The following is a 72,089-nucleotide window of genomic DNA, read 5'->3' on the forward strand; positions in this document are numbered from 1 at the left end:
TGAATACAAGTATCATGAGCACAACAGTTGGAAGTGGGTCATAAGGATTTTCACATCTTCAGAAGGATGTAGTTCGTTGTAATACAACCAAAGAAATAACAATTAAAATTTTTGAGAATCAAAGCTGGATTTGATTCCAGATAGCTTTCTTAGCATCACAAACAGCTTAATTATTAAGAACAAAAGAAAGCTCAAACCACGAGACCTTTATGAAACAATTTCATTCAAGATTTCCTATTTCAAAAATTAAAAGGTCTTTAATTTGTAGGTTTGCCACATCTATTATGCTTGATGCATTTATCATTACAGTAGCTACAGCAATATATTAATCAAAAAGGAAAAAGCAGTCATATACCCTGCCCCTGCTTTCTCAGCTCCTTTATAGTTTTTCTTCAGGCTATGATTTAGCTGAAAAATTTCTAGTCCTGTTTAAGCTCATTTAGTGGGGCAGGGAGGGAAGGAAAGGATACATAGATAATTACACCACCACAAAATACTCATATGTGAGAAATGCACACAAAAATACTGTGGAAGTAGAAAAGGCATTCTCACATGAGAAAACAGAGTAAGAAGTTCAATGGGGCTTGAATACAGAGGTGGAAGTGGTGGGAAATGCGGCTGTCTATGCAGGGCTGTCAAGGGCCCTGTGTTCCAAGCTAAAGTATTTGAATTTTATCCCACAGGTTATAGGGCACCAGGGGCAACTCCAATGTAGAGATGCTGCTGTCAAAAGGTTTCTTAATTAGAAATAGAACTATACTAACAGCCTGCTTCTTGTCCAATTCAGACTAAGGAATTAATTAATTCAATTAATTTTTTCTACTTATTAGTTTGTAAGATAACCCAGGACTGAGAAAGAACTTTTTAAAAAATACAATTCAGCACATTTATTGAACTCTCTAAATATTTTAATGAATACAAAACCTTGTTGGTTTTAATAGGTTTTCTTCCTTCTTTTATACTGTAGTTAACACCAAGTTGAGGCAAAAAGCCAAATCAAAGCTTTAAAAATATTTTTTGGCTGAATTTGCATGTGGTATTTTTCACCTTATATATATACAGACACACACAACCTACAAAACTGATTTTCCTTGAGAAACAACTTTTCAATTTAAAGAAATTCCTTGCATTTCTCTGTTCAAGACATTAAGAGATGATGAACTTTATACACAGTACATTTTACCTCCGTTGGTCGAATATTTGGGTGCTAATGTAGTTTTTGCAGAATTATTAATAACTGTTTTAAAATTTTGCTTTAACTATATGGTAAATATACACGTCAACTTAATTAAAAATTATATTCTAATCATGATATTCTATAAACAGAATTGTGTTTCAGAGAAAAAATTTCAAGTCCCCGTGGCAAACTACCAAGTTGTTCTACTAACACATTTCAATTAACTCCATTTACTTATGCCACGATACTACATTAGAATACTGTTATTAGATACTATCTGATTGAAGTTCCTTTTTCCACCTATTTACTCTATTTTTTTCCTTCGTTTATCAAAAAATGTATGTTCACAATATGAAATCTAGAAAATAATGAACAACACTCTCCACAAACTCCAAATTTTATCACTCACAGGGAGACAAGTTAAAATGTTAGTGTACTTTATTTCCGTATCTGTATGCATTTCTTTATTTATGTAAGTAAATTTATACAATATAGTTTTAAAAACTGTCATTAAAAACTTTTATAAACCCTTCAATGGTTGTTGCATCATATTTCAATAACTATAATTTACTTTAACTATTATTCCTTGAAGTTGGGTTTTATTGAAGGACATATTTAGTGATATTACCAATTCTTTTTTTCTCAGTCTTTGACAACTAGTTTTCCACTGACAATGTAATTCAACTCTGCCTGATTTTAAACAATTCTACAAGTCTACACAGAAAAATGTGCCATCTATCACCACTTGTTGTAAATTCCACTTACATAAATGTACAAAGGTAAAAGTGAAAGCTCTACGAAGCAAGTACTGAACTTGTGAAACTCACCGTTAAGTCCAAGGAACTTTTGGAAGCACACCCAAATCAGGATAGCAAGGGTATGCAGCGACCAGTTGATGGGAAACATACTGTGAAAAAATTGGCTGCTGAAAACTGTAAACAGGCATTTGAGATTGAAAATGTCCACTCACTGGCAAAGTCATTTGCCTGTCGTTCCCCAGCAAAGTAACCAAAATATTGAGAGTACAAAAGATTAGAATGTGTATTTTGAACAGTACCTGTAACTGCAGTCAACATCCCAAAAGGAGGTGGCTGTACTTCATAGGATGCTATTCCCTGGTATGTCTGGGTAATGGAACTGCCATTGCTGCTGCTGTAACGATAAACACACCAAGCAGAGTAAGGATTATGAAGTTCCAAATGACTGCTCAGAAGAATTATATACTGGGGTACATGCAGACTGTGGAATTTCATTCCAATATGTGGCAGCATTCTGAGTTAAAACTTTTGAATTCTATTGTTCAGAAAAAGAGTATTCTACTGTTTGATTCACATTAAGGGTCATGTTCTCAGATGCTTCAACAGGTGTAGTACTAGAATTCAATGTATCCTTCTTATATTTTTCTTTTGACTCAGTTTTTGCAGGTTGTATTTTATTTGCAGAACAGGAATTTTGTTCTGGATATGTATGGGTTCTGGAGAACTGGTGCATTTAGAATTTTTAATGGATGAATTTAATATTTCATTATCTTGAGGTTCAAAGTCAGTGTCATTCGTTTCTAAATTGGCATTGATATCCCTCACAAAATAGAAAATAGGCTTTGAGAGCACTGATGCATTAGGCAGAAGAGAAGCACCAGTTTCTGGTTTTATGTATGAGAGACAAGATTTCTCTGCAGGATCTGAGGAATTCTTAAGAAATTTCTGAGAAAGTATCTCCTGGTCTTTTGAAAATGTGCCATCTACACGTTTTTGGTCAGAAATTGCCAAAGGAGGACAATCTTATCACTTTTCGTTTCAGCAACATTAAAATTTACATTTCTTTCCTTCATGTTATTTAAGCTTCCCTGTTGTCCACTGAAATCTTCTGAAGTAGCAGATGAAATATTAGTTAAATCTATTTTGCCCTCTAACTTTGACATACAAGTGTCTTTTAGGTTCTTTAAAGGTAAAAGTGAGCCAGGTAGTGATCGCTGAATTTCAACTTTTTTTGGAGAGACATGGTTTCTTTTCAGATTGTCAGATGAACTTGGTCCTGTTTCATTTTCACTTTCGGGATGAGATCTCATAGTCCTATTAAGTGTAACACACATACAAACAACTTTAAATATACAGAGTCACAAAATTTTAATATAAATATATATTTGAAAATTTTATTTAGGAAAAGAATTCTTAAGATTCACATTTTCCTCTTTGTATTGGCACTATACAAGAAACATATTTCTCCAGTTTTCCTCCCTTGGTTTGAATTTAGATACTTTTCTTGCTGAAGGTGTTATATTCCACATTTCAAATGTATTTCCAATACATCTGAAAATACTGAGTGCTGCCAATACTGTAATAAATTATTTTACGCTTTGGACACTTCCTGATTTCAATTTTTTTGCAGTAGTTTCTCATTCATATACCTCCAACCTATTGACAATATTCTTTACTTGCAAATGGCCATATACAGCTGGTGAAACCACTAGCTGTGACCCCTACCCCCAAAAGACTATCTTGTCACAAAGTACTGAGATATTTTGTCTGTTCAAGGTCGAAAGTAGGAAAAGCAGACTTCAAAAATTTCTTGCCGAGTGAATATCCTTGGCATTCCTATCTACATTTAGACAGTCTCAAGCAGGGTGAAGGAAGCATTCATTATTGAAGGTCTAGAACCAGACAGTTAATACAGGTCTCCAGGGCAATTATATGTTTTTGGTATCTCATCAAATTCTTCAAATTACAAGTGGAAAAGAACACGTTGAAAGAAAAAAGTAACCATTCCTCCACAGTCAAGAGAAATTAACCTTTGGCCTGGAATGTGTATATCCCACTCACGAAACTAAAAGCCCCTCTTTTACTTAATCCAGCCTCCTTAAAAGGCACTTGAATGACAACCTACCTCATCATCCAACCCAACAGAATACTTAGACAGTTTCCAGAAAGGACAATTTTGACTTCATCACATTTCTAATGATGTTTCAGTGATGTCTCAACCTTACAGACTGACAGCTGCCTGTATGATCTATCCTTTTACCCACTCTCTTAGAGGAATGTTCTTCCATGACCATGGCACCTTATATTAACCTTATATTAGAATTCATTTTCCTGCTAGGTGAGGCACAGTTTGATTCTTTGAGCAGCAAATACTACCTATACTTGCAAAACTTAGTTTTGTAAACTAAGTAAAACAAATCATCTTAGTTACAAAACTAAGATGATTACAGAACTGGTTTATTTTATGCCTCTGATAGCCTATTCATCCTTATGCCACTACACAATTATTTAAAGAGTCATCTGTGCCAGGAAAAAGATTCTAGAAATGTAGTAAATTAAAGATCATATTTAATTTTTTTAAAAATTAATTATTTATTTTTGGCTGTGTTGGGTCTTCATTGCTGCGCACAGGCTCTCTCTAGTTGTGGTGAATGGGGGCTACTCTTTGTTGTGGTGTGCGGGCTTCTCACTGTGGTGGCTTCTCTTGTTGCAGAGCATGGGCTCTAGGCACACGGGCTTCAGTAGTTGTGGCTCGCAGGCTCTAGAGCGCAGGCTCAGTAGTTGTGGCGTGCGGGCTTAGTTGCTCTGCGGCACGTGGGACCTTCCCAGACCAGGGCTGGAACCTGTGTCCCCCTGCATTGGCAGGTGGATTCTTTGTTTTTTTTTTTTTTTTTTTTTTTTTTGCTATATGCGGGCCTCTCACTGTTGTGGCCTCTCCCATTGAGGAGCACAGGCTCCGGACACGCAGTGGCAGGTGGATTCTTAACCATTGTGCCGCCACCAGGGAAGCCCTAAAGATTATATTTAGAGAAGCAAAACCAAATAAGACAGAAATGAGAATGCTTATCTTCTTTTAGTTCATATTATTCATTTTCCTTCGTAGGATGGAAAAAAAGATGGTAAAACATGAAGCTTGTCATAAATGGAAAATCTTACAGAGTCGAATGAAACAAGAGATGGTCAACAAGTCCAGTGGTGCCACTTCATGACAAAATGAGAAGAACATAAATAATGTAGTGGGTTTTTCATAAAAATAACTAATTCAAAAAGAATTTAAAGAATTAGCCTTTAGTCTGAAATCATGTTCTTTCTATATTGTGGTGGTAATACATCCTTTCATGAAACAGTAGTATACTTATAATATGTGAGTGTGTTTGACTAAGCTCCCACTTAGGAATAAAACTTGTCAATTTTTATCTTGTTAGCCAGTCTTGAAATTTGACAGGCCTATAAAATCCACAAGTTAAAAAAAATCGAACCACTTGCCCCATTCTACGCCATTTTTAGTAATAAGCCAGACGCTAAGCCCCATCAATTCATTAAATAATGTCTATCAAATACGACTTTTACCTTCTTATTCTGTAAAGCGTCACTCTTTTCTAAGCCCTGGCTGACATACTACTTTTAACTGTACTTAGAATCTCCTTACCCTTTAAATCACTGTGAAAACGCATTTCACAGGATATTACCTTTCAATCCTTACAGAATGAAATTCAAACTCCTTAGGCCTTACCTAAGACACTGCATAATCTGAAACTTCTTCTCCCTCCTTAGCTAACTCTTCTCCCCTAAGTTACATGTATAACCCAACAGAGGTAATAAATAAAGGTTTTAGTCTTGTTCCTTAATATGTGCTCAATTTTGTTTAGTTTTTCTTCAGACAGGGATGATGGCAACTCCTACCTTGGATGCTTGAATGTTGCCTTTTCTCTGTTGATTTTTGTGACATCTTTCATGTTAACCTATGTTTAAAAAATACAGAGAAAACCTACATTGTTGATGGTTTACAGTACAATATTTATTATTTTAATTATCAGACATTTGCAATTGCTTGTTCTGTCATCATCTAAAATGCACGGTCTGAAACTATATTCATTAATGATCCTCTCCTTCAAAACTCAGTGACTCTGCTGGACTTCCCATATTTCATAAATGTTTGGAGAAACTTTTTAAAAAAGCAATCTGCAACATTCTTTTTACCCATATCTTACAACACGTCTATTTATGACTGCTTCCTATTTTATGCCCTTTTTAATCAACCAGTCACTCAGTGCCACTGTTAAGTAATGTCTGTCAAGTATGGATTTTCCTTTCCTATTCTGTAAAACAGCACCTCTTTCTAAGATCCAGATGACTTACTACTTCTAACTATACTCAAAATCTCTACTCTTTAAAATCACTGAGAAAACACAGTTTACAGGACACTACCCTACAATACGTACAGAACGAGTTCAAACTCTTCAGGCCTATATTTAGAACATTCTGTTATCTGAAACGATATGCTTCTCCATCTTTAGCTTACTTCTGTCCACTAAGTTAAAATGTTTGTTCCAGACTTAATTTTAAACCCATTTCTCAAATAATGTCAATAAGCATTGTGTCTTTGGTCACATTATTTTCCATAGCTTGGATACCCTCTTCATTTTTTTACCTTCATCTGATACCATTTTTTCCTTTAAGGAAAAGCTTTGATCTGTGTCCTTCTATGAAATCAATGAATAAATCTCTATTTTTAAAAGATTTTGCTTTTCTTCTCTATACTTACAACACCTTTTTAGTAATACCTTCATTTTACTCTTGATGTGGAGTACACAACTTGTGTTGTTCTTGTGTTTAGGAAGTATGTTTATAAACTGGTTGTTAATTAAGCATTTTCCCACAAACACAGTGCAATAAATGATTTGTTTCCTAGTCTCTAGAACTAGAGTTTAACTAACGAATACAATTAGAGTAAGCTGAGAAAGAATCCTACTTTTCATTTTGCGTATAGGTCTCTCTTTCTTCACTTCTGAAATGAGAAATTCTCAAAAACTTTTGAGTAGTCTCTGAGGGTGGAGTAGGGGCAATTATTAATATGGGCTCTGGAGCTAGACTGCCTTGTTTTATATCTAAGCGCTTCCGTTTACTAACTTTGTGACCTTGGGAAAGTTATTTAACCTTTCTATGCCTCAGTTTCTGTACTTTTTAATAAGATAATAACAGTGCCTACATCATAAGCATTCTGTGAAGAACAGAAAAAGTTAATGTTTGTACATTCATTAGAACGCTGCCAAGTATTTAATAAATGCTATATAAAATTTGTTAAATAAAATGTACTTATGCAGGACTAACTCCTTCATAATCGTCTATTTTAAAATATCTGTACTATTTCTCTGTGTGGATGATAATGGTCAAGAACACAGACTCCACTGTCAATTTTTAATATCCACAACATTAAGTATAGCCTCATTATACAGAAGCTACTCAATAAATACTTGGTCACTTGCTTAACTCACATTCATAATATGGACTTTTCCTTAAGCCGTTATTAAAATTCACACCCTTCCAAGAAGTGTTTTCTAAATAAAATAATTAATTTGTAAGTTTAAAAGTAGACATTTGCAAGGCTATCTCTCACATATACAAATCATTCATATCATTTTATACATAATATGGATTGTTTAATCCAATAGTTGTTAGTAAATTCATTTTGCAAGGCAGTAAAGCATTCTCAATTTTTACAATTCTGCAAACTACGTACTTGTTTGCTTAAAGAGTAGACTTGTTCTCAAAAAGAATACCTACATAGGTTTCGCTTAAAAGATTTGTTACCTTTTGTTTTTTACAACTGGAAACAGTAGTATTTTCCTCTTGTTCCTCTTGAGGGTCTTCACATTTGTCTACAGTGAAAGGTCGTTTTTTAGAGGAATTTGAAACGTTTTTCATTATGTACTGTGAAATTGAGGGCACCTTCACACAAGTACTGGACTTGTTGATATTCTTCCTAGGTTTTACATGAATATTCATTTCTTCCTTTCTCTCCAGGTGGAAAGTCTTCTTTCTGTTATGTCGCATTTGCCACAGGATAAAGGAAATGGTTAATTTAGCATTTTTAGCACATATTATCTTCATATGTTCAATAGTTTTCATGACTTTCATAATATGGGCCATTTTCCCTAAGTCCTTCCGAGGGGCAGCCATCACATTTGTGAGCAGGGTGGAAAACTGATTGTAGTTGTATTCTAACTCTGTCACAGTGCTTCCGTAATTTATGGATGCTATACATGGCACAAAGTCAATGTATGTGGAAACGGAATACTTAGACTTCTTTAGAAGTGTTTTTATTTCTGAAAGTTCTTCAAGTTCTCTTGAGAGCAAATGAAGAGCATAGGAGCAATTAACAGCTTCATTATATTTGTAGATAATATCCAGATCTTTCTTATGTTCAGATATAGCAGTCTCTATCACTTTCCAAAGACAGTCTATTGAATTATCTTTAAGAAATGAGAAAGAAGTCATTTTTTCTTGGCACTGAATCAGTTCAGGAAGAAGTGACAAATCAAACCAAAGCATACCTCGAAACCTCTGTTTGTCTAGTTTCTTCGCCATTGAGTTTTTAAGAAAGTGAACTGTTTCTGAGAGCATGACGACTTCAATATAGGTTTCAATGGCCGCAGGTTTTAAAATTACTGCCTCATGGTTGTCGTTTTTCACTATGTCCAAAACATTTTCTTGTGTGATAAATATATTATCTATGTTATCTTCTTGCAGCAACTGAAAGTATTTTTTTAAAATTTCTAAGTGATCGGTACATCTCAAAGTGAGTTCCCGTAGTTTTTTAAAGTCTGCAAATTCAGCTTGATCCAATATTTCACTAATACAACAGATATCTGGATGTGAAAGCAAAGTACTGTTAAACCTAGAGTTTTCTATGCTAATTGTTGCTTTGTTTACTAGAGCATTTGACTTTCTGGAAGTAATCATAGTATTCTCAAGCTCAGTACTGGAAATGCGTTCACTGCTTAAATCTTTAGACAATGTATCACATATCTTCTGGAACTTAGAAAAAGCATGTTGATTCATTTCGAGTAGTATTTCTTTGCTGTTCTTTCCTGAGTATTTTTTGCAGAAAGACTCTCTCTTTTCTTTCCAAACGAGACTTTTTGCAGCATCAAAAAAGATATGTTCCAGACCATAAAGAGATATTTTAATACCTAATGCCTCATTGTTCTTGATAAAATTAACTTTTGAGGAGATCATTTCTATAATAATCCATAGATGGTCTTGTTTTCCTGGACAGGAATCATTTTGGGGAGAGTCCGCATATATACTGATCAGATTTAATGTACTTTTTCTCAAGGATTCTAGGTCTCCTAAACTATCTCCAAAGTTAACTCCACAGGTAAATGGAACAGAAAGAGAAAAGTCAAAGCAATCAGAACAATGTTTCATTATTGCCTCACACTCATTAATCTGTCGTTTGTATTTTAAGAACATGTAGTATGAACTGATTTTCCTTTTGGTTTCTTCAAACACTTCAACCAACTGATCACGATAGTTTTGCAACTCACAGAATGCAAGATGTTTTAACCTGCTTTGAAAAGCAGGATAGAAATTGGATTGTTGTTGAAACCCACGTGGTCTGCTAAGCAGCTCACTGTACAATGTCTCATCATACCAAAGCAAGCTTCGGAATGTTGGCTCACCTCCTAAGAGCCTTGTTTTGTTTTCAATGAACTGAATAGTTTCCATCATCATTTGGAGTTCTACCAAGGAGTCAAGAGCACACGGTTTTAATTTGTGTCTGCAGTTATTCCACAGGTTTTGTTCTACCAACAGGTCTCTTGATATCAAGATTTGTTTAAATGAACATTCTTGTTTTCTTTCAAAAGCTTCAACAAATAAAGGGAGAATATTTTGACAAACTTTAGTTTCTTCCTGTAGAATCTGCAAAGATGATGCTTCATCTGCCCTCTTCAAAATTTGAGCTATCTTAGCTATAGGAGCCAAATTATTAGTTAAGCAATGTTCTTCTTTTAATTCATTCATGTATGATGTAGGCATCTTCGGAGGAGGAGAGATGTTGGAGGTTTCAGAGTGGGCATGTAGAAGAGGCATATGATTCATTCCTGTAATGCCTGGTTTGGAATTACAGGCTCTTCCTGAGTGCATTGTGGAGTCAGACTGAGAGTCATGACTAACGTTTCCCTCCTCTTTCTCTCTTTTGTTAAGCTGATTAGAAGCAGTGTTACTCAAAGAGACTGCCTCAGTAGCATCTTTAATGCTCAAATGAGAATCAATCAAGTTGTTTTTAACTGTTTTCTCACTTAAGTAGGAGAATTCTTCTAATGTCTTATTCTTTTGATTTTTGTACTCAGTCTTAACACTTGATCCTTCATCCATGTTTTTGTGAAATGAATCTTTTGCTTTCTCTGCTTGTTTATCTTTCCACATTTTTCTGTCCTGAATGTCTTTCTTTGCAGTACATTTTGGGGAAGAAGAACCCTTTATGTTATCTTTTAAGAGCAGAAAACTATCATTGGAAAATAGTTTCTTCATCATATTGTCCTTACTTTCTTCAGTTACTGATGTGAAATCCAACGTAGAATTCTCAATAACATTTGTTCCATTCCCGTCTATGTGGAAGCAATTACTTGAAGAGCAATGTTCTGTCTTTAGCAGCTCCTTTCCAGCACATCCTTGTTGACAGTGTGGTACAATGGTAGACACTGCTGAAGAATCTACAGCAAAAATGCTCTGTTTATTCAGGTAAGATTGTGAAGATTCTTCCTCAGTGTCTGACACTAGAGTGGCTGATAACGATTGAGGAATACTGTTACACTTTTTGCTTTTTATCAGAGTTAGATTTAATGGGTCCATAAGGAAGTTTCCTGTAATAATGCCTGGTTTGGAGCTCTCATTAGGAGCTGTCCATTTTTCTATAGGAAAATTTACTTCCAGGTTTCTTGTACAGCCAGATAAAATAAGGTTATTTGGTTTGTTGATATCAATGTTAAAAACATGCGTCACACTTGATTCTAAGACTGAAACAGTTTTTACCTTTGTGTGGGCTATACAAGTTGCATCATAATTTTTGTCCATGCTAAAATTTACGTTGCTTTCTTTTATGCAAGTTAAAGATACTGAATTCCTTTTACTTATTACTTCATTAGCTTCAGAATTGTTTTCTTTTGTTGTACTCTTAATATTACCATGTGCTGAATGGTTCTTAAGCTTTTCATATTTACTAACGTTAGATAAAAACTCTGCATCGATTTGATTTTCTTTTTTAGTTAGTTTCTCATCTGGGCAGTCTGGGGAAGAGAGACACCCAGTTTTTCTAGAAAAGGGCTGAAGTTCTGATGATCTGGGATTTCTCAAACTGCTAGTGCTATAAGCTGACTGACTTGTACTTTGGGACGTGGAACAGAGGGCTAACTGTGGTTCAGGATACTCTCGATCACAATATCCTCTCATGAGAATAGTGGTGGGACTTCTGGAGACACCGGACACATTTTTCTCAGAAAGGCACTTTGTGACTCTCTCTCCACTTGTTTTATAAGACTTGTGGTTTGATACATGAGTTAATGATTTATCAACTTCAAATCCCAAAGCCCTTTTCTCTCCAGGTTTGTTGTATTTTCTTTTTGACAAAAATTGCTCAGTGGAGTAATATCTTCTTTCAGACACAGAACTATAACCTTGAAGGTCACAACTTTCCCAGAAATTATTGCATATTACTGCATATGCTTTTGGTAAAGGGCCCTTTCTTTTTTCTCCCACTTTAGCTGTAAGCTGCAAAGACGTGTGAACTCTTCTATGAGCTTTGTTTAAGTGAAGAACAGCTCTGTCAAGTTTTCTGGAAAGACATCTGCTTTTGCATAAAGATGCTTCGCTAGTTAGAATATCCAGGGCACTCCTAATGTGTTTTTCTGACGGTGAAAAGGTTTCAATTCGTCCTTGGGATAATGAAGAAAAACATTCCAACAAGTCCTGACTGGTTAGCCTCCTCCTATTCCCACAAATCTCGTGATGTCTTAAATCTTTATGTGGTATATTCTGGTCCCTAAAACGTGTATGTGGCCTTCTTTTGCTAATTCTTGATTCTGTGTCCTTTTTACTTCTAGTATCATTACAATCGTTTTTTGACTTTGTAAAGGAACGCCTGCTTTCGTTATTTACTGTTGTGACATTAGAAGGTTCAGTAAGCAAAGGTCCCTTGTTTTGCTTTTCAGACACATGATTCAAGTGTGTATTATGACTCAAGTCAAAAGAAAGTGAGGTTTCAGATTTACTTACTAGTCCTGATTCTTGCCTTACATTACCAAATTCACCTTCAGATGGATGATGTGAATTTTCACCAGAACACTGGGAATGAATTTCAAATCGTGGAACTTCTTCCTCCTCCTCCTTTATTTCTGATTTTATGGCTTCAGTTCTATATTTGCAGAAATTATCTTTCAATGCAAGGGATTCAATAGCAGGACTGAATCCTTGCATAAATACATTAGTAATCCTAACTTCTGGATCAGTAAGTAAAATTGGGTTGAAGAGCTCTGCTTTGTTTTTTGCTGTAGAGAAGTAAAAATTACTTTCCTCAGAGCAATGCTGATCGCTATTCTCCCTCCTTGTGGTGCTTTTCAAAACTTCTGTCTCCCCATTAGTGCTTCCTAACAGACCTTCCCAATTGATGCGAGGCTTCAGAGCCTCGTATGAAGCCCCGAAGTCTTCATAGAGTACATTTCCATGGCTATGAGCGTCCTGTTGAGATAGAAAAGCATTGTCACTCCGTTCTGATCCTACTTCAATCTCATTATCCAATTTGATGCTTTGAAGAACTGAGTTGTCACTTACTGACTGATGAAATGAGTTGTGTAACTGATTTTTATCCATATGTGTTTCACAATCAGAAACCCTATATTTTACTAACAAACCAAAATCTGGACTCTCAGAAGAAGTTTCTTTAAACTGGTATCTTGGGTGATCTTCGAGATTTGTGCCTAACGCAGGCACTGGAGCATCAGCTATCTGAACCACAGCATGTGAGGCTATATGCCCTGAAGAACCTGCAATTTGGGGAAATGCTGTGGAAACCAAATGCTCTATAGTCCTTCCAGTATTTTGAATATCTTTTTCTTTTATGGCAGTTACGGTATCTTCATTTTCTAATAATGTAGATTCTGTGGACACATATTTTTTTCCCTGAGTCAAATTAAATGTAGTAGAAAATTCTTCAGAACTCAGAATTTCTATGCTATTGTAATCTTTATTCTCCCTCCTTTCATCTACAGTGGTAAAATTTTTGTTTGCATGAAAACTCTGCTTCTCATCTCCATGTATATTCCCTATGTTGTTTTCTATAGACAAAGCAATGTCTTCCACTTCAGCCTCATTCTGGTTTTCTTTATCATTATCTCTCTGTTCTCTGCAATCAATATTCAGGTGCACATCACTGTTCAACTGTGAATTACAGAACTGAGTGTGATCTTGACCTTTATTGTTAACTTGAGAATTTTCTTTGCAGTCTCTTTCACTGTTCTCTAAGGACACTGGATCATTTCCATTTCTCCTTTTAACACATATATGTTCTCTAGCTATGTTGCAATTTGCATTAGGAGCTGTTTTAATGTCATGAGATGAAGTAACAGCCGGTAGTTGTTTGGCCTGGGGAATGTCTTTTGCTTCCTGGAAAGCATCAGTCATAACGCTAACACAGTTTTGATCTGGTTTTTCCAATTTCAGTTCCATTCGTTTTTGAGAAATGGTAAAACTTGTATGAATGTTATCTTTGTACTCTGAAGAGTGCTGAGGATGCTTTTGTGGAAGGTTCTCCAGTCTTGGAGTAAGATGATTTTGTATTTCCAATACTAGGTGATCTAGCTCATACTTCTCCTCTGTGGTAGATAAGAAAGATTTTGGCTTTTCTAACCCTTGAGTAATTAATATTTGATCACAATTTTCCACCAAATAATCAAGATTCTCATTCTCTTTGTCATCTTGATGCAAAGAAATGTAACTATCTACTGGACTGATTTTTGTTTTATTAGTAAAAGAATTATCACTTTCTTTCCATAAATTTTGCTTTTCTTCATGTTTGGAATTGTCTTCTGGCCCAGTGAAGTTTCTCATCTTTCCAATATCTTGAATGTACTCATGTATGCTTTCTTTGCTTTGGAGTGGAAAAAGTGTAGGCATTTGGTGACCAGTCTGATATACAGTTTTAAAATTAGAAGACTGTGATTCTGGAGAGATGTGACTATTATACCCTTTTGTACAAGTATTCACTGATTCATAAGAGTCATGTGGCTCACTATTTTGTTCAATTAAAAGTGGAATGTTGCTTCTCTGCTGGGATCTCTGAGCTTTTTCTCCACTGTGTTTTTGGGTTTCAACTTCTGAGACTACATTTGACACACACATTGGGAAGGAAAAATTATCCTGGCTCTTACACTGTTCTGCCATGGTAATTTTATTGGGAGCTGTACAATCATAGGTCTTAGAGCCCATGTTGTGAGCCTGGGTTTGTGAATCATTCAAAGAAATTTTGAAGCAAGGGGAATCCAAATAATTAGTAAGAACAGTCTGATCACCAGGCATGATTTCAGATGACGAGGCAGGATTAGTTGGCATAGATGATAGGTTTATTTCTGAATTAGCAAAATTTAAACTCTTCTCAAATGGCAAAATCTCATTTAAACCTGTAATAGTATTATGTTTTCCCATGCTTTCTTCTCTCTTCATCAGCCTTGGGTCTTTGAGGAGTTTTGAAGTAATAACTGTGCTTGAGCCAATATTGTTATGAAGGGGAAAAGCAGCATCAAAACCACTTAAAACATCTTTAAGATGTGTCAAATTTAAGAGGTCACCATTATTAACACTTTCTCTGGTATCACTGGGAATAAATGAAAGACCTGAATCATATGCATGTACTTGAGAAGTGTCTCTACATTCTGCTGAACTGTGCTCCATCTGTCCACTGTATGCTTCAAGTACAGAAATGTTTTCATTTTGCACATTTCCATAGGAGTTAGAAATATCTGAGTTGTAAGGATTTATCTCTGAATTTAGTGCACTGCATGAACAGTTTTCCTGAACAAATGGATCTATAGGTTTCCTGAAATGCTCAAAGATGACAGTAGCATCTTTTCCTTTTCCAATTCTTTTGGCCACTGTACAGTTATTCAGAGACCGTGTTCTTTCTGTGGAAATAATAAGAAAATAAGGAAAAACAGGAACAAAAAGTGTTTCTTCAGGCAACTCTATTAATGCAAGTAAACTATGTCATAAGCGGTTTTAACTGAAAGTCCATCAAATAACCTAATGATGATTAAAGTATGTTCTCAGCAGAAAAAGCAAGAAGAGAAGAGGAGGGTAACTGACCAATAAGGTATAAATGACGTAGCATGAAATTCTGCCCTATAGACCCATTATAAGTATTTGCCATAAAAAATTTGAATTTTGACAAATACTAAGAAATAGAAAAATTAAACAGGAACAAAACCATGTTGCTCACAGACTAGGTATTTCTTATATTAATTTCCTATATGCAGGTATTTAATAATAGAATCTATACATTATTAGGTAAAATTGTCTCCCTCTACCTACTGTTAACTTGCTTCTTTTCCCTCTACCACAGGAGAACAAAAATGGAAAGGAAAGAGGAATAACGTAAAGAAACAGGGCGGGGGGGAAAGATCAAAAAGTCTGCACAAAATCCTTCCCAGGAGCCAAAGCAAACCACTACCCCTGTTCCATTATGAAATAAATATTCTGGCAAATAATAAATATAAATAAAAACCTGGAAAATAGAAGCAAATTTTCTTTTTATAATTATAGAGATTTATTCCTAAAATTTCATAAAGCACTTCATGTAATAACAAAGGAACTTATAAAAACATATATTTAGCAAGTAAAATGTGCACAAAGCATTCATAGTTAACTAATACCATGAAAATACCATTGTTAAAACAGATTATTAATGAGAAGTTGCTCATGAACAATATATGAAGTTATAATCGTATCACTGGGAACGTACCATGAAGTTCTTTTTCACAGAATGTTAAAAAATAGCTCTGTTGAAGATTTCTAAATTATATAACTATTGTGATTATCCTTTTAATTACAGTAAGCTATAGTGGAAATATGTTCGAAAATAGAGATGTGGGACTTCCCTGGTGGCGCAGTGGTTGGGAATCTGCCTGCCGATGCAGGGGACACGGGTTTGAGCCGTGGTCTGGGAAGATCCCACATGCCACAGAGCAGCTAAGACCGTGCGCCACAACTACTGAGCCTGTGCTCTAGAGCCCGTGAGCCACAACTACTGAGCCCGTGTGCCACAACTACTGAAGCCCGTGCGCCTAGAACCCCGTGCTCTGCAACAAGAGAAGCCACCGCAAATGAGAAGCCCGTGCACTGCAATGAAGAGTAGCCCCTGCTCACTGCAACTAGAGAAAGCCCACCTGCAGCAACGAAGACCCAATGTAACCAAAAATAATAAATAAATAAATAAATTTTTTTAAAAAAAGAAGTATACGTACTGGCAATGATGTAGAGTAATTAGGTAACCTGACACAACCAGTTTGGAAAACTGTTTGACATTGGCTTTGGATTAAGTTGCACATTCCTAATGTAGATGTATACGCTATAGAAAAACACTTGCACATATGCACTGAGATACGTACATGAACGTTTAAAACAGCAATACTTGGAATATGAAGAAAACTACAAAATGTCAAAACATCTCATAGGAATAGTGTATAGTCACAAAATTCAATAATATGGTGTGTGTGTGTGTATGTGTGTGTACACAAATATATGAGTGAAAATGAGGAAACTACAGTTATACATATCAGCGTGGAAGAATCACACAAACGTAACACTGAGCAAAAGAAGTAACAAAAATAGCTGCAATGGGCTCCCCTGGTGGCGCAGTGGTTGAGAGCCCGCCTGCCGATGCAGGGGACACGGATTTGTGCCCCAGTCCGGGAAGATCCCACATGCTGTGGAGCGGCTGGGCCCGTGAGCCATGGCCGCTGAGCCTGCGCATCCGGAGCCTGTGCTCCGCGACGGGAGAGGCCATAACAGTGAGAGGCCTGCATACCGCAAAAAAAAAAAAAAAAAAAAATAGCTGCAATGTGATTCTAGATATATAAAATCGAAAACAGGTAAAGCACAACTATTTTGTTTAAATATTCATAATGTATTAGAAAATCATATTCAGAAGCTGTAAGACCACCACAAACGCTACTGAAGTAGAAAAATATATGTATCTTACCAGCCCTCTTAGGAAGTCCTGTTGAGAGGAATCTCAAAGATGTCATAAGGTGTCCATTATCTACTTTTTGACCAATAAATTTTACTGTTACTATTGCATATGGAAGACACTGCCTAGGTTTATCTACTGGCTTTGAAAGGTTATTATATTCATAGAAGTATACCTAAAAGATAAAGAAGGAAGAGAACATTTTTATGCTGATTAATTTTTGCAGACTTGAATAAGCTCCTATTTTAAAAAATCTAGATACTGCATGTTGTTATTTATTAATCAGCTTCCATACAGCCCCACTCTCCCTGCCTTCTTCAACCCTAGTTTTCCTGAAGAGGAATTTTTTTCCCCACAGCATATTTTTTCCTTGATAGGCTTCCAATATCAGCAGAAACAGACACAATCTGTTTTTTAAATAAAAAAGTATTTTTTCATTAAAACTTCTATGTTTTGCATATGCTGGGAACCACTATATTTTATTTGGGAGGAAAAGTCAATTAGAAAAATAACAATAGCTTAATACATCTTACATGTGGGAGCATATATATGTTTCTAAAATATTTATCCTCATTTAATCATATATATGATTATATATAGTATGTATTACATAATTTAATCTTCTATAAAAGATTAAAGGTCTACTAAGTGTCTCAGTAACATATGACAGAAAATTACTGTGTAGTAATTAGTCTACCATGTAATGACTAATACATAAGCCTTTTCTCCTTTTGCGAAGATCAATAACATTTCAAAGTAGCCTTTTTTGTTTTGCAAAGTTAGGAATTAATCTACGAAACATCTAAATAAAAGCAGCCACTGTACTTAGAATGAAGTTAATGTAAATCTGGAAGCCTCTTTATTAATGTTCTGAGATCGCAAATATTAAAACAGCTTTTACTATCTATTTATTTAGGTCATATTATGGTGAATGAAGTAAGAGATTTCCATTTAATATTTTGGGCAGTTGTTTCAAGGCTTGTATCATACAATGTGAGGCATGTGACTTTCAAGTTGGCAAATGAACCAAAAAGTTAACATACTGCTGAACTGTAGGCTTGTAGTTCAATGGTATCTTTCAAAGAGGGTACACTTCTTGACATATGGCAGTCAAAGTTAGGAGAAGGATCCAAAGAAACTTTGTTTTTATCCACTGAAGGCTGAATTTTCTTCACTTTTCCAAAAAGAACCTGGAAAAAAAAAGGCAAAAAGAAGGTAAATAAAAATATACCCATGGGCCTCCCTGGTGGCGCAAGTGGTTGAGAGTCCGCCTGCCGATGCAGGGGATACGGGTTCGTGCCCCGGTCTGGGAGGATCCCATATGCCGCGGAGCGGCTGGGCCCGTGAGCCATGGCCGCTGAGCCTGCGCGTCCGGAGCCTGCGCGTCCGGAGCCTGTGCTCCGCAACGGGGGAGGCCACGACAGTGAGAGGCCCGCATACCGCAAAAAAAAAAAAAAAAAAAAAAAAAAAAAAAAAAAAAAAAAAAAAAAAAAAAAAAAAAAAAAAAAAAAAAAAAAAAAAATATACCGAAACACTTTAAACTCTCATACTAGGAAAGTAAAGCTAGCTTCTTTTTTAAGGAAAGAAGTTCCAATGGAGAGATAATCCATGTCCCAGATGAATGGCATGACTTATTGTAATTATGTCAATTCCCCCTTAAATTAAACTCAAAGACTATAGTAGTTTCAATAAAAATTTCAGAAAATCCATTTGTAGAAATGAGTTTTAGTTTAAAAACTTCCCTGGAAGACTAAACAAGAATAACATATAAAATTTTGGAAACAATTTTTTGAAAAAAAATTTGGGTCAGAAATAGAGAATGATGGAACAGGAAAGGTGACATGCACTTCCAGATATTACTTTTTAAAAGAACGGTACTACCACAAAAAAAGGCAGAGAGGGGGAAAAAGCCACACAAAATAAAAAGCCCAGGTAAGTCCAAGCATCTATAAAAATATAATATGATATTAAAAGCATCATTTGAAACAAATGAAGCAAAACCAGATTATTCAATAAATGGTGTGGACTTGAAAAAAATGAAATTCCTCTCAACCTATAAACCAAAATAAATATCTAACAAGGTAAACATTTAAGTAATATAAACACTGTAGAAAGAAATACAAGCAAATATTTATCTAACTTCCAAGTGAGGATTCTTTTCTAAGCATATTGCCAAAAAAACATGAACTAAAAACAAATTTCACTGTAAAATATTCTAAAACTTCTGTACATCAAAAACAAATGAGTATAAAAATTTAAAAAAACATGAACTAATTAAGTGATAAAAGGTGGGGGGAAAGTGCAATTAATATGAAAACAACTACAAATTTTATTTAAATCAGCAATTCTATTACTTTTATTTTTTAATATGCTAATAATTCATTCAAAATTGAAAACAATACTAAATGTAATGTGGTACCCTGTACTTGGATACTGGAAGAGAAAAAAACATTAGTGGAAAAACTGGCAAAAGCTGAATAGTCTGCAGTAAATAGTACTGTATCAATGTTAGTTTCTTTTCATTTTATTTTATTATTTTTAAAATTGAGATATAATTGACATACACACTGTTAGTTTCAGTTTCTTAGTTTTAACAGAGGTGCCATAGTTATATGAAATGTTAACATTAGGGGAAGCTGGTTAAATTGTATACAGGACCTTTCTGTACTACCTTCATAATTTTTCTGTAAATTTCAATTTATTACAAAATAAAATGTTTATTTAAAAAAGAAAACAATAAGCGATAAAACATTATACACAGAATAGCCTAGCTCTCAACATTCACTTTAATGAATTGATAATGCTTATGAATCAACTAGAAACAAAGAAAGGAAAAACCAAGAATCTAGCAAAGGATATTAATAATAGGCAGTTCACTAAATATTGCCAGTGAATATACACAGAATGTTAAGCTCAGCAATAACTATGAAAAAGAATAAAAAACTGAACCAACAATGAGAAACTATCACATATTAAGACTGGCAAATATCTTTTAAAAAATATAATACACAGAGTTAGTGATGATGTGAGATAACAGACATCCCCCACAGGCTGTGGAAAGGAATGTCAATTAGTACAACCTTTCTCAGGACAACTGGGCATTTCATATCGAAAGCTATGAAAGTGTACACATACCTCTGACTCCTAATTTGACACATAGGAATTAATCAATTAATTCTTAGCAAATAATCACAGGTGTGTGTAAAATGTACCTACATGAATAATCAAAGTAGTATTTAAAAGTACAAAAATAAGAAAACCAAGTAATTTATATTCCAACATTAAAAAATGTGTTGCACAAATTTATGGTAGAGTTGTACAGGGGAATACTATGTAGTCGTTCAAAAGTATATTACAGAAGAATATTTATTTAATGACATGGAAAATGTTGATTTTATAATCAATGAAAAAAGCAAGTTACATAATATATAAAGAATGTATTTTGGGGCTTCCCTGGTGGCGCAGTGGTTGAGAGTCCGCCTGCCGATGCAGGGGACACGGGTTCGTTCCCCGGTCTGGGAAGATCCCACATGCCATGGCGCGGCTGGGCCCGTGAGCCACAGCCGCTGAGCCTGCGCATCTGGAGCCTGTGCTCCGCAATGGGAAGAGGCCACAACAGTGAGAGGCCCGCGTACCGCAAAAAAAAAAAAAAGAATGTATTTTAATGACCATTATACAATGTATATCCATATATATGAGCAGAAGACTAAGTATAGGTATACAAAAAAATTGTGTCGTTATTAATGGGCTTTTTGGAGCTTCTTAGTAAGTTCCAAATTTTCTAAAATCAGTATGTATTATATTTTAATATAAAAATAAAAATAGGGCTTCCCTGGAGGCGCAGTGGTTGAGAGTCCGCCTGCCGATGCAGGGGACACGGGTTTGTGCCCCGGTCCGGGAAGATCCCACATGCCGCGGAGCGGCTGGGCCCGTGAGCCATGGCCGCTGAGCCTGCACGTCCGGAGCCTGTGCTCTGCAACGGGAGAGGCCACAACAGTGAGAGGCCCACGTACCACCGCCCCCCCAAAAAATAAAATAAAATAAAAAATAAAAATAAATTATGCTTTATGAATTTGATAATACCTGAGGTCTAAAAAATAATTAAATTATACCAAATGAACTGTTGGTTTTATGTGAATGTACACACATCCTAAGTTACACAACTGAGGATCCTGCCTACTTACTGTGATTTTAGTAGTTCTGGCAAAGCTGCAATTAACAAAAAAGTATATCTTAACCAGTTTGTCTGTTGATGCTTACAATTCTACTGTAAGATTTTTTTTTCAATTTTGAGTAATTTTAGACTTTAAGAAAAGTTGCAAAACAGTTCAGAGATCCCATATACCTCTATCCTGTTTTTCCTAATGTTAACATCTTATATAAGCATGGCAAAATTATCAAAACAAAGAAATTAATATTGTGTAACACTATTAAGTAAAATAAACAGTAAGAGTGTAGCAACTTTGGCTTAAGTCAGAATTATTAATACCAATGTTTTGAGGAAAGACACTTAGAACACTCTGGTATTAATTATAGTCTGAACAAAAGAGAGAAAGATAAGAAGGTCAATTAGGAGAGAAAAAATATACATTAGGAAAACCAATATGATAAAGGCTGCCTTTGTTTACTTTAAGACTTTTATGCTGCACACCCACTAGAGTCAAAAATAGGGGAGGGCTTCCCTGGTGGCGCAGTGGTTGAGAGTCCCCCTGCTGATGCAGGGGACATGGGTTCGTGCCCTGGTCCGGGAAGATCTCACATGCCGTGGAGCGGCTGGGCCTGTGAGCCATGGCTGCTGAGCATGCACGTCCGGAGCCTGTGCTCCGCAATGGGAGAGGCCACAACAGTGAGAGGCCCGCATACCGCAAAAAAAAAAAAAATAGGGGAAAATTTCAAATGATGATGATGATAGTAATAAATAATTAATATTTATTTTATACAATGCAACTTTAAAACATTAATAATTCATATTGAAAGTAAAATACATTTAGGTCAATTTAAAGCAAACTGAATATAATATTTAGTATTTGTTTTGTGCTACCAACCTTAAAAATTATAATACTTTCTACAGTAATCCTTCTACTGTGAGCAAAATTCAAGGCCACATCAACATGTCTAAATATATAAATTCCAAGATGAGGGTTGCCTAGTATCGTCAAGGTAGATGTTCTGGTACTTATTCCATTCTGATATATCTCAGCCACATCACTGTGAGGAAGTGCTAAAAAGCAGAAATGTTCTTCAAGTTCTCTGTGTCTTCCACTCCCACGCATCTCCGACCTAAAGCAAACAGCGTGTAATTAAATGAGAACATCAACAGAATTTTCAAGGAGAAGATGAATACTTGAGTTAGCTTGCTACAGTTATGGTAACTATCCTATGGTAACAAGTTAGGCTGAAAAATCATCTAAGGAAAGAATTCAGAAAATAGTTCAATAACTACTTGTGTAGGCCAATGGAAATAAGGGCTAACATTTCCTGAACGCTAATATCCCCAGCACTGTTAAGACTTAACCGTTACAGGCATTTTGTCATTTTGTTCTCAAATCCCCAAGAACTGAATTACTGCTATTATTATTACTTATTATTGTCATTGTTACACACATTTTTAAAATGAGAAATATGAGGTTCAGAGGGTTAAAACTTGCCAAAAGAGTAAAGTGACAGAGTCGGAAATATATATGCCAATTCTTGTCCATTAAGTTCTGGAGCCAAAGTTCTTATTTGTGTCACAGAGGGAAGGACATGCATTTCTTAAATATACACAGAGAGAGACACATACACAATACACTTATACATGGTCAATTATTAGGGCCATTCTCTATTCTCCAGGGATCTAGGTCACAGCTGGGAGAAGCAAGCTAGAATTTGTTTACAGGTTCCTATCTTGGCACTATGAAAATTATGAATCATTCTCAGAAAAGGTTATAATCTAAAGTACAGACACTGTTGAACGTTTACCCACATTCCACGAGAAATCACTGAAACATATAAAACACCTATCCTTCTCCTCCAATTGGTGCACCGGGGAAGGGAGTTCTACATGGCCTGCTCAGGAGCAGCAGCAGTGGCAGCAACTGCCACAGCAGGTGATAACGACAGAGAGGTTCAATCACTGGGACAGAAGTGTGATTCCAAAAGATTATCAGCAATGGAGAAGCTACAGAATCGAGAAAGTGGTGTGCATACCACAAAAGGAAAACTGCTCTTGAAAACCATGTGCTACCTATATTTGTTATTTCCTGGAACACCACTCAAAGAATTTGTATAAGTATACATGCACATTAGTGTATTAATATTTATTTGCAAAAATAATTCACCTTTAACAGTAGACAGGCCCATGGCAACAAAACACACAGCAACAATAACAAGCAAGACTCACCGATGAGATCATGACCATTTCTCTCAGTTCTGGAAATGTCAGCCTTAACTTTCAACTCCACCATCATCATTTCCTGCTCTTGTTTTTAGCTTGACGTTAGACTCTGTAAACCACTAAGATCTCTATGTTGATTGTTAAGGTTTAATTCTCACAGAAGAATTACAATACTTTTTTCTATTTTCCTAATTTCTCATGTGGTTTTTCTTAGGCTCTGGAAGAACTCCCACAACAAAAGCACAAAGCATGAGAGGGAGGGAGGAAATCAAAATATATTGTTGTAAGGTTCTTACAGCACACATGAATCACATTATGTCAAGGTGTGTTGTGATAAAGATGTATACAGGTATACCTTGTTTTATTGTACTTCACTGCATTGGGCTTCACAGATATTGCATTTTTTATGAACTGAAGGTTTGTGCCAACCTTGCGTCAAGCAAGTCTATTGGCACAATTTTTCCAGCATTTGTTCACTTTGTGTCCCTGTGTCACATCTGGGTAATTCTTGCAGTATTTCAAACTTCGTTCATTATTATTACATCTGTTATGGTGATCAATCTGTGATATTTGATGTTACTACTAGGATTCACTGAAGGCTCAGATGATGGTTAGTATTTTTTAGCAATAATGCATTTTTAAATTAAGGTGTGTACATTGTTTTTTTAATGCTATTGCACACTTACACTATAATGTAAACGTAACTTTATATGCACTGGGAAGCCAAAAAATTTGTGTGAATCTCTTTATTGTGCTCTGGAACTGAACCTGTGATACCTCCGAGGTATGCCTATAATGTAAACCCTAGAGCAGTGGTGCCGTTGACATTCTGGACCAAATAATTCTTTGTGTTACCTAGTCACCTTATTGGCTGAACATTATATCCTGTTAATGGACTGCGTAGAATGAAAAAAATACAACTTAATAAAGATCCTAAAACCTGTATAAATTCAAGTAGAAACTATTCCCTGGAGGTTTGTGTTAGTAATAATACTGTTAAAAACTTTGTACTTTTCAATGTATATTCAGAATTACACTTGAAAAAAACTTAGGACTAAATATGATTTACACAATCAAAATTACCAATTAAAAATTAGCCTTTAGAACTATTTCTAGGTCTAAAAAGGCTTGTAAAAGGTTGACTTTCAAAGTTATTCAGACACTAGGATCTATGTTAACTTGTTAAATGACAGCGGCTCTGAGTTTCAACAATTCCATTTCAGAGACGATAGGTAAAATGAATCCAAATAGTCTTCTGTCTTTTTTTTTTCTTTTTTTGGCCGTGCCACCGTGCATGCCTTACAGGATCTTAGTTCCCCGACCAGGGACTGAACCTGCACCCTCGGCAGTGAAAGCACGAAGTCCTAACCACTGGACTGCCAGGGAATTCCCGTACACAGAATATTTTCAGTCAATATACAGTTGGCTCACTGTATTGGTTGGTTCTGCATCCACGGATTCAACCAACTATTGACTGCAAACTTAATTTACAATCCATGATTGGTTGAATCTGAGGATGCAGAACTCGTGGATATGGAGAACCAACTATGGGACCTGAGCATCTGCAGATTTTGGTATTTGGGGCAGGTCCTGGAACCAATCTCCCATGGGTACCAAGGGACAACTGTAAATGTAAAAGACTTGGATAAAACTCATATTGATGAAAAGCTATATAAGTTAGCAAAGCACAATGAATGAGTGGTAGAACTGTGCACTTACACCTGTCACCAACCTAAATTCCTATGTGTACACCATGGCAAGACCCTGCTGATAACCAAGGCCCTACAGCAGCATGTAGGCCCAGATCCAGCCCTGTCCTCCATCACTGGCCTGCACCACTAGGCTCACCTGCAGCTAGCCCTTCCACAGTGATGGATACCCCTGGCCCCCATCAGGCCTCCACAGCTACATGTCCACGGCAAGATCCAGCAGTCACAGTAATGCACACCAACAGCCAGCGCCCCCCCAAAGCTGTCAGTGCACCTGCCATTGGCACTTACTTGCCTTGATATCTGCCCTGGCCCCCACTGCTACATGTGTGTTCATTTGATTTTTTTTAAATCATAGAATTCTAAGTATTTAATCACATTTTGAGATCATCGTTTAGTTACAGTAAATGCTTTTTGCTTCCATTTTCCTTTCTGTATTTTATTCACTGTAAGTTATCTTATTGTTCCCAAGAGAGTATAACTTTAAAATGAGTTAACATGTTACATTACATTTTCCTTTCTAACGTGAAATTTAATTATATTGCATTTCGTTCACGTAAGTGTTCATCTAACAAGTGGGTTCTTAAATATTTTTTCAGTTACTAAGAAACAGAACTTCTCTTTTTCTCTTTTCCTTTCCTTTTGCTCCTCTTCTTCCTTATTCCTCTTTTTTCTCAAATAAATTCCTCAGCACTGTCGTCTGCTTGCAGATTCACAAAGCTGAGCCCACTAGAGCTGGAAGAGGCTGTAATGATCCTCCTGTCCATGAGTTCCTGACCTGGGGTGCACTTACACAGGAAAAGTCCCAGGTTGGCTATTGTGGGGAGCCCAAAAACCTTAAAATTCTGTGCAAATCTCTGTGTTCATGTGCACTTCCCTGGGAAGAGGGGCTATAGCTTCATCAAATTCTCAGAGGGGTCCCTGACCCCAAAGGTTAAATAAGTATCACTGATGAGAAAAACAATGGCCAAGATGTCAAAATAGCTCATCCAGGATCACATAACAATGTAGTGGCAGAACCAGGAGTAGAAATTTGGTCTCTGGCTTCTAGTACAAGGCTTTTTCTGCTACACTAAGAAAGCGGGCCTAGCTTCAATTTTTATGGGATTGTTGATATACAGTTTAATGTCTTCTTTTTTAAAATTTTTCTTTCTTTTTTTAAAAATTTTTATCAGAAACAACCTTAATGTCCATCAACAGAGGAATAGATAAAGAAGATGTGGTACAGATACACATGGAATATCACTCAGCCATAAAAAGGAACGAAACTGGGTCATTTGTAGAGACGTGGATGGACCTAGAGATTGTCATACAGAGTGAAGGGAGTCAGAAAGAGAAAAACAAGTATCGTATATTTGTGGAATGTACGATAATGCATATATGTGGAATGTGAAAATATTGGTACAGACGACCTTATTTACAAAGCAGAAACAGAGACACAGATGTAGCGAACAAACATATGGATACCAAGGGGGAAAGGAGGGGTGGGATGAATTGGGAGATTGGGATTGACATATATACACTATTGACACTATGCATAAAATAGATAACTAATGAGGACCTACTGTATAGCACAGGGAACTCTACTCAATGCTCTGTGGTGACCTAAATGAGAAGGAAATCCAAAAAAGAGGGGATATATGTACATAATAGCTGATTCACTTTGCTGTACAGGAGAAATTAACACAACATTGTAAGGCAACTATACATGTGTGTTTATAACCAGCCCTGTCACAACTGAGGCACCTGCAACTGGCCCGCACAGCCGAGTGTGTGCATACAAACCAGCTTGGGCCACTACTGCTGCTTACTCTGGTCCTCTCCCTAGTTTATGGACCTGGAGGTGCTGCTGAGAACCCCAACAGCCATTGTAACCTCTGCAGACCCCTGGCAGTGCTTGCCAAAGACCACACAAATTGTCGATATTGTGGAACCCAATGGCCTGATCTACTGAGTTACACCACAATCCCCAAGACATGTAGCCACCACATGCCCCTCCACTTGGCACCCTGCAGCACTAACCCAGGGCCACAGCACTCTCCGGCATGTCCCCACCCCAGGTGAAGGTCTTTTCTTAGCAAAGTAAGTCCATAAAGTCTCTTCTTTAAATGTGCAGACACCTATGCAAGGCTAAAGGACCATGAAGAATCAGGGAAACATGACTCCACCAAAGAAATACAGTAAACCTCCAGTAAATGGCCCCCCCAAAATGGAGATACAGGATTTGCACTACAAAGAATTCAAAATTGTTCTAAAGATGCTCAGGTAGCTATAAGAAAACACAGATAAATACTTTAACAATATCAGGAAAAGAATATAAGAACAAAATGAGGAAAGAAAGAGAAAGAGAACATAAAAAAGAACCAAAGAGGAATTCTGAAGGTAAAGAATACAATGACTGAACTGAAGAGTTCAACAGAGAGCTTCAACAGCAGACTAGACTAAGCAGAAGAAAAAAATCAGTGAGCTCAAAGACAGATTGTTTAAAATTATCCAGTCAGAGGAGCAAAAAGAAAAAAGAAAAGACTGAAGAAAGCCTACAGAGCTTATGGGACACCATTAATAAAACAATCTATACGTTGTTGGATTCCCATAAGAAGGATAGAAGGAGAAAAGTGAAGAAAGCTTATTTAAAGAAATAATGGCTGAGAACTTCCCAAACCTCAGGAGATATCCAAGTTCATGAAGCTAACAGGTCACCCCAAAATTTCAGTCTAAAAATGATCTTCTCTAAGACACTATAATTTTATTTAAAATTTTTAAAATAACATTTTATTAAAATTAAAATTTTTATTAGACAGTTTTATTTAAAACTGTCTAAAATCAGAGACAAAGAGAAGATTTTAAAAGCAGCGAGAGAAATTTTTTTCTCTCATTCAAGGGAACCCCCAATAAAGCTATAATCAGATTTCTCAGCAGAGATCTTGCAGACTAGAAGAGAATGGAATGATATACTCAAAGTACTGAAAGAAAGAAAGTGCCAATCAAGAATACTTAACCCAGGGGCCTCCCTGGTGGCGCAGTGGTTGGGAGTCCGCCTGCCGATGCAGGGGATACGGGTTCGTGCCCCGGTCTGGGAGGATCCCATATGCCGCGGAGCGGCTGGGCCCGTGAGCCATGGCCGCTGGGCCTGCGCGTCCGGAGCCTGTGCTCCGCAGCGGGAGAGGCCACAACAGTGAGAGGCCCGCATACCGCAAAAAGAAAAAAATAAATAAATAAAAAAATAAAAAAGAATACTTAACCCAGTCAAGCTGTCTTTCAGAAATGAAGGCAAAATAAAAGTTTCCCAAACAAAAGCTGAGGAAGTTTATCACCACTAGACCTGCCTTATGAGAAATGCAAAACAGACTTACTCAAGGGGAAATGAAAGGGCTGTAACTGGTAACATAAAATGTATGAATAAACAACACACTAGTAAAGGTACATATATAGTTAGATTCAGAATACTTTAATACTGTAATATGGTGGTGTTAACTCTAGATAAAAGGTGAAGTACAAAAGTATTAAAGATAGCTATAACTACGATAATTTGTTAATGGATACACAATATAAAAAGTTGTAAAGTGTGATATCAAAAACATAAAATGGGGGAAATAAAAAGGTAGAGTTTTTGCATGCAATTGAAGTTAAACTCTCATAAGCTTAAGATAGACTACTATACCTATACAGTGTTTCAAGTAAGCCTCAGGGTCAACACAAAGCAAAAACCTACAGTAGATACACACAAGATAGAGAAGAAGGAATCAAAGTGTACCACTATAGAGAATCATCAATTCACAAAGGAATATAGCAAGAGAGTAAGAAAGGAACAAGAGAACTACAAAACAGCCAGAAAACAACAAGATGGCAATAGTTGGTTTTTACCTATCAATAATTACTTTAAATGTACATGGTCAAAAAGCACAGAGTGGGTAAAAGGATAAAAAAACAAGACACAACTATACGCTACTTTTAAGAGACTCACTTCCAGGACACACACAGACTCAAAGTGAAGAGATGAGAAAACATCCCATGCAAATGGAAACCAAAAGATAGCAGGGGTAGCTACACCTATAATCAGACAAAACAGACTTTAAATCTAAAACATTAACAAGAAACAAGGTCATTACAAATGATAAAGCGGTCAATTCACCAAAAGGACATAACAACTGTAAATGTATATGCACACAATATCAGAGCACCTAAATATATTAAGCAAATACTAATAGAGCTGAAGGGAGCAATAGAGAACAATATAATAACAGTGGGGGATTTTCAAACCCAAGTTTCAACAATGCATAGATCATCCAGACAGAAAATCAATAAGGGAACATTGGACTTGAACTATATTTTATACCAAGTGGATCTGACATATACAGAACATTCCATCCAACAGCAGCAGAATACACATTCTTCTCAAGGGCACATGGAACATTTTTCAGGACAGATCATATGTTAGGCCATGAAACCAGTCTCAGTGAATTTTATTTTATTTTACTTATTTTTAATTTTATTTATTTATTTGTTTGTTTGTTTGTTTGTTTGTTTATTTATGGCTGTGTTGGTCTTTATTTCTGTGCAAGGGCTTTCTCTAGTTGCGGCAAGCGGGGGCCACTCTTCATCGCGGTGCGCAGGCCTCTCACTATCGCGGCCTCTCTTGTTGCGGAGCACAGGCTCCACACGCGCAGGATCAGTAGTTGTGGCTCACGGGCCTAGTTGCTCCATGGCACGTGGGATCCTCCCAGACCAGGGCTTGAACCCGTGTCCCCTGCATTGGCAGGCAGATTCTCAACCACTGAGCCACCAGGGAAGCCCTCAGCGAATTTTAAATCACTGAAATTATTACATCAACGATCTTTTCTGATCACAATAGTATGAAAGTAGAAATCACTAACAGGATGAAAACTGAAAAATTCACAAATATGAGGATATTGTACAATATGTACCTGAACAACTGATGGGTCAAAGATGAAACCAAAAGGGAAGTAAAAAAACATACTGAAATAAAGGAAAATGGAAACACCACATGCCAAACCTTAAGACACGCAACAAAAGCAGTACTAAGAGGTAATTTTACAGTGATAAATTCCTACATTTGGAAAAAAGAAAGACCTTAAATAAACAACCTAACTTTATACCTCAAGGAACTAGAAAAAGAACTAAGCCCAAAGTTAGCAGAAGGAAGGCAGGTAACAAAGTTAAGAGCAGAAACAAATGAAATAGAGAATAGAAAAACAATAGGAAAGGTCAATGAAACACAGAGTTGTTTTTTGAAAAGACAAGCAAAATTCACTTTAGCTAAACTTACCAAGAAAAAAAGAGAGAGGCCTCAAATAATTGAAATTATAAATGAAACACCTGACATTACAACTGATATCACAGAAATACAAAGGATCATAAGAGACTATTATGAACAATTATATGCCAACAAATTGGATAACCTAGAAGAAATGGGTAAATTCCTAGAAAACACAACATACCAAGTCTGAATCATAAAGAAAAAATCTGAACACACCAATAACAAGTAAGGACATTGAAAAAGTAATCAAATATCTTCCAGCAAAGAAAAGCCCAGGACCAGATGGCTTCATGGGCGAATTCTACCAAACATTTAAAGAAGAATTAATGCCAATTCTTCTCAAACTCTTCCAAAAAACTGATGAGGAGGGGACATTCCCAAACTCATTTTATGAGGCCAGCATTACCTTGATATCAGGGCCAGGTAAGGATACTATAAGAAAACTAAAGTCCAATATCTCTGATGAATATAGATGCAAAAATTATTAACAAAATACTAGTAAACCAAATTCAACAACACACTAAAAGGATCATACACCAAAATCAAGTGGGAATTATTCCTGGAATGCAAGGATGGATCAACATATGCAAATCAATAAATGTGACACACATTCATAGAATGAAACATAAAAATCGTATGATCATCTCAAAAGACATACAAAAAAAGCATTTGACAAAATTCCACATCATTTCATGATAAAAACTGTCAATAAATTGAATATAGGAGGAACATACCTCAACATAATAAAGGTCATTTTGACAGACTGACAACTAATGTCATACTCAGTGGTGAAAAATTGAAAGCTTTTCCCCTAAGATCAGGAATGAGACAGGAATGCCCACTATCACCACTTTTATTCAACAGAGTACTGAAAGTCCTAGCCAGTGTAAGAAGGCAAGCAAAAGAAATAGAAAGCATCCAAATCAGAAAGGAAGAAGTAAAATGGTCTCTGAAGATGACATGATCTTATATATAGAAAGTCCTAAAGTGTCTACCAAAAAACTATTAGACCTAACAAACCAATTCAGTGATGTTTCAGGATACAAATCAACATAAAAAAATCACTGCGTTTCTACACACCAACAATGAATTATCTGAAAAAGATGTAAAGAAAACAATTCCATTTACAATAACACCAAAAACAAAATACTCAGGAATAAATTTAACCAAGGAAGGGAAAGAGCTATACACCTAAAACTATAAGACACTAATTAAAGAAACTGAGGAAGACCCAAAAAATAGAAAGATATCCCTTGTTCACGGATTGGAAGAGTTAACATTGTTAAAATGTCAATACTACCCAAAACCATCTACAGATTCAATGCAATTTCTATCAAAATTCCAATGGCATTTTTCACAGAAACAGGAAAAACGATCCTAAAATTTAAATGGAACCACAAAAGACCCCAAGAGCCAAAACAATCTTGAGAAAAAGAACAAAGCTGGGGCATCACACTTCCTGATTTCAAAGTATATCCCAAAGCTACAGAAATCAAAACAGTACTGGCAGTACTGGTACTGGCATAAAAAACCATATAGACCAATGGAACAGAATATCAAGAGCCTAGAAATAAACCCACGCATATATGGTCAAATAATATTTAACAAGGGGGCAAAGAAAACTCAATGAGGAAAGGACAGTCTCTTCAACAAATGATGCTGGGAAAAATGGATATTCACATGCAAAAAAGTCAAACTGTACTCCTATCTTACCACTCACAAAAACTTAACTCAAAATGGATTAAGGACTTAGAGGTAATACCTGAAGCAATAACACTCCTGTAAGAAAACATAGGGGAAAAGTCCTCCTTGACAGTGGTCTTGGCAATGATTTTTTTGGATATGACATCAAAAGCACAAGCAATAAGGAAAAATCAACAATGAGACGACCTCAAACTAAAATGCTTCTTCATGGCTAAAAGAAAGAGTCAAGAAAAGGAAAAGAGAACCTACAGAATGGGAGAAAGTATTTGCAAACTATACATCTGGTAAAGGGCTAATATTCAAAATAACAGAAGGAATTCATAAACTCAATAGCAAAAACAATCTGATTAAAAAATGGGAAGAAGACTTGAAGAAACATTTTTCCAAAGAAAATGTACAAATGGCCAAGTACTTAATAAGGTGCTACACATCACTAATCATCAGGGAAATGCAATTCAAAATCACAGTAAGATAAAATCTCACACTTGTTAGACTGGCTATTCTCAAAAGACAAGATAACAAGTGCTGGTGAGGATGTGGAGAAAAGGGAACCTGGTGCATTCTTTGTGGGAATGTAAACTGGTACAGCCACTATGGAGAACAGTATGGAGATTCCTCAAAAAATTGAAAATAGAGCCACCATATGACCCAGCACTCCCACTCCTAGGTGATGTCTGAAGGAGACGAAGTCACTGTGTCTCAGAGATGCCAGCACCCCCACACCCACTGCAGCTCCATGCACAACCGCCAAGACGTGGACGCAACTAAGGTCGACAGACGAATGGATAAATGTGGCATATATACACAATGGGATACTATTCAGCCACAAAAAGAAGGAAATCCTTCCATTTGCAACAACACAGATTAATCTAGAGGACATTATGCTACGTGAAATAAGTCAGAGAGAGAAATGATCTCGCTTACATGTGGAATCTAAAAACATCAAGCTGATAGAAACAGAGCAGAATGGTGGTTTCCAGGGTCTGGGAAGTGCGGGAAATGGGGAGGTGGTGGTCAAAGGGTACAAACTTTCAGTTATAAGATAAGTAAGTTCCAGGGATCTAAGTTACAGAGTGGTGACTATAGTTTATAATACTGTATCGTATGCTTGCAAGGTGCTGTAAGAGTAGAGTTTTAATGTTCTCACTGTAACAATGACAACATGGTAATTGTGTGAGGTGAAGGATGTGTTAACTAACCTTACTATGGTAAACATTTCCCAATATATGTGTATCAAATAGTCACATTGTATGCCTTAAACATACACAATGTTATGTGTCAATCATATTTTAACAAAACTGGAGGGAAAAAAAGATATTTTCTAACTCACACAAAAGTCCAGAGATAAGGCAGTATATAGCTGCTCTAAAAAATTACCGCACACTTAGTGGATTAAAACAAATCAAGTTTATTATCTTACAGTTATGTAGGTCATAAGTCTGACATGGGTCTCATGGGGCTAAAACCAAGGTGTCATCTAGACTGCATTTCTTTCTTAGGCTCTAGGGGAGGATCTCTTTCCTTGCTGGCAGAATTCAATCACCTGCAGTTGAAGGACTGAGATCCCCCTTCCTTGCTGGCTGTTAGCCAAAAGCGATCCCCAAATTCCAGACAATACCTGCGTTCATAACACCTTTCCTGCATCTTTAAAGCCAGCAAAGGCAAGCTGAATCCCTCTCCTACTTTTCTTTCTTCCTTCAGTCTCTCACTCTTCTGTCTTCCTCTTAAGTTTTTTAAGATTAAGAGCTCATATCATTAAATTGGGCCCACCCAGATTACCCAAAATAATCACCCAAACTCAAGGTCTGTGACCTCAATCACATTTGCAAAGTCCTTTTTGTTAGGTTAAAGGTTGTGGGGATCAGAGGGTGGGCATCTTTGGGGGAGCATTATGCTGGTTACCACAGGAAGAATCTGAACTCATTTAGTCCCTCAACCATATTACGAACTCAAGTTTCTTTTCCTTGACTCTCTACACTGCTGTCCATAGCTTTATCTTTATCTCTGCCTGGCTCCTCTCGTGGTCATAAGAGAGCTGCCAGCAGCAACTAGGCCTACCTGCTCCCTTGCCCACAGACACCCGTAGAGACACTGACTTCACCTTCCCAGGATTTCCAAGAAAGCCTCATACTGTGTTAGACCGAACCATATTGACTATGCTTGTACATCAGTAAACCAACAAAGGCAAGGGGAATGGGACAAAGAATAGTTTAGACTAATTATATGAGACAATCTAGAACTATTAGGGAGACTGCAGTCTACTTGTTTGGTTCTCCTTTAGACACACCCTTCTTCCAATACTTATACTTTCAAAAATGCTCATGCTCACACCGAGAAAGGTCAATCCACCTCACAAAAAGGGAACAATCCAGTCTCATCGAATTACTGCATGTAACTTCAGATCAATGATGTGAGTAATATGCCTTCCCTTCAAGTGGGTCTGGAGGTAGACTCATATAGTCAACATCCATTTAGGCAGCATATGGTTACAAGGTTAAGTTACCTACACGAAAAATAAATTGGTGAAGAAAACGTAGGGTGACCACAATTAAATTTAGAGAAGTGAAGAATGACACAATGGTCAGTGTTAACCGGCCCTTAGCACAAAGTATATCCTTCTAGAAAGAAATAGCTAGGATTCTTGGCCCTCAAAATTCCAAAGGCTAGGAACCATAGCATGATCTTGTTTAGACAATGGTTGTTATTAGGAATTTCAGTCTCCTGGCAACAAGCCTCTGAGACCCTCCCATTTCCCAAGGCCCTGAATTTAGAATGGTCTTTACCCACTGCATTACAATTTGAAACTATCCATTTCTTTCCGCAGACTGCATTTAAAATATATCTTTATTGCATAAAGTTGAGTAGTTCCATTTACCAGGTAGAAAATGCTTAAAAGGAGGTATCTGGGAAAGGCTGAAGGCAACAGATTTGTGCTTCATACGTACTTCAGATTTGCCTCATACTTATCTCTTGTTAAATCTCCTTTCTTTTAAACCCATGTTCACACTAACTTTGGAAAAGATGAATTCTTTACTTCAAGCTAATCTTGCAAAGCTGATCTGTGAAACTAGGCCATAAGTACAAAGGATTTTTTTTTACCAAATCTGAAATTTAAAGGCCTCTTGGATTTAAGCAGGAAATGGGCAGGGCACTTCAATATCCTCAATTTTTTTGGTACAAGTTTCCCCCAAACCACAGCCTCATAAAATATATGGTCTGTGCCCCCACGTATCACCAACTTCCCATTTAGGAACAGTGAGACGTCCTTACTGCCCTCTTTCCAAGTTAAATCCATATCTTAGAATCTTCCACTAGCAAGTGGAAGTACCAAGTTCAACACCAGTACCAAGTTCCTAGTACCAAGTTCAATACCAGTTTAAATGCTATCGACTTCAAGTATGGAAAACCATTCAAACTGGCTTAAAATTGAGTTAACTTCTTCTTTTTTTTAAATAAATTTATTTATTTATTTACTTATTTTTGGCTGCATTGCGTCTTCGTTGCTGCGTGCAGGCTTTCTCTAGTTGCGGCAAGCGGGGGCTACTCTTCATTGCAGTGCGTGGGCTTCTCATTGCGGTGGCTCCTCTTGTTGTGGAGCACGGGCTCTAGGCTCATGGGCTTCAGCCGCTGTGGCACGCAGGCTCAGTAGCTGCGGCGCACGGGCTTAGTTGCTCCGCGGCATGTGGGATCTTCCCAGACCAGGGCTCGAACCCATGTCCCATGCATTGGCAGGCAGATTCTTAACCACTGCGCTACCAGGAAAGTCCTGAGTTAACTTCTTACAACAAGAAATTCAGAAATGAGGCAGCCTTTATCAGTTGACCTATTCCACAGCTCCAGATGTTTTCAAGGATTCAGGTTTTCTCCATCTCTCTGTTTTGCCGTCATCACCTCGAGGGTCATCCAACTGGTGTCATCATTATTCCAAGAGTGCTGCCATCAACAGGTTGAGCAACATGCTTCCTTGTTCACAGCAGATTGGCTTCTCTTTTCCAGAGACTCCCCCCGCCCACAAGCCAATCTGTCCTCAGTGTGTCACTGGCCCAAACTGATTTAGTTCTTCACCCTCTCCCCGAACCAATCATTGATAAAAGTAGATGAAATCAAGCATGGATGGCTCGGTCTACTCATCTGGGGTAGAATGTAACCTGAGATGCCAAGTACAAATTTAACCACAGTGTCAAGATAGATAATGACAATTTTTAAAATGATACCCTTTCGGGCCTCCCTGGTGGCGCAGTGGTTAAGAGTCCGCCTGCCGATGCAGGGGATACGGGTTCGTGCCCTGGTCTGGGAGGATCCCATATGCCGCGGAGCGGCTGGGCCCGTGAGCCATGGCCGCTGGGCCTGCGCGTCCGGAGCCTGTGCTCCGCAACGGGAGAGGCCACAACAGTGAGAGGCCCGCATACCGCAAAAAGAAGAAAAAAAAAAAAATGATACCCTTTCACATAAATTTGAAATGTTTAAAGGTAAGTTATCTTAAAACAAAACAAAAAAGGGTCAAACTGATACAAATAGCACAATATACCTAAGAAGAAGTGAATTCAGTTCTCTTTTACCCATTAAGACCAGCTCAAGTTCTTAACTCTTCAGAACATCTCTCAAGACTCTTACGAAGAATACTCAATCCCACATCTATGCACCTACCTCTTACTATAACGTTATTTTATATTTAGCTGTATGTCTTCTCCACTGGAATGTAAACTCCTTAAGGCTGAGGAGAAAACATTCATTTTTCTCTGAGGGTATCAAATACAACATCTGACACAGTAGGCACTCAAATGCTCAATGAATGACTTAATACACAGATGTTTAGATGATTAATGTGTTTTTGCTGATTTCACACTTAAGAAGTGGTAGATGCAATGTGGATAAAAAGTGGAGACTGGGGGTGCTTCCCTGGTGGCGCAGTGGTTGAGAGTCCGCCTGCCGATGCAGGGGACACGGGTTCATGCCCCGGTCCAGGAAGATCCCACATGTTGCGGAGTGGCTGGGCCCGTGAGCCATGGCCACTGAGCCTGCGCGTCCGGAGCCTGTGCTCCGCAACAGGAGAGGCCACAGCAGTGAGAGGCCTGCGTACCGCAAAAAAAAAAAAAAAAAAAAAAAGTGGAGACTGGGGAGTTCCCTGGTGGCCTAGTGGTTAGGATTCTGGGCTCTCACTGCATGGCCTGGGTTCAGTCCCTGGTTGGGGAACTGAGATACCGCAAGCTGTGCAGCACGGCCAACACAACAACAACAAAGAAGTGGAGATTGGTATCTTTCTGGAGCTACTTGCTTTTGCTGAGATCACAGATTTATAAACTCCTCTAAGGGGAAAAATAAAAAGAAAAGCTAGAGGCAGTCAATGTTATTAATACTTTCTCTTTTCATCTCTCCATCCTATTTTTCTCTTCTGCTAACCAATTCTGATTTTTCCTTTTATTTTTTTTCACCAGTGCCTTAAGGCTACTTAAGGGTACTTTCTACCTTCATTGATTTAAAACAATGAAATAAAAATGTAACTTAATTTAACAGTTAAGTGCTCACTGTGTTGCCAGACTCGGTTCCATACTATGGACACAAAAAACAAATAAGATAAACTTATAATGTAGTAAGGGAATCAGACAAAACCAACATAGTGTGGTAAGTAGTGTAAAACGAGTGTAAAGTACTATGGGAGATAAATGAGTTTGTCTAATTGGGCAAATACCTAAGAAACCAATAAATCCTATACACATTAGTCATTCAGAATGTTCTATCAAGTCTTGTATTGTTGGGTAGTTGTTCTAACTTTTCTGTAATGTTAACAGGGAGAAATAAATGGTTGAAAATTAAGTGTCAGGGGGCATTATGAAAAAGGACACAATTTAAAAATGCCTAATATAACCAAAATAAAGGAACAATGCAGGATTTCATTTTTGATCAAACTACTATTTCAATCTGGAAGGAGCAGTGTATAGCCAGTCCATTCTACTTTTGCTCAAAACTGTGATTTTTAGATGAAAAAATATGCCATCAACTAATTCTGTCATTCTCACCAATTCTCCCCAACAGACAACAAGTGGGGTAGCATGTCTGAGTCAAGAGGAATTGATTCTAAAACAAAAAAAAAGAGACCAAAAACATTCCAAAATGAGTTCTAAGTGTGGGTCCATCAAACTATAGTTATGTTCTAAGTTAAAAATGCAAAATGGTGAAGGAGTCAAGTTCAGAAAATGAAAATGCTAAAACTGTGTTCACACAAGATCTAAACGTATTAAATACAAAATGTTTACAATGAGAACTCTGCATGTGCTCTTATTTTTTCTTACTAAGATAACATAATGGGGCTTCCCTGGTGGCACAGTGGTTAAGTATCTGCCTCCCAATGCAGGGGACATGGGTTCGAGCCCTGGTCCAGGAAGATCCCACATGCCGTGGAGCAACTAAGCCCGTGTGCCACAACTACTGAGCCTGCGCTCTAGAGCCCACAAGCCACAACTACTGAGCCCACGTGCCACAACTACTGAGGCTAACGTGCCTAGAGCCTGTGCTCCACAACAAAAGAAGCCACCACAATGAGGAGCCCATGCACCACAATGAAGAGTAGCCCCCACTCGCCGCAACTAAAGAAAGCCCACGCACAGCAACGAAGACCCAACGCAGCCAAAAATAATTCATAAATAAATAAATTAATTAATTAACTAACATAATGGAATGTGCCTTCCCAAAAACCAGAAGGGGTACTTTTTAAAAGTTAAGTGTCAGAAATTGTGGCTCTAGTGGAGTAGTTGGAAATAGCCAGATACAACTCCGCCAAATTAAAACATCAACTCAGTCTCTGAAGGATTGAGTCAAGAAAAAAAATTCCATTCTAAATACTTTAAGTGATATTTTATATTATGCAGGAGGCACAAGGATCTACAAAATGGCTCCTTAATAAATGTGCTGATATATGCTTCTGAAAAACTTACAAAGATTAAAAAAATTAGAAGGGAGTGTCTGAAGTCTGGCTACATTAATGTGCAGGACTTACTAACCAAATCTCACACTTAGCTTTTTACTATTACAAAAGGCTATGAGATGGCAACAAAATAAGGAATAAAACACCTCTGTACTTATTTTCTTAGTAATACTTATCAAATCTCAAATGGTAGAAATAACAGATTCGTATAAAACCTCACAGCAAAAACAAACAAAATCTCAAACTTCCTTAGGTCACAGTAACTTACCTCTTAGAAGTAAAATTTTTTTCCAGCTCCTCATTGTGAATCAGTTTTGTATCTCCAAACTGCCATGAAGACTGCAGATCACAGCTTACATCAAGCCGGCACTGATTAAGAGTATCGTGTATGAAACTATACTCTCTAGTATTGGTGCAACAAGGTGACAAGTAAACTAAAAATAAAGAAAAGGGCAAGTGGCTATTTGTGTTTAAAATGACATCGTTGGGACTTCCCTGGTGGCGCAGTGGTTAAGAATCTGCCTGCCAATGCAGCCAACACCGGTTCGAGCCCTGGTCATGGAAGATCCCACATGCCATGGAGCTACTGAGCCCGTACGCCACAACTACTGCAGCCTGCGTGCCTAGAGCCTGTGCTCCGCAACAAAGAGAAGCCACCACAATGAGAAGCCCGCTCGCTGCAACTAGAGAAAGCCCGTGCACAGCAATGAAGACCCAACGCAGCCAAATAAATAAAAAAAATAAAATAAAATGACATTATTGTACATCTGCACAATAACAACTGTGTATCAATATAAGACACAAAATAAACAAATATTTGGAATTTTCTTTAACCATCTGGAGGCATTTATATTTAAGATTCTATAACAGTAATACAGACTTCCTATACCTGGTACAAATGAAATTATGAACCTTGTTTTTCTCCACTACCTATTGGGAGTTCTTAAAAGTTGACGCAGATATACTAGATAGTACTAGAATTCAGGTGACTTAGTTTCAACTTAAGATGTACAGACTCTACAACATACAGTGCTACACAAACCTGGTAGCTACTGTTAGTGCATGAATATTTATTGAATTTCCCCCAAATAAGGCAACCTATATACTAGTAAACTGGTTATTTTGACTTGCAAAAATACCAGAACATCTCTGTAAACTCTTGGCTGACGTGGTGGCATGACTAAGAGGCACACTTTCAGAAGACAATAAGCAGCGTTTTAAGCACTGCTATATTAAGTAGATGCATAAAAGAATAAAACCCTCAAGGAAGAGGACTCGGAGGAAACTGGGGAATACAGTTGATTCTTGTTATTTGGAGAAGGTATAGTCTATTAAAGCTGCTGCCAAGAGTGAATTAGTGAATACTGAACTATTAATCTTAGGAGAAATACAGGGTTAGGTTCCTGTCAGCCTCTGGTCACATTTTTGACAACTGGAATGCCATCTGCAGTAAGTTTGTTTGCCAACATCCCAGTAAAACAAGCCAGTCTCATCAGGGATGGAAACTTGCCACATAACCTTTTCCTGCTTAACACTTAGCAGGTGTCTTTAAAATTCTCCCCCAGCCTCCTGTTCTGCAGAACCTGCCTACCTGCATCCCTTATCACCTTTTGAAGTGTGTGAGTCAGCCAGCACTAGCCAAGAGGGACCTAACATTTTCCTGCCCTGGGGACCATGACTGTAAGTCTCTTTGGCTTTTTGCCTCACAACAGTGCTGCCCACAAGCTATTTATTTATTTATTTATTTGTGTGTTGGGTCTTTGTTTCTGTGCGAGGGCTTTCTCTAGGTGCGGCGAGTGGGGACCAATCTTCATCGCGGTGCGCGGGCCTCTCACTGTTGCGGCCTCTCTTGTTGCGGAGCACAGGCTCCAGACATGCAGGCTCAGTAGTTGTGGCTCACGGGCCTAGCTGCTCTGCGGCATGTGGGATCTTCCCCGACCAGAGCTCGAACTCATGTCCCCTGCATCGGCAGGCGGACTCTCAACCACTGTGCCACCAGGGAAGCCCCGCCTGTTTAGTCTTTTAAGAAACCATCAAACTGTTTTTCAAAAAGTGGCTGATCTCTCTTACCTGACCATCGGTTGCATGACTGATTTGGCTTCTCCATATTCTTCCTAGCTTTTGGCATTGCTATTCTTATTTTAGCTGTTTTAACAAGCATGAAGTGACACCTCGCTGTGGTTCTGATTAGCATTTCCTTAATGGCTATGATGTTGAGCATCTTTTTGTGTGCTTATTTGCCATCCATACCTCCTCTTTAGTGAAATGGCTGTTCATGTCTTTTGCCTGTTTTCTGTTTGGATGTAACGCTCTCTTTTCTCTTACTATTGAGTTTTGAAGGTGCTTTATATGATCTAGATGAGAGTCCTTGGTTAGATTTATGATTTGTAAATGTTTCCGCCCACTCGTAGCTTGTCTTTTCACCTTCCTAACAGAGTCTTTCACAGAATAAAAGTTTTAAATTTTGATGGAGTCCAATTTACCACATTCTTCTTTGGGACTGTGCTGGCATCACGCTAAGGATTCTTCATCTAACCCTAGATCCTGGAGATGTTTTCTTCTAAAAGTCTTACAGCTTCACATTTTCCATTTAAACCCGGGATTCATTTTGAACTAATTTTTGTGTGAAGTTAGGGTGAAATTCTTTTTTTTTTTTTTTTGCCTATGGATAGCTTTCAATTGCTCCAGTGACATCTGATGAAAAGACTACCTTTCCTCCACTCAATATACCCTTGTTAAAAATCAATTGAAAGGAAACCAATTGAGCATATTTGTGTAGGTCTACTTCTGGAATCTCCATTCTGTCCCACTGATTTAAGTGTCTATCCCTTTGTTAATGCCACAGTGTCTTGATTACTGTAGCTACACGGTAAGCCTTAGTATTGGCTACAGTAATTCTAAACACTTCTATTTCAAAATTGTTTTTGCTATTCTAGTTTGTCTTCTCATGTAAAAATTTTTTAATTTATTTATTTTTGGTTGCGTTGGGTCTTCGTTGCTGTGCGTGGGCTTTCTCTAGTTGCAGTGAGCAGGGGCTACTCTTCCTTGTGGTGCACAGGCTTCTCATTGCAGTGGCTTCTCTTGTTGTAGAGCACGGGCTCTAGGTGTGCAGGCTTCTGTAGTTGTGGCTCGTGGGTTCAGTAGCTGTGGCTCACGGGTTCTAGAGCGCAGGCTCAGTAGTTGTGGCACAGGGGCTTAGTTACTCCGCAGCATGTGGGAATCTTCCCAGACCAGGGCTCGAACCTGTGTCCCCTGCATTGGCAGGAGGATTCTTAACCACTGGGCCACCAGGGAAGCCCCTTCTCATGTAAATTTGAGAACAAGCTTATTTATTTACAAAAGGTCTTGCTGGGATTTTGATAGAAACTGCAATAAATCTACAGATAAATTTGTGGAGGACTGACATCTTCCTTATGTTGAGTCTTCTAATCAATAAGCACAGTATACCTCTCCAATAACTTAGAATTTCTTTGATTTCTTTCATCAGCACTTTGTAGTTTAAAGCATAAAAATCCTGCATATATTTTATTAGTTTTATACATAAGTATTTCATATTCTGAGCTATTAGAAATGGTATTATCATTTTGATTTTCATGGGTTCTTTGCTAGTATATAGAAATTCAATTTATTTTTGTATTTTGATTTTGTATTCAGTGACCCTGCTGAACTTGTTAGTTCCAGGGTTTTCTTTTCTTTTTTTGTAGGTCCCTTAGGATTTTCTATGTAGACCATTGTGTAACCTTCAAATAGGAACAGTCTTATTTCTTCCTTCCTAATTTCTATGCTCTATGCTTTTTATTTCATTTCCCTGACTTTTCGTGGTTAGAATTTCCAGTACTATGTTGATAAGAGTGGTGAAAGAGAACATTCTTGCCTTCTTTCCCTACAGAGAAAACATTTAGTTGTTCATCATTAAGCATGATGTTAGCCAGGGGTATTTTTTATATACTTTTTATCAAGCTGAGGAAGTTCTCTATTCCTAGTTTGCTGAGTCTTTATCATGAATGATTTTTGTCAAATGCTTTTTCTGCAAAAATTGATATGATCATGTGATTACTATTATTTATCCTGTGAATACAGACTGACTTTCAAATACCAAACCAGCCTTGCATCCCTTGAATAAAACTCTCTTACTTATAGTATATAATTGATTTTATACATTGCTAAATACAATTTCCTTATATTTTGTATAGGATTTCTGTGTCAAGGTTCATGATGGATATTGGTCTGTAGTTTTCTTTTTTTTTTTTTTTGTATTACCTTTATTTAGCTTTGGTACCAGGGTAATACTGTCCTGATAAAATTATTCTCTCCTCTGCTATTCTGTGGAAGAAATTGTAAAGAATTTGTATTAGCTCTTTTCTTTAATGTTGAGTAGAATTCTCCAGAGAAACCACCTGGGCCTGGAGATTTCTTTTCCAACAGTTCCTGTGGGTTACTTGAACATTTTTAAAATGGCATTTTGATTTATTTATCGTGTTTTTATAAAAAACTTTTAATTCTGAGATAACTGCAGATTCATATGAAGTTGTGATGTATAACAGAGAGAGATTCTATATCCTATATTCACCCAGTTCCCTTCAATGGTAACATCTCACTTTATAATTGCCTTAAATACCTCCTCTACATATACCGAGAATCACATTGAAGAATGTCATACTTTTTGTTCCAACTGTCAAACATAATTAAAAAACTCAAGAGGAGGACTATTATATTTCCCTATATTTTTACCCTCCTTCGTTCTTCCTTCATTACAAATGTTCCCAGCTTCTTTTGTCATTTTCTATTTGGAGAACTTTGTTTAGCCATTCTAAACTAAGATCTACGAATAAAAAATTCTTAGTTTTACTTCATCTGAGAATGTCTACTTCAGTTCTATTCCTGAAGAATATTTTTTCTGGGGACAGTTCTTTTCTTTCTGCACTTAAAAAATGCTGTGCCACTTCCTCTGGGCTCCATGGTTTCTAATGAGCAATCTCCTGTCATTCAATTTTTTCCCCTATGAATAACATTTAGTTGCTTTCAAGATTTCTTCTGTTCTTAGTTTTCAGAAGTTTGATTATGATGTGCCTTGTCATGGACTTCTCTGGGTTTATCATGTTTAGGGTTTATTCAACCTTTTGATTGTACAGGTTTATGTCTTTTGCCAAGTTTGGGGAATTTTCAGCCAGTATTTATTCAAATACTCTTTCAGCTTTATGCTCTCTTCTACTTCTGGAGCTCTGAGGACAAAGACATTAGGTCTTCTATTATTATTCCACAGGTTCCTGAGGCTCTGTTAATTTGATGTGTTCTCTGTTGTTTAGGCTGGGTTATTTCTGTTATTGTATCTTCAAATCCACTGCTTCTTTCCAAAGTCTTCTTGATTCTTCTCTGGAACCCATCCAATCAGTTTTTTATTTCAATTATTGTATTTTTCAGTTCCAAAACTTCTACTTAATTCTTTATTACATTTTCTATTTCTTTGTTGAGATTTGCCATTTTTTCATTTGTTTCAAGAGTGTTTGTAATTGCTTGCTGAAACATCATTACGATGGCTGTTTTAAAAGCCTTGTCAGATAATTCCAACATCTGTTTTATCGTGATGTTGGCATCTGTTGATTCATCTTTTCTCATTTGAGTTGGGATTTTACTGGTTGTTGGTACGATGAGTGATTTTTTTTAATATCTTGGTCATTTGGGGTATTGTTAAGAAACTCTAGATCATATTCAATCTTGTGGTTTAACAAGCCTCTACTAAAACTAAGCCAGCAAGGGACTGTGCCAGTAGGGAAAGGCTGGGGGTGGGGAAGACTCTGACTCTTTACCACCAGGACGTCCTGGCTCTCCACAAGGTCTCCACAGACACCCTGCGGGGGGGTGTGTGTGTGGCTGTATTGTTACCATGAGAAAGGGGTACAAGTCCATGCTCCTGACTCAGCCTCCACTGACACTGTGGGAGGGGGACAGACGCCTTGTTACTGGTGTGTGTGACAGAGTCTAGGCTCCCCACTTGGCCTTCACTGACTACTCCCACTGAGAAGAGGCAACTCATCACCACAGGGCAAGAGTGGAAACCCACTGACACTGAAGGGGCACAGGATAGCAGAGAAGGGAACGTATGAAGTTCCAAGAAGGGGAGAGGCACAGGTGGAAGGGGAGAGGCAGAGGTGGAAGTCTAGGCCCTCCATTTAGCCTCTGCTGACAAAGGTGTAGGGCCTATTTCTTTTTTATCCCCCTAGTGTTTTGCAGGAATAGCATGTTCACTGTCAAATAGGTTTCTGTCATTCTAGGATACCCCATTCCCAGTCCCTGGCAAGACAGAACAGACTTTTCTTAGGGCTTTTTGTGTCTGTAAAAGTTGGCATTCCTGGGTTGTGCTCACCCAGTCTGAGACATGGAGGAAACAAACAGAAAATCCAGAGAACTTAATGTGACATCACTCCTTAACTCCCAGGGTCCCACACTGATCCATCTTCTTCTCTCCACCTTTCAAAGTCTTCTTATGTTTATGTATGATGTCCAGTGTTTTTAGGTGTACTTAGTGGGAGGGATAGTAGACATGTGTCTATTTTATTTTGTGTGGAACCAAAAGTACATGTGTATTTAAGGAATTAAAAGCCTGACTTAACCTAACTTTATGTAGAGTCAAAAGAGAAGATGAGCATAAACAAAGAATCAGAGAAATGTAGTAACAGTTATGAAATAATCCCATCTTCCATAGAAACATTACCTTTCCCAGCTGTCCTCCTGATCTTGGGAATGGTGAATTTTTTCAAGGGATTGACATCTATACCAGTAACAAATAAAGGTTCAGTAGTTGAGTTCATTTTCCATAGCATCTTGTATTTAGCAATCTCTTTCATTTCCATTTTGCTGGTGGCCTAAAATCAACCCAAAGTTATTAAACAAAAGGTCAGTAAATACATAAGAGGCAATGGCAGTAAAACTATTTAAAAGTTCTTACATGAAATTGAATAAAGATATATTTTTGGTCACACTCACAACAGATTTCAATCTCAATTTGGCAGGTTACCCAAAAGAATTTTGGGTTTTATATAATATAAAAATATTTATTTTGTAGTTTCTAATATACATTTTCCTTGCAATTTAAAGCCTGTGTGTTTCCGAAAAGCTTAATAACATCTAAACAACAATTTCTGTTAACATTTGGTTAAGCTCTTGCCAAGTATCTATTTTTTAAAGTGTTTTTCCTATACACTTCTGTGAATTGAATGACATTCTCTAAATTAGAATCTTTGGCTTGGGGAGAAACTTATGAATGTTTTAAACCAACTATTGCATGGCTATCCCTACAACTGATAGCCTAAAACAGTCACCATCACTCACTGGCTATTGTTCCACAGTATTACTACCAGTGGATTAAGACATCATATATTGTTATATTACTAGTAAAATATTCCTTTTCCTTCCTCCTCCTTTCAACCCTTTCCCCCAAACATACACATACATTGATTAACCTTTCAAGTAGAACCCATACTGGATATCAAAGGAAAGCTATGGTGCCCACACACTGAGAAATATATGCAAAGATATATTTTTCATGCCATTTCATAGTATGTTTCCTGGGCCTCCTGATACCTATCAACTGCTTAGTTCAAGCATTAGATCACAATCCAAATTAAGAGGTGCCAAAATTCTACAGAAGGGTCACAAAGGAAAAGATTCTAGCGAAGGTTCACAAAGGATTATTCCCCACAATCCCCACTCCTTCACCCTTTATGAAAGGTGATCTTGCAATCAAACATGGATCAGAACAGGGAACGGACCAAGACCTCTAGAAAGAGAAGAAAATCAGCCTTTCTCTCATCCAGTCACGTGGACAGACACTAGTGGTGTAGCCTACTAACAAGAATGCCCTTAACATATACTAGCTCCAGAGATATTTGTCAAGACTGCCATGTTCATGTGGAAGTTTAATAAGGTGGAAAAGGGAGAAAAATTTACTTAGAATAACTTTTATTACAAAAACCTCTTCAATTCATCATGTTCTATACCTACTGCACGCAAAGGTATACAGCCATCAGTTAAATATACTTTATACTTGAAGAGTCTCATGCTGTGACAATTAGTATTTTCTTTAACTACAGTAAGATGGGTGATATTTCAGCTATATGGTTCCTTAAAAAATGTTTCTCTAGTAGAATTTACTAACAAAGTAAAGACTTCTGAAATTGACTCATTTTGTTCCTCAGTGCTCAGGATAATACTTAGCCACAAAGTAGCTATGTTAAAAATCGTCTGATGAAAGATGAATATTCAGGGAACAATGTATTCAATGTCCTTCATTAAGTAAGTTGTACCCAGCCAGTTTTCAAGTATAATCTTTCAAGTAGGAATAATACCCCTTTTACTTCAGTCCAAACAAATCAGCCACATTAAAGTGGTAACAAATTTATATATTTCTTCATGCTTATAGATCACAGTCCCAGAACCACTTATTTCTGTTATTTATTTTTATATACATGTGCAAAAATGTTATATATTGCAAAATATATACAATAGTCCTATAACCATTATCTATGTATTTATATATATTATTTATTTTTCTATGTATAAAAATGAAATCACAAAGTTTGAATCCAGGGAGTTCATGCTATGGCTGTGCTATGGGGTCCTGGATTATTCTAGGTGACAGTAAAGAGAAAAATCAATTAATACTAAAAGCTTCAAGAATAGTTAATGCACAGGACACTGAACTTAGTAGGTCCTTAACAGATACTAAAATGGATGAATGAATTAAAGATCAAACAAAGAAACCAAAAACAGAAAGCTTCCCCAACAACTAAAACATCTATTCATATAGGTCCTAAGAGTACGAATATTATGAACAACTATAAGTCAATACATTTAAAGATTACACAAATAATAAATTCCAGGAAAAATTTTACTAAAGTTGATTCAAGAAGAAATTAAAATAATGCATCATCCTATTACTACTAAAAGGAAGTTAAATTAGTAGTTACAAATTGATTCTAAAAATAAAAACAATGATATTACTATATCATAAATAAGCCAAGTACATCCCAGAAATGCAAGAGAGATTTAATAACAGGAAATGGGTATATTTCATTTACTACATAAACCTATAAAAGGAGAAAAAAATCAAGTGATTATGTCAACAGATGAAGAGAAAGCACCTAATCAAATTCCAAATTCACTTATGATTAAAAAAATAGTCTTAGTAAAGGAAACATCCATAACTTGATGACAGGTATCTGCCGAAAATTTCTAGCAAACTGGTAAATGTCTGATGCACTACCTTTTAAATGTAGAATAAATCAAGGACACCACTATCTCTGCTTCCTTTTAACAGTGTCCTGGAGGTACTCACAAGGGCAGAAGACAAGAAGTAATAGGTATAAAGGAACTAAAAAACTAAAGGGGAAAGGAAAAGGGCTTGGGAATTTCTGGGAGTGACAGAATGAGTCTAAGCTTGGAAGAGAAAGCTTAAACCCAAGTAACAGATGAAGAGTGAATTTTACTTAGGTAAAAAATCATAATGATTCAAATTCTCGTTCTACTATTCATTAACTATGCTGTTAGGCAAAATATCTAACTTCTCTGAGACTAACAGTATCCATACCTCACATGATTGCAGAAGCCGGTAAAAAACAACTGCACACTATGAACTGTTAGTGATATCCTGAAGCCTATCATGTGGACCCAACTTACAGAGTTTGTCCAGAAGCAGTATTGTAAAGATAACTAGGTTAGAAGTCAAGTGATATTGGTTCTAATTCTCGATCTGCAATTAACCAATTAACCTTAGTTAATCAACATGTCACTAACTTCCTTTGCAGTGCATTACTCTGCTTGCATTATGAATGCTAATACATTCTTCAGAGGCAGGTTAGCAGCAAAGGAATAAATCCCTTTTATGTCAAATAGCCAGTCTAAAGACTTAAGCCTCTTAAAGTTTATCTTAAAAGAATATTTGTACTGAGTTTCCTAAAACTATCATTAAAAATTAAGGACCTGAATGCTTGAGACCACTGGTTATGGATTAGAGATTACTAAATAAACCTGCAAAATCTTTTACCCGCTTACTATCAAAAAATCTTTAATAACAGAACTTGGTGTTTCAATTGAACAACTTAGAGAGCCCTAGAATTTCTTTAATAAGACTCAACTGCTATCAGTTATGAAAAGGTTTCCTAGTATAAGGCAACTCAAGATGACTGTAGCTACATGAAGCATCAGTGAGAAAGTTTTTTTTCAGTTCTCTTGCAAACTTCCACATTAGTCCGCTTGTTGTTAACTTACCTTTAACATCTCTAAAAGTTTGCTAATCTCTTTTTTTTTTTTTTTTTTTTTTTTGCTGTACGCGGGCCTCTCACTGCTGTGGCCTCTCCCGTTGCGGAGCACAGGCTCCGGACACACAGGCTCCGCGGCCATGGCTCGCGGGCCCAGCCGCTCCGCGGCATGTGGGATCCTCCGGGATCGGGGCACGAACCCGTGTCCCCTGCATCGGCAGGCGGACTCTCAACCACTGCGCCACCAGGGAGGCCCGCTAATCTCTTTTTAACAAAAACTATGACTCAGTTTCAGGATTTTCTGGCAAATGACACTGTTCTATTTTTACAATTACCTTTGATTTGTTCCAAATAATACCGATTTTCTACTTATTTTCCATCCCAAAATATACCTAAGTTAAAAATAAGTCTATTATAAAATATTAAAGACACTATTCTAACGGTGATATGCAGATATGGCAAAGATCATCCCTCTTCCAGTAATCTCAGGAAAGAGTTCCTGATGAATAAATAAATGAGGAATAAATAATGTTCTTGAAACCTGAGTCACAAACACATAAATTCTAAGTTCTTCAGCAGAGTTCTAAATGGTTAAAAGTAAGAATTACTTCTGATAAAAGGTTAAATCATATCATACATATGATAAACTACATACACATTTAATGAGATTAAGTCAAAAATCCCCCAGTTAATAAAAACAGAACTACCATATGACCCAGCAATCCCACTACTGGGCATATATCCTGAGAAAACCATAATTCAAACAGAGTCATGTACCACAATGTTCACTGCAGCACTATTTACAATAGCCAGGACATGGAAGCAACCTAAGTATCCATCGACAGATGAATGGATAAAGAAGATGTGACACATATATACAATGGAATATTACTCAGCCATAAAAAGAAACGAAATTGAGTTATTTGTAGTGAGGTGGACGGACCTAGAGTCTGTCATACAGAGTGAAGTCAGTCAGAAAGAGAAAAACAAATACCGTATGCTAACACATATATATGGAATCTAAAAAAAAAAAGGTTCTTATGAACCTAGGGGCAGGACAGGAATACAGACGCAGATGTAGAGAATGGACTTGAGGACACAGGGAGGGGGAAGGGTAAGCTGGGATGAAATGAGAGAGTAACACTGACATATATACACTACCAAATGTAAAACAGCTAGTGGGAAGCTGCTGCACAGCACGAGGAGATCAGCTCAGTACTCTGTGACCACCTAGAGGGGTGGGATAGGGAGGTTGGGAGGGAGACGCAAGAGGGAGGGGATATGGGGATATACATATGAATATAGCTGATTCACTTTGTTATACAGCAGAAACTAACACAACATTGTAAAGCAATTATACTCCAATAAAGATGTTAAAAAATAAAGGCAAAATTAAAAAAAAAAGAAACCCCAATTAAGACAATATGATGTCAAAATGAAATATATTTTAGTCCAACTTTTCACTTCATAGATCGGGGGTTGGCAAACTCTAGCCTGTGGGTCAAATCCAGCCCATTACTAGTATTTGTAGGGCCCACAGCTAAATGACTTTTTAAAAAAAAGGAATAATATTTCATGTCACTTGAAAAATTATATGAAATTCAAATTTAAGTGTCTGTAGTAAGTCTTACTAGACTATAGCCACACTCATTCATTTACCTATCTGTCTATGGCTGCTTTCCTATTAGAATAGCATAGTTGAGTAAATATGACAGAGACCCTATGGCATACAAAGACTGAAATATTTACCATCTAGCCCTTTACAGAAAAAGTTTGCCAACCCCTGTTATAGATGAAATAACTAAGTATCAAAGAATTGGAACAATAAAAACTAGGTCTTTTTTTTTAATGTCTCAAGTTAATCTTTTTTTAAAATATGTATTTATTTATTTATTTTTGGCTGTGTTGGGTCTTCGTTTCTGTGCGAGGGCATTCTCTAGTTGTGGCAAGCGGGGGCCACTCTTCATCACAGTGCGCGGGCCTCTCACTATCGCGGCCTCTCTTGTTGTGGAGCACAGGCTCCAGACGTGCAGGCTCAGGAGCTGTAGCTCACGGGCCTAGTTGCTCCGCGGCATGTGGGATCTTCCCAGACCAGGGCTCGAACCCATGTCCCATGCATTGGCAGGCAGATTCTCAACCACTGTGCCACCAGGGAAGCCCAAACTAGGTCTTATGATTTCCACCTTGGGGCTTTTTCTTCTATACTCCCATTGTCTCAATTATCTCTCCACCGTATTCTGAATTTCATTCCTACCCACTTTGCTTCTCTGTATCCAGCCCTACAGCACTTAAACACACTCACACCTGATCAAGTAAAAAGCAAAACAGACAAAACCTGCCAGGGTCAGACAGATTTGCCCTTATCTACATCACCTCCTACTTCCTCCTCAATCTATTTTGATTTCCACCTTCATTACTCTACCTAAACAGCAATCTTTGTCACCAATGATTTCCACGTGAGTCTCTCATCCACATAGTACGTTTCGGGCTCATAACTTACTTGGCCTCTCTACCTTTGAAACTTGTGAACAATCTCTTCCTGAAATACTACACTGACTTGAAATAATGCCCTGACTTCTGTGACATCATAATCCTGATTTTACAGCTACTTCTCAGGTGGTGTTCTCTTAGTCTCTTAGCAACCCATCTGTTTTAACCTTACCTTTATTATTATTATATATATATATTTTTTGCGGTACACAGGCCTCTGCACACACTAGAAAGCCCGTGTGCAGCAACAGAGACCCAATGCAGCCAATCAATCAATAACTAAAATATGGCCATTAAAAAAATGCATGCAGAAAAGTAACTGCCTGAGAAGAGCCAATATCCTTAACTGTTATTAAAATTTATTATAATGTTACTATAATCAAAATGATGAAGTATTGGCTCAGGACATATATAGACAGCAGGACCAGAAGAGAGTCCAGAAATAAATCTAAGTATCTGTGAAAAATTAATACATAATAAAGGTGTCAAGTTGTTAGGAAAGAGATGGCTTATTTATTAAATGGCGCCAACATAAATGGTTATTTTTAAGGAAACAAGACTACATCCCTAATTGAGAACATAATATAAAAAAAGTCAAGTTGGATACAGAAGAATTAATCATGATACTCTCTAGCACTGCTAGGCATTTCAGGGGAAAGGAAATCTAGAATGTTAGGAAAATTATTAATGAAATGGAATGAGTGACCATGGGCAAACCCAGCTTTAATAATGATACAAAGTATGCCAAGAGGCTGATAAAAAATACAACAGTGAAAGGGGTAGAGATTATAGTGAAGATAAAAAAGCAGCAGGGGAGAGATGAAATGGGAGGCATGGAAAAAAGAGATTGTAGTCAAAAAGGTTAAGAGAGTGTCTGCAGTCCCAGAATAGTGGCAGTTTCTGGTGATGCGTTTCCAAGTAGCAATGAAGCACTACACTGAGGAGGCCAAGAGCAAAAAGATCCAGGCCCATGCAAAGGAACTGGATGATGACAGAAAACTGGAAGGAAAAATCCCTTCTGATGTCACAATAAACAAATAGAACACTAAGAGGGAAAACATGAATACTGGAGGGTTTTTAGAAGATCTCCCACTGGTCAGGCTGAACTGATCATTAGAGAGTAAAGGATTATGATCTGTAAGATGAGAAGGAAAAAGGCTCGGACGAAAAAAAATATAGCTTAACGACTCAAAGGTTAACTCCTAACTTCATACAAACAGATTTTCAATAAATGTCTCTTGAACTGAGGTGGGGGCAGTTAGAGAGGTAAAGTCAAACAATACACTGTTTGTCTTGGGCTGGGAAACTTGAAACCAAATTTTGTTGAAGGGGCAGAGAATGCCCCTAAGCTGCTATCAGTAAAAAACCATCTGTTAAATAATTGCCTTCTTTCACTTAAAGAATGTTATGGACCTTTATTTGTCCATTAATTTGGGCAGGAGCAACTGGTTGAGCATCAGACCATTTGTTCTTATTGATTTCAGATTCAACATCCATGAAACCATTATTGTGTGTCACATAGCGCATTAGATATAGTTAGAGATTATTCAAAAGGTTTAATGTCAACACTTTGTGAACATACACATTTAAAGAAAGCTCGACTTCATTGTAGTAACTTAGAAAGTTCTACTCTTAGTTCTCTCTCAAGTTCTTTAACTTGAGGTTTAGCTACGGGTGACCTGGAGCTCTGGAGGAGAGAGGGACATGTGGAATGCCTAAATGCAGAACAATGTTTATCATAAAGTTGTTGTGTTTTTTTAAACTGCCCCTCAGTCTTATACACAGAAGGTGGAAGTTATTAAATAAAAAATGTTTCTGGATCATCTCCATCCTCTTCACATAAAGTTAACAGAAAACTAGAAATAAAATAGCAAAGGAGGTTCAAGAATAGTTTTATTTTGCTTCTAACTTTATTAAACATGGCCATTAGGACTATCTTATCATTTCTTTTCCACTCATCACGTTTACTTTGCCACTGCCAAATCTCAGACTCTTTTAGAAAGAGCACCATGTGGAGATGATCAAATCCTTTTGGAGAAGCCATCTGTTGAGTCCGAGTTTCCTGGAGGGCATTATTCTAAATCAAGACAAGGGCTTTTAACAGCTACACAGTGATTCTAGTAGGTACCTGGACTCACTACCGAAAAAAAACAAGGAAGATTAAAAAAAAGAAAAGACAGAAAAGACAAAGCAACAACCCCCAAGAGCACAGCTCTACTCTTCTCATACTTGTTTTACTTAAGTTTAAAAGATGTGAGACAAGCAGAACTGTGTGCTTCTGAAATCAGTGCCCGTATCAACCACTTCTCCAGAAAGACACGCTGTATCAAAAGAAAATACCTTACGTTAGAATGCACTACACCTTTAAACTCTTAGAAATTTAAAATAAAACGTTACCTACTTGAACTATTCAGGGAGAATAAAATCTTACTACCTTGGGGTGATCTTAATAAATATATTATGGACTGTTACCAAGTAAAAATCCGAGAGAAGCTCTCAGATTTGTTCTGAAGACTTTACTAAGATTGAAAAAGCAATTTTTCCCCCAATGCAAAAAAGTCTAGAACGAATCACAGTGACCAGTTAAAATATAAGGGGAAAAAACCTAAATTGTCAGCCCCAGTTACAAGTAGCTGAGGGTAACCTGGCTAGAGAGCTCACCCTCTTGTGACTTAATCCAACTTCTCACTTTCCTTCTACATTTTATGGAACTGGTTTGAAAATGAATTTTTTCACCAGTATTTATGATATAGTACACAAGATATCAGTAGACACGCTTTTCCTGTCCTGATTCTACCACTCACTCAATGTCTGCTCCTAAGCTTTACTCTTCTCATCTGTGTTTCAGTAAGGCTTCAGGCTATATTGTAAACTGTACTACCTACCCTTCTCTCTACCACTTTCAGGCTCTATTTATTTACATTTTCTCTGTAGTTCCATGTATATGCAAGAAATTGTATACTGTATGCAAGCTGATGCCATTAAAGTTGGATAGCTTCATAAGTTAAACAGCCCTGATCCCTCCTCTAACTTTCAAGTGACTAAGAAAATGTATTTGCCTAGAGTACTTCTGTCTATGACTATGGCACTTTTGTTTTTTTAAATGTCAACAGTTGGTTCAATTTCTATCCTCTGAGATGTTTTGTTTTTAGAATCAACTAATCATTTAAAACCCATCTGATTAGTATGTGGGTGACCAAATGTGGCAATGCCACTTTTGATTAAAAATACATAAAAATGAAAAAATCTGGATACCAAATAACTGTTTCTCATTCTGCGTATGTACTGGTTCAAAAGACAATTCCAAACTTTGTTTACCACAAATGTTCTAAGCAATATTTGCATACTGGCCTGACTTGCCAACTGATTCAAAAATTCAATACTTATGCTAAATTAAGGTCAGTTTTGTATGGGCCAGTCTTCTCCACTGGACTATATTACCCATTTTTCTATCTCCAGCACCAACTATATAGTTCCTTATAAAGTAAGTGAAAAAATACACAGATTCTTCAGGCATTTTTTATTGCCAATTATTTATGTCAATCATAAAGCAGAAGAGCTTACCCCAGGTGGGTTAAAAAAAAGTAAATACTATAAGTAATAGCAGTAGTGAAGCCATTACCTGAAATACTTACCACTCTTCAATGGAATGTACCATCATATGGTTATGATCAGGACTCAGTCCATACATGAAAAATGACAAAAGAATATCTACAAAAAAACAAAAAGGCAGAAATATGTAGAGAATTACGATCAGAAGCTCCTTCCAGAATCACCTCTTCATCATCCTCTTCATTCACTTTTTTCTTCCTGATTTCTGCTGGCCTTTCACTCCTGTTTCATTTGCGGGGAAGGAGGGGTTGATTTTCTGCATGTCTCAGTGACTTCTCTCTTACACCCTTGCATTCTCTTCTCCTCTCTCATTCCTCTTTCCTCACTTAAGTCTTTCTCTTTCCCTTCAGTACATTCTCATCTGTTATTCAGAAACAGCTCACCACTAGCCACCTAGTAGGGAAAACGACACTGTGACACAGCAGATGAGCAGGCTCTTGGATTTCATATACAGCACAAAACACTAAACAACATTGCTAGTTTTATACCAAAATTTTAGTTAACAGTCATTGTAAACAGCTGTGATACATGCCATGCTCTGTGTACTTTATATACAGCATCTCATTTAATTTTCACTGATTGTAGTATTATTCCCATTTTCCTGATGAGAAAACAGAGACTCAGAAAGTTTAAAACACTTGACTAAGGTTACCCAACTGTGAAGTTGGTTTTCAAGTCCAGGCATGATGTCCGGATTCTAAACCACTACGCTATCCCAACCAGTTCTTAAGCTTCTTTCTAGAGGCATTTAAACCTTAACTCTGATTAAATGCACCATTATGATTAGTCCAAATCTTGGTACCTTGTTATAATTAGCTTCACGTTTATATGTTGATTTCAGGATAATACTACTTATGCCCTCATTTCAGGATATTACTGAAATATTACTTATGCTTTGACTTCAGGATAATACTATTGATTACATGGTAATATCTATATGTTACTAAGCCATACATTAAAATGCTACACATTTTTTAAGATAAGGTACTTTTTAGTAGTGAAAACATCCAGCAAAATTTTGGACTGACCTCCAATTCTAGATTTTTTCTTTTCTCCAAGTTAAACATTCAAGAATATAAAAAAGTATTTAAAATAGACATTGTAGATCCATTTTTGAAAATACCATTACTACACATTTTAAAAGTCAGTGTATAAACAAAAGAAAATCTTATCCTTTGCTAATTTGCCTATGTTTTACTCAAGTGCTTTAATGAAGTGTCACTGCCCAAGAGACCCAATAAATAAAAGGAGACAATATAAAAAAACAGTCAGGGGTAAGCATAGTCATGTAGTATCAAGGTAATAAGGAAGAGAGATGGGTGTATAAAAATGAAATGCCAAATAATTTAGGAAGTAGAAATTCTGAGCAATTTGATAGTGATGGTTCATCCTATAATGTGAGCTGGCAGTCACATAAGAATATCAAAACTGGGACTTCCCTGGTGGCACAGTGGTTAAGAATCCACCTGCCAGTGCAGGGGACACGGGTTCGAGCCCTGGTCCAGGAAGATCTCACATGCCACGGAGCAACTAAGCCCACGTGTCACAACTACTGAGCCTGTGTGCCACAACTACTGAAGCCCGTGTGCCTAGAGCCCATGCTCGACAAGAGAAGCCACCGCAATGAGAAGCCTGCGCACTGTAACCAAAGAGTAGCCCCCGCTCGCCGCAACTAGAGAAAGCCTGTGAGCAGCAACGAAGACCCAATGCAGCCAAAAATAAATAAATAAATTTATTTTAAAAAAAAATCAAAAACGGTATAAAATATTTAGTAATACTTATATGGATAATATGTATATTTGGAAGTTAATGATTAGTGGCATCTGTATATCTACTATAATTACAGTAAGTTAAAATATAATTTTTAAGTCAATACATCAGTAAGAATCTGAAGCAAACTTGTAAGTTAATTTGACTGGCGTGTCTAAAAAACAAGTATGTATGAGAATATAAACATTTCCAATTTTCTTTTAATTTGATCATGAAAGTTGCTCAAGGAAGGATGTTAACATAAAGACACCTGCAGAGCTGATCCAGGCTTTCTGGAATAGCAAAACAGTGGCAAACAAAACCCCTGGAATAGGGGAAAAAAACTGGTATGGGGACAGTGAAATTATTGAGCAACACCAACCACAGGCTGTAACAAAGAAGGTACTGATCTGGTAAGCCTTTCCATAAATTCACGGGAGATACTCTATTAAGAGAAAAACTAGATGCATCTTCAAGCTTTTTTCCTCTACTAGAACCTGTCTAGTATAGAAACTCTGACTTGAATCTGCAGAGGATGTATGCATTTGATCTGTGTGGGTATGGCTGAAACATTCAATTACAGTTTCTATTAAACTTAAGAATTCTGGGGAATTCCCTGGCAGTACAGTGGTTAGGACTCTGCACTCTCACTGCCAAGGGCCTGGGTTCAATCCCTGGCTGGGGAGCTAAGATCCCACATACAAGCTGCATGGCGTGGCCGAAAAAACCAAAAACCAAACAAAAAAAACCCCCAACAACAATAAACTTAAGAATTCTGTATTCGTTGATCTATTTCAGATTTTCTTCTTTAGAACAATTTAGCAAGAAAAAATGGCTTATAAAAGAGTTGGGGGAAAAAAGCCTGAGTTCCATTTCATTTTAATCTGTTTCAGGAGATGCTAAGAACATGTCGTGTAAGAATTCAAGTGACAAGGAGTCAAGTCTAGAAAACTGTGTTTAGTTGTGAGAAAAAAATCCGAAAGCCATGTCAACTTTCCCATTCTCTAGGAAGTTGTATTAGAGAACAGAAAATAGAGGAACAAACATCAACTCCAGAAGATAAACAAGCAACACATGTTTGGGTATAAAATTACTTTGGAAAACTAGGTAAGCTTGTTATGAATTTGTCAAATTAACACTTATTAAGTGGAGCACAGGGTGCCGGGTGGTAAGCCAAGGTTCAACAACAGATCACAAGAGGAAATGAAATAAAGAAGTTTATTATTCACAGGTCCTAACAGAAGTACTTGACACACCTCAAGAAACCACATGGGGAGGTCAAGGCAGAGTGCAGACAGAAAGAAGCAGGACCTGAAGCACACACCTTTATTAGGGTAGGTGTGTGAAGTGCTTTGGGGTTCCTGGGCTAAGCCTGCATTGATCAACTCAAACCAAAAGAGCAGGGTTTTGGTAAGCCACACGGGCACAAAAGGGGAAGGCAATGGAAGGCAATGGGGACAGGTGACTGTCTGGGCAGTTCTATCAGAAACCTGCATGTGCTTGTGACTCTGAGGGCTACTATTTAGGGCATGCACTTGCATGAGGGGGCTGGTGTCAGTTTAAGGTCACTGCAGGCTGCTTGGCCAAACAAAATGAATGCCGAGGCAGCAATACCATGCAGTAGCTTAGCTAAACTCTTGACAAATCGTGAGATGAAAAGCAGAGAAACGAAGCGATCAGTGTGGCAAGATTTGGGTAAAGAATCTATCCCACTCAATTAACTTCAATTATTTAAGCAGGTAAGTTTTAAATCAGTTTTTAAAGAAGTCTGAAAAAAAAGTCTCATGTTGAGAAAGAAGACCTAAACAGACACCTCTGGAAAAAAAAATATTATTCAGTAAATTTGCTATCCAAGTATATATACTTTTCAATTACAGATTACAGATCATTGGTATGCAAGCACCAGGAACTAACACTCACATTCATGAAATTACCTGTATTTCTGGTCTTGGTGAGCCAAGGGCAGTGGTTCTCAAATTACAGTCCGTAGACCAGCAGCATCAGTATCCCCTGGAAACTTACAGGCAATGAAAATCTTCTGGCCAGATCCTAGACCTACTGAATCAGAAACTCTGGGAGTTGGGACCAGCAATCCATGATTGGACAAGTTCTCCAGGTGATTCTGATATAAGCTAAATTTGAGATCTACTGGCAGATAATGTTGAGGAAAGCATCCAATCAGCTACATTAACAACCGTTCCTTTCTTTCACTTTTTCTTTTTTTCTTTTTAGTATTAGCAATCTCTTTCAACCAGTGTCACTATTAGGAGAAAGAAATGCTCTTAACTGGGAACCTCACTTTCAGACGTAATGCTCCTGCAGAGAAAGAATCCAAAAGAAATTTTAAAAGAATGTGGTTTTGCTTTCTGGGAAGGCAAGGGAGGCAGTTATTCATTTAACAAGTATATAACCAGCAACTACCTTGTTCCAGGCACTCAGCAGGATGAAAAGACAAGGAAATAGAAAAGAACTCTGAAAGCCACCAGCAATTTTATTTTGGGTACCATTCAATGTAATACTAATAACACAAACTGCCTATTCTTGGAGTACACATAGGCAGTAATACCCACATGAGTAATTGGTATTTATATTGAAGCAATGGACTACCAAAGCAAAAAAAACATGTTATCCCTGATGATCTAGGAGTAGTGGTTCTCCAGCTTTTAACATATATCAGAATCACCTGGTCGGCTTATTAAAACACAGATTCCTAGGTCCCATCTCCAGAGTTTCCAATTCATTATGTCTGAGCTGAGGCCCCCAAACTTCTATTTCTAATAAATTCCCAGGTGATGCTGATGGTCCAGGAACCACATTTTGAGAACCCCCAATCTAGATGGTCAGGCACAATAAAATTTGGGCACTCCACAAAGGGAAAGTCTAAGGATTACCAGCACATTTCTCAAGACTTACTCATTTATACTTATTGCTCGGATTTAGTCTGTCGCCCACGGCAAATAGAAATAACCCACGATCAGTTGTCTATGTTGGATCAATGAAACTCCAATATGAGGGATTTCCTAAACTAGAAGCAAAAACTAGTCCTCAAACATTTCCATGATTTTGTTCTGACTCAGAAATCTGAATCTTGTTTTAATATTCTGTCCCATATGGATGGACTTCTCTAAAAATTTGGGGCAGGCTCTCCCTCTGGGCCCAAGGAAAAGCCTGTATCTACCTAATTATACATAGTCAAATGACAGTAAAGTTAAAAGTAATTTACATGCTTTACAGACTATCCCAAGAGCCTAGGCTATGGGAAAGAGTACTTCCAGTCCAGCTGCTTTTCAACAGGGGTATAATTAAAGTTAAGGGGCCCCCAAGGCTTCAGAGTCCCGTGGTTCCTTTCCCTTTAGAGTCTAGAAGCTTTGAGAAAAATAGATCAGGTTCCACAAAGAGGTCAAGGTCATTCTGGCTACAAAGGTGAGAAAACAGATCAACTCTTCACTAACTCAATCCTCCAGTCTTTAGTCCTTCCTTCAACCTTTTCAAATGCCCAAATTCTGACTGGACTGACCTAAATAGAATCACTCAACCATGGAGTAAATTAGCAAATAATAACTTGCAACCTATTCCATAACAAGGAAGATAACCTGGATTACGTAAATGGATTATCTACCCTTATCCTCCATATCAACCTTGTTTTATAATATTTATAGACAAACACAAAGAGAAAGTAACTGCTACTGCTAAGAAAGCCTTCCTCTAAGTTACTGAAACTCACTGTATTGTAAACACAGTGAAAAGCAAATGACAACAGCAAGAAAGTTGCCACCTTGCCTGCTTAAAGTCACTTCTTGTCCTCCCTATGCAGATATAAACAGAGAGATGAGTGCTTGGCCAAAATCCTGGAAATTAGAGGTGTTGCTGCAAGGGTGTAAAATATGTAAGTTAATTGTGTTACCAGGCTGTGAAAGATGAAGACTAGATCAATCTATCAATATAACCCCAAGCTGAGTGCATTCTCTACTCAGCAGGTGGAAATTACATGCAAAAGGAATTAGGGAATTGTTGTAAAAGCAAGGGGATAATATTAGCAGCTAATCTACTATGCTGTGAGACTTTTTAAAAGACATTAGGGAAATACAAAAGGAATAATCAAATGATTAATGATAATGGCACACAACTTTCAAGGGGATTAAAAACATAATATCCTTGGAAGAGAAAGAGCACCCTATTTAATCTTTGTAGAAAGCTTATCAGTTACTTTCTCTATCAACAAAGTAATCTCTAAAATTGGTCAGATCTACACCAAGGGGGGAAAGTGGCGGGATGAATCGGGAGATTGGGATTGACATTGACATATATACACTAATATGTATAAAACAGATAACTAATAAAAACCTGCTGTATAAAAAAATAAATAAAATAAAATTCAAAAATTCAAAAAAAATAAATTAAATTGGTCAGATCTAAAATCCACACAATTAATTTTTATTTATGTAGGAAAAATAACTGTATAGGTAACATACGAGGCATTGCTAGATAAATGTCTAACTAGGACTGAATCAGCTTTTCCTCCTGCACTGGATTGTTTTCTAGTTAAAAACCAAGAGTATTTGTCAGATTGCCCTCTAAGATCAATGAAATGTTCACCAAATCACTCTTGGTATTCAAGATGTTCTCATCAAAAATATTAAAAAGTATTAAGCTCATTAAAATTAGGGGCTTCCCTGGTGGCGCAGTGGTTGAGAGTCCACCTGCCGATGCAGGGGACACGGGTTCCTGCCCCGGTCCGGGAGGATCCCACATGCCGCAGAGCGGCTGGGCCCGTGAGCCATGGCCGCTGAGCCTGCGCATCTGGAGCCTGTGCTCCGCAACGGGAGAGGCCGTGACGGTGAAAGGGCCGCGTACCGCAAAAAAAAAAAAAAAAGGAAAAAAAAATTAAAAATATTAAGCTCATTAAAAATATTAGGCTATCTTTCTGTATAGGTCCAAAAAATTCAACCGTAGTTTAATTCTCTACACATCTTCGTATGGAAATTATAGCTACCAATCATTATTCACCTAATATGTCCGCTGAACCTAAAAGTAAATGTATGGCTGAGGCCAGAAAAATAAGGTACAAAAATTTTTTTAAACATAATTAATATTGAACTATGTATATTTGTAATGGAGTCATGCCCAGAAAATAATATGCAATTATAATTCCTAAATAAATTTATCTAATTATACATCCTTCTCATGAAGAGGTGGAATGTTCATTTAAAAATTAGTCATTTTTCCCCATATTTAAATTTGAGAAGGTAACAACTGTCAATTATCCAATCTTCTTTTGTATTAGCAACAGACTAATAAATATGCATACTTACTAACATTAGAATAGATCTTTATATATAAAGAACAAACTAGTGGTTACCAGTGGGGAGAGGCAAGAGCGGAGGGGCCATACAGGGGTAGGGGATTAAACTGTTAGGTATAAGATAAGCTGCAAGGATATACTGTACAACATAGGGAATATAACCAATATTTTATAATAATTGTAACTGGAGTATAACCTTTAAAAATTGTGAATCACTATACTGTACACCTGTAACTTACAAAGGCATATATCAATTATTCTTCAATAAAAAAGAATAGATCGTAATATAAGTTGTCTACTTATAACATCTCATTCATTTTAAGACTCCATCTAACTCTAATAACAAACAGGCTTCTCAAAATTCTGTGGAAGCCGTTTAATCATGCAATGTCTAAAATACTAAAATACACCTGGTGGGTATAACACCAAGTAGATAGACTGGAAACTTAAAAAGACTTCAAAGAAACCTGTAGGCAAACCTTGAATATTATCGAGTTCTCAGAAAAAAAGGAACTAGAATACGAGTCACAGCACCTTAGGCAGAGAATGAACTTGGATCAGTTTTCTTGACTTTGTTGGTGCTATTCTTTTACTAGACTTTCAGTGCCACTTTTGGATAGTGTATAAATATCAAGGTGACCAAGACAGAATAAGGTACCATTAGCTTTTCTTCAGACTCAGCAAATTTGTAGCAAGTAATTTTCCTTTAAAAAATTAGCATGAGTAGTTCAGATAGATTGTTTTTAGAGGAAAGTTATTTAACTTATGCTATAGATCAGAAATAAATATTCTTAGGGGCAGTTTGGTAAAGCCAGGTCACCTGGTCAAATCCTGTTCTGCCTCTTACTAACCGTGCAACCTTGGACCACTTACCTAATCTGTGTCCCAGTTTCTTCACATATAAAAATAGGAAAACTAATAAATATGAACTCAGTTAATTGACACTCTCCTGTTGTACTGGTTAAGTAAATTAATATACGCAACATGTAGAAAAATGTCTGCTTTATAAAAGTGCTATGTTAAGTGTTGGCTATTATCGGTGCATGTTTAATCACATATGGAGGTGTAATTTTTTAATCCTTAGAGTTTAATACTAATCATCTAACATTCCTCCATTCTTTTTCAACTAGATACACTACTTATTGCCCTGTGAAGCCCTATTCTCTTTTCAGCCTTAAGAGAGAACAAGCACATATAAAGTGCTTGTATTTGTATGGGCTAAATACCTCAGATGGGTAGGCAAACAGTAACTTTGGAGAAACTAAAATAGTAGGTTTAGTTGATTGGAATGGGCTTGAAAGACACCTGCAAACACAACATTTGGGTCTTCTAGAGACAGAGAGAAGATGGCTTTGTGGAGCTTTTAAAACTTGGTCTTTTGTGGTTCATTGAAGTTGCTTCCTATTCCTTGGCTAAATATGATGTCACACAAACACACCTCACAGAATATAAAGGATGTATAAACCTTAAGTAAGATTATCATTCCAAGCTCAAAGGGCTTACAGACTTCCCTGACCACCACTACAATATGCAATTCTACTAGCAAAGAATCTGACTTTATAAAAGCTTTGTCTCTTTTGGATTTGTTCAATTATACTAAGGGCACAAAATTGCGGTTATGTTTTCATCTATATTAAGAAGTATTTGTTCATATCTCCCTTTACAAACGACAATTCATTTTTTGCTCATGGTTTCTGTTGAGATCAAGCATTAAAATGCTTATGTGAGCTTTAAAGATCTCTCTAAACAAGGCTTTACTTGTAAGTCACAGAGTACAGGACACTGCCCTATCAAAAAAGAGGTCACTACAAGATGCAATAAATGTGGATTAACGGAAAAAGCAAAGGATTGTCAGTCAAAAACCTAGGCTTGAGGTCTTAGCTCTGCTACAAACTAGCTATTTCAGTTTATAAAACTGAAAATGGGTTCTTCTAAAAACAACCTCTCTCAAATTTATTGCTAAATTTGTTTTGGGGGGAGGGAGTCTCGTGCCCTTTAGAAAGTCTGAAAAAGCCATGTATCTTTTCCTCAACAAAAATTAACACAGTTGGGCCTCCCTGGTGGCGCAGTGGTTGAGAGTCCACCTGCCGATGCAGGGGACACGGGTTCGTGCCCCGCTCCGGGAAGATCTCACATGCCGCGGAGCGGCTGGGCCCGTGACCCACGGCCGCTGAGCCTGCGCGTCCGGAGCCTGTGCTTCGCAACGGGAGAGGCCACGGCAGTGAGAGTCCCGCGTACCGCAAAAAATAATAATAGTAACACAATTTACTCATTTTTTGCAAAGAATTAGAGGCTTTAAGTAATCACTGAAGTCCATGTATCCCAAGTTAAGAATTCCTAAATGAGAGAATTATAATGGTCCCTGATTTAATATAAAAATTGCCATTTAGTCATTTTCATCCCCCCCAGCCCTGCCCACACTTTGCAGTCTTTCTGTTCAACCTGTAAATATACCAGTGCTAACAAGCTTATGCTTAGAAAAGTGTAAAAGAAATGTTGTTTTAGCTTCATTGGCAAAAGGAAAGTATTTCCCCATCTTGAGGCGTGTGTGCTCCCATAGGAGGTTTTAGAGTTCCATTCTCACAAGCTAGATCCTCAAATCAGTGATGTTCTCTATTGCATTATTGTCCTCAAAATCCTCAAGTTGAATTGCAGTAAACCTCTAAGAGAAACTTAAAAATCGAAATATTTTTTGTGTATCTAGGGTCTAATAAGCACTACCAAAGCTATCCAAAACGGAAAATTAGGTTCTGATAAGGATTTAATCGTCCACATAGTCCCAGCCGCACTGCTGAAGGCCAAAGCCGTAGATGCAGCTTTGCCAGAGTCTCAGCTGTTGTAATTAAAGGCAACCCCTCAGGAGCAGCTATCATCAGTTTTGAAGAGCAGTAATTACAAAGGCTTTGCATTCTGTGGATTATACATTCCAAGCATACAGAGCTGCTACCAGACTTCAGGGACTATCTTTTTTTTTTTTTTTTTTTTTTTGCGGTACGCGGGCCTCTCACTGTTGTGGCCTCCCCCGTTGCGGAGCGCAGGCTCCGGACGCGCAGGCTCAGCGGCCATGGCCCACGGGCCCAGCCGCTCCGCGGCATATGGGATCACTCCCAGACCGGGGCACGAACCCGTATCCCCTGCATCGGCAGGCGGACTCTCAACCACTTGCGCCACCAGGGAGGCCCTCAGGGACTATCTTAACAGGCAAAGTTGCTCATTAAAGCAATCATCAAATTTATTCTATACATGTGTTAAAAATTTTCTAAACTTTGCTTAGCTTGTTGTGCAACTTTACCTCACCTCGTAAAATAGAGATACTTCTAAAAAAGTTAAGTTCTGACCATCTAACTCTACTACTGCACTAACTTTAAAAAACAAAGCATTTCAGTGCTTCTCTGGTGGCACCGTGGTTAAGAATCCGCCTGCCAATGCAGAAGACACGGGTTCGATCCCTGGTCCGCGAAGATCCCACATGCCATGGAGCAACTAAGCCCGTGCATCACAACTACTGAAGCCCGCGCACCTAGAGCCCGTGCTCCACAACAAGAGAGTGAGAAGCCCGCGCACCGCAACGAAGACTAGCCCCCGCTCGCCGCAACTAGAGAAAGCCCGCGCGCAGCAACGAAGACCCAACGCAGCCAAAAATAAATAAAATATATTAAAATAAATAAATTCCATTAAAAAACAAAGCATTATAAAGTAAAAACCAACTACCCTAGAATATCACTTATAAACATATCAGATCAATAAATAGAACATTGGTGCTCTGGAAATATTTGTTGAACCCAAAGAAGTTACTTTTTGATAAATAAGGATAAGTAACAAAATATGAACTGAAAGAACGGTAAGATTTAGAGGAAAACCAATTCCAACTGTGCAACACAATCACGATTTCTGATCTGACAGAAAACCATGCAGGCACTTCAAACCCCCAAATCATCCTTCATGAAAGCACAGATGTTTTTAAATAAATGAGAAAAGAAATAGAAACACAGCAAAAGCAAACCAAAGTAATACGTTTACCAAAATTCGTAATTGCCAGTTTTCTAACATTAATCTTCAAGTATTGTGAAAATGGTGACTGTCTCCCCTAAATTAAAAATTTTGCAACCCAGGTACAGTATATCCTTCAGCATAATAAAACATAACTTTATAATTTACAAGTGCCCCTGTACACTAGTTGATGTATTGAGAGAAAAAGTGATCCTCAGGTAACTTGCTCTTGAGTAAAAGTACAATAATAATATTTCATTAATAAAAGTACAATAATTATACCTTACTGGTTCTGTAATTTTTATATATAATTGACATATATTGAGCTATAATTGACATAACATATCACTTTCAGGTGTACAACATTATGATTCCATACGTATATACTGTGAAACAGTAAAAACATTTTTAACATATTAAACTATAAAAATAAAAAACGGCTGAAAAATACACTAAAGTTGAAATTATCACTAGCCACTAGAGTTAAAATTCCAGAAAACGTAAATAAAAGTTATGCTATTTTTCCTATTGTTCAACAACTGACCTCTACGGACAATTCCTATTTTTCCCTAGTCATATGAATTCTTCAATACGTTTTTTTTTTTTTTTTTTTTTTTTTTTTTTTTATTAGTTTCTGCTTTATAACAAAGTGAATCAGTCATACATATACATCTGTTCCCACATCCCCTCCCTCATGCATCTCCCTCCCTCCCACCCTCCCCATCCCTCTTCAATACGTTTTTAAAAAGAAAATGTGCATGGGTATTCAACACACTTAGCCATTCTCTCCAAATTTTGACATCTTTATGATTGGGTAAGGTTCGGATTTTTAAGTATCTGAGCAAAAAAGTAGAGTTGTTTTTGTTTTAATTAGAAGCTTTTAAAAGAGTGAGCAATGTCACAGTATTGAAAATGTCTCTACACACTGATTTCACTCCTCCGATCCCCTTGGGCCTCAAATCTTAAAACGTACCCTCCTTTCCAATCAACAATGTCTTCTGAATGAAGTCTAAAACCTGTTTAGGTTTTGAATGAAGTCTAAAACCTCATAAATAAAATTAACCATTTTCTAAATGTGAACTCAAGGACACTTAAAGCCTGTACTATTTCTAGTCCTTCTACACAAACACGCTCAACACAGTCAAAGACGGAATTCAAACGCTTAAATTATTATAAGTTTGTGCCACGTCGACTCTGTCCTTTGAAACAGTCCCATATTCATCTGTTAGCCCCAAAAGCAAATAATGCACTCACAGAGTTGGGACGCTTCACGATGCACGTGGAATCCCCAATTTTTAAAAGTGGAAGGGAACTGTAGTATCTTTTAAAGCCTTACAGTTACCAGAAACCTCAGCCTTTCCGTTTTCTGTAACATTACTAAACGGTTTTTTCCACACGGCCACCAAGGCGGCGGGGTACCCCCAAACCGAGCATTCCAAATAAGTGGAGTAAATTCAACCCCAAGCATGGAAAGGATGGAAACGGCCTTAAAAGATCTCAGTAGGGCTGGGCTTAGGAAGTGGCTCATACTAAGCTACCTGGCAGTCAGGAGACGTTTTGTGCACGCACACTACCGTGGGATCCACAAGTTTCAGGATGTTAAAAGAGCTGAATCCAGGAGTCAAGAGATAACGAGGCGAAGCAGCCTCGCAAACCCTCCATTCAGCCCTTACAACGCCCAAAGCGCCCCGATCACGCGACGGCCACATCCCCGGGCGCGTTAGGTCCGCCCGCACGTCGGGGCTGCTCACCCCTCGCCGGAGCCCCAACGCCCTCCGCGCCCCGCTCCCGAGCCGCCCTCGCCTACCCGAGCGCCCCCACGACCACCCGCTCCTGCAGCGAGACAGAGGGAGGCCAGCGCCGGCGGGCATCGTCCGAGCGCGGGCTCTGCTCGCTGGCGACGCGGCGCGCGGACGGCCGGGGAGGCCCGGGCGGCTCAGCGCCTCGCGGCGCCGCGAAACCAGCCGTCACCCGGGCGGCCTTCCCAGTCTCCGCGCTCCCGGGGCCGCGTGTCGCGCGTGAGCCCGACGTTGCGGCCCCCGGGTGGGCGGTCCCCGGCGAAGCCGCGCCCAGCAGGAGGCCCCCCCCCTCCCCATCGCCCCGGGAAGCCGCGCCCGAGTGTCCGCAACCCAGAACTAACTGAGTAGAACGTCGGACACACCAGGCTTCGCGCGGAGGCACCGAGAATTCCAAGCGCTCCCTTCCGCCTTTGGGCGACCGGGAACCGAGGATCCAGGGGGCGGGGGCGAGGCCACGGCCAAGCTGTGGGGCTTTCCCCTCCCGCTGCCTCAGCGTCCCTAGCTGCTAACCCAGGCGTCGGGCTACCTCAGTGGCTCTTGGAACCCAGCAGAGGGGTTGCGAGAGTGCGAACTAGCTCATCCGAGAGAAGCTAAAATTTCACTTTCAGTGTCCGGGCGCCCACGCCCCTCGAAGGCTGCACCTTTGGGTGCTAATCCTGCACTTCACGGTCATTAACATTCTCTCTTCAATTCTACCTGGAACCTTGCTAGCTTCTAAATCGCCTCGCCGCATCCGCCACATTCCCCACAAACCTTGAGCATCCTTCTTTGCCCGGACAGCTCCTCAGAATCTAAATTTTCAAGACGAAACCGAACTTCTTTCTCCGGCACCCGAGGAAACTTCAGGAACGAAGGGGCGTTCCTCAGGCACGTGTGCGCACGCGGAGGCTTTTCCCTCAAGAGGTCACATCTGCGCCTGCGCAGTGGGCAGAGCCAGAGGCCTTGTAGGGGGAAACCCGAGAGGCGCAGTGGGCGGAGCCAGAGGCCCTGTAAGGGGGAACCCGAGAGGGGGAGGGGGGAGGGGGAGGGGGGGAGTGGGAGGCGGAAGGACTGCGCACACTGGTTGGTGTCCCAAAGTGAAATGGGTGTTTAGCGCGTATTCTATTTGCATATGGGAGGCCTTAGATAAACGTTTGTCGGATGACTAAAGGAACGGTCTATACCTTCTACTGACATCCTTTCGACTCTGATGAAGGCCTGGGTTCTCTTCCATAAAACTGAATAGAGTGGGCGTTGCTTAAGTAAGCTTCCAGGCCTCCGCAATACTTAAATGAAGGGGCCATTCTGGTACATTTTTTGATGACTTTGTAATTCAAAAAGTTTTTGAAGAACTATATATGTTCTACAGCTAAAAGCCAACTGCCTTAGCTGGAAGGCTTGAGCTTGGAGGTAGCAAACACTTCACACCAAGTTTGGGGTAGCTAAAATGACAAGATTTTAAAGACTCCTTGCATTAATTATAGCATGGCCTATTACAGCCAGATTCAAGGGCTGTGTAGATCATAGAATCCAGCTACTCCAGTCCAGTCACTTACATTTAAGTTCACAGTCGCAGGCCTGAAGCGTCCTTCGCTATTCATGGGTGAAGACTTTGGAACAGGGAACCCAAATGATGCACCATCCCATTTCCCAGTAATCACTTATTATAAGACACATTTTAAATGTTTTACAACTTGAATGTAGCATATCATGAGATAATTTTTAAAAAATTCAGTCTACAGCAGGGTTTTTGTTTGTATGTTTGTTTTAACTTGAAAGAGGAGCTTCAGGAATATGTGAACACACAAAAGCTATATGAAAATGGAAATGATTAAGTCCAATTTAGTGGGAAAAGATTCTGTAACTTCATCAGATTCCCAGATACGTGACTTCCCCTAAAATGGTAAGAACAGCTTTATGTTCATGTGCCTGTAAAATGGTATTTCTAAAAATTATTTTAAGCTCCAGTTTTATTCCATGTGAAATAAAATTTTATTATTCCTCTTAATCTATTTTGTCAATAAACAAAAGTTCAAAATTAATCTATTTCTCATTTTCTCCTTCATTGACCCTATCCCTCCTCTTAAACTTAAGAATTAGGGTACGCAGCAACTGTACTCTTAGGACTTTACACCCAAGGGACATGTATAAGAATTTCATACCAACATTATTCATAATTAGCCATATTAGCCATAATAGCCATACATTCATAATAGTACTGGAAGCAACCCAAGTATCCATCAACAAAAATTGTGGTATATTCATCTACTGGTATGTTTAACAGCAATGAAAACAGAATAAACTACACTTATATGCAGCAACATAGATTAATTTCCTGCCAAAACACTAGAGGAGAACAAAAGAAAATGTAATCCAGGTATCAAAAGATATAAAACAAACAAAAAACCCAACAAAAATGCATGAAAAATAGCATTTAAAAAAGATGACTAATGCCAGTTATACTTACAAAGGTTTTGCATCCCTTTTTAAAAAGAAATTAACAAGGAATAAAATTTAATTACACACTGTTTATTAAAAATAGGTAAACCAAATAACACAGAAAAGTAAAAGAAATAAGATGCAAATGTTAACAGTAAAAAGGAATAGCAATAGGGCCTCCCTGGTGGCGCAGTGGTTGAGAGTCCGCCTGCCGATGCAGGGGACACGGGTTCGTGCCCCGGTCTGGGAAGATCCCACATGCTGCGGAGTGGCTGGGCCCGTGAGCCATGGCCGCTGAGCCTGCGCATCCGGAGCCTGTGCTCCGCAACGGGAGAGGCCACAACAGTGAGAGGACCGCGTACCGAAAAAAAAAAAAAAAAAAAAAAGCTGTAGGGTTAGCAATAAGAGCAGGATTTTACCAAGGTAATGGTGAACTTTAAGTGTAATCTACACCCCAGGCATGCAAAGTACCATGTTTTAGAGTTGGCAAGGACTTTAGAGATTCTGGAAACTGAGGTCACAGATGTTAAGTAAGTTGCCCAAAGTCACACAGCTATTACTTTATTAAATATTTGTAAGTAAATAATATTGTTTTCTTCCTATTAAGAAATCACTTATTCCCCACACGTTGTACTCCATGTGAAATGAGATTGAAGAGGAATGGGTTATTGAAAGAATCAGTGTCTTTCTAGAGAGAAAGACAGTGCCACTTTCCGAATAGATTTCATGGTTAGTTTGTGTAACTGGGTTTTAACCCAAACATCTTTGCATCAAGACATATTTGTCTGTTCTCTCTTCTCACTCTCTCTTTCTCCAACACTGAGACAAGATAAAACTAACTTATGACATTTTCAAATGGTTGGATCAAGTTGATTTTCTGTTGAATATTTTCTAGTCCTTAAGGACTTCAGTAAATATTTTTGGAGAGACACTATGCTTTGTATATGTTACCAGACACTGTGCCCTTTACATATATTCTCAAGTAATCTTCACAACAATCCTGAAAAATGCTGTTAATTTCATTTTACAGTTGGAGAATCTGAGGCTCAGATGAAAGAATTTCCTAAGCACATACAGCTAATAAGCGATAGAGCAAGAATTCAAATCTAAGATCTTTGGCTCTTAAAACCCACCTTCTTTCCACTGTACCACAGTGAGTGGAAATTTGAAAAGAGCAAGTAATTTTCTTACCAAATTCCAAAAGTAGAGGTAGTTTATTTGTCAAAGTTTTAAGTACCTAACAATGAACCTTCATAAGTTCAGGTCTTTGGCATTTTGTAAGCTAATTACTGTAGTTTCAGGGCAGTA

The 72,089-nt window shown here is 37.9% G+C and overlaps 1 protein-coding gene across 1 annotated transcript; it reads right to left on the reverse strand.

Moving 5' to 3' along the window:
• Positions 1–2,006: 2,006 nt before the first annotated feature.
• TEX15 (testis expressed 15, meiosis and synapsis associated) lies at positions 2,007–46,016 on the reverse strand. Its single transcript, XM_060085856.1, is given in 12 exon segments — positions 2,007–2,151; positions 2,153–2,364; positions 2,366–2,616; positions 2,619–2,960; positions 2,963–3,249; positions 5,839–5,897; positions 7,747–15,113; positions 17,189–17,351; positions 18,220–18,366; positions 22,222–22,456; positions 39,434–39,599; positions 45,878–46,016. Coding segments are annotated over 12 exon segments (9,513 nt in total).
• Positions 46,017–72,089: the final 26,073 nt, after the last annotated feature.

The sequence above is a fragment of the Mesoplodon densirostris genome, chromosome 20 (assembly GCF_025265405.1).
Source record: "Mesoplodon densirostris isolate mMesDen1 chromosome 20, mMesDen1 primary haplotype, whole genome shotgun sequence".
NCBI classification, from domain to species: domain Eukaryota; kingdom Metazoa; phylum Chordata; class Mammalia; order Artiodactyla; family Ziphiidae; genus Mesoplodon; species Mesoplodon densirostris.